At 35.3% G+C, this 53,582-nt stretch overlaps 5 protein-coding genes, 2 long non-coding RNA genes and 1 pseudogene across 9 annotated transcripts; 6 read left to right on the plus strand and 2 right to left on the minus strand.

Annotated features, from left to right (window-relative positions):
• Positions 1-6,867: 6,867 nt before the first annotated feature.
• Positions 6,868-15,394, plus strand: LOC145628406 (DNA topoisomerase 6 subunit B-like; annotated as a pseudogene). The gene is made up of 19 exons (XR_014111425.1): positions 6,868-7,006; positions 7,106-7,158; positions 7,609-7,706; positions 7,845-7,950; positions 8,236-8,370; positions 8,497-8,548; positions 8,631-8,695; positions 8,881-8,987; positions 9,094-9,196; positions 9,323-9,408; positions 9,584-9,780; positions 10,708-10,823; positions 10,919-11,004; positions 12,383-12,455; positions 13,611-13,702; positions 13,799-13,936; positions 14,021-14,115; positions 14,203-14,377; positions 14,939-15,394. The product of XR_014111425.1 is annotated as a DNA topoisomerase 6 subunit B-like (transcript).
• Positions 15,395-16,594: 1,200 nt separating this feature from the next.
• On the plus strand, positions 16,595-22,367 carry LOC145628407 (dehydrogenase FPY6-like). Its single transcript, XM_081680705.1, has 13 exons — positions 16,595-16,738; positions 16,864-17,000; positions 17,122-17,262; positions 17,904-17,952; positions 18,263-18,280; positions 18,611-18,726; positions 18,816-18,929; positions 20,399-20,449; positions 20,617-20,705; positions 20,821-20,881; positions 20,965-21,042; positions 21,139-21,237; positions 21,941-22,367. The coding sequence occupies exons 2-13, from the start codon at positions 16,878-16,880 to the stop codon at positions 22,067-22,069; spliced, it is 1,068 nt and encodes a 355-aa protein (XP_081536831.1). The 5' UTR covers positions 16,595-16,738; positions 16,864-16,877; the 3' UTR covers positions 22,070-22,367.
• A 952-nt stretch (positions 22,368-23,319) lies between these two features.
• LOC145628408 (FT-interacting protein 3-like) lies at positions 23,320-26,803 on the plus strand. The gene has a single exon (XM_081680706.1). It carries the CDS (start codon positions 24,205-24,207, stop codon positions 26,515-26,517), a length of 2,313 nt encoding a protein of 770 aa, XP_081536832.1. The 5' UTR covers positions 23,320-24,204; the 3' UTR covers positions 26,518-26,803.
• Positions 26,804-27,144: 341 nt separating this feature from the next.
• Positions 27,145-29,566, minus strand: LOC145628410 (uncharacterized). Its single transcript, XR_014111426.1, has 2 exons — positions 29,195-29,566; positions 27,145-27,588 (listed from the first exon to the last, which is right to left on the minus strand). It is a non-coding gene; the product is annotated as an uncharacterized LOC145628410 (long non-coding RNA).
• Positions 29,567-30,743: 1,177 nt separating this feature from the next.
• Positions 30,744-33,642, plus strand: LOC145628411 (ETHYLENE INSENSITIVE 3-like 3 protein). Its single transcript, XM_081680707.1, has 3 exons — positions 30,744-31,053; positions 31,456-33,324; positions 33,412-33,642. The coding sequence occupies exons 1-2, from the start codon at positions 31,019-31,021 to the stop codon at positions 33,290-33,292; spliced, it is 1,872 nt and encodes a 623-aa protein (XP_081536833.1). The 5' UTR covers positions 30,744-31,018; the 3' UTR covers positions 33,293-33,324; positions 33,412-33,642.
• Positions 33,643-35,077: 1,435 nt separating this feature from the next.
• On the plus strand, positions 35,078-36,675 carry LOC145628412 (uncharacterized). Its single transcript, XR_014111427.1, has 2 exons — positions 35,078-36,061; positions 36,150-36,675. It is a non-coding gene; the product is annotated as an uncharacterized LOC145628412 (long non-coding RNA).
• Positions 36,676-38,754: 2,079 nt separating this feature from the next.
• On the plus strand, positions 38,755-43,252 carry LOC145626242 (lysine-specific demethylase JMJ30-like). Its single transcript, XM_081678672.1, has 6 exons — positions 38,755-39,303; positions 40,131-40,340; positions 41,309-41,440; positions 41,526-41,669; positions 41,835-41,927; positions 42,135-43,252. Exons 1-6 carry the CDS (start codon positions 38,836-38,838, stop codon positions 42,315-42,317), a joined length of 1,230 nt encoding a protein of 409 aa, XP_081534798.1. The 5' UTR covers positions 38,755-38,835; the 3' UTR covers positions 42,318-43,252.
• A 4,341-nt stretch (positions 43,253-47,593) lies between these two features.
• Positions 47,594-51,884, minus strand: LOC145628413 (IRK-interacting protein-like). Of its 2 annotated transcripts, XM_081680710.1 has the most exons (3): positions 51,632-51,884; positions 48,993-49,284; positions 47,594-48,911 (listed from the first exon to the last, which is right to left on the minus strand). In XM_081680710.1, the coding sequence occupies exons 1-3, from the start codon at positions 51,863-51,865 to the stop codon at positions 47,815-47,817; spliced, it is 1,623 nt and encodes a 540-aa protein (XP_081536836.1). In that variant the 5' UTR covers positions 51,866-51,884; the 3' UTR covers positions 47,594-47,814. The 2 variants fall into 2 exon arrangements, with proteins under 2 accessions (XP_081536836.1, XP_081536835.1); XM_081680709.1 differs by having other exon boundaries at positions 47,594-49,284.
• Positions 51,885-53,582: the final 1,698 nt, after the last annotated feature.

A 53,582-nucleotide genomic window follows, 5' to 3' on the forward strand; every position in this document is an offset into this window, starting at 1 on the left:
TAACAATAAAAATTAAAATAAAATAAAATAAAGTGTATAATCTTTGCATGTTTTGTATTTTTTTTAAAAATTAAGATATAATTTATTAAAAAAAATATGTTAAATGAGTAGGTGGATGGTTCAAGATGGAGATCCAATCCGATTTATCACCCACTCATTGCCCACTTTTCATCCATTTTAATCAGAATTTTGTCCATTTATTTATTTATTTATTTATTAAGACGGGTAGATGGGATTAATATATATATATATATATATATATATATATATATATATATATATATATATATATATATATATATATAATTTTTACACTCTCTTTTACATCATATACATTTTTCTTACACCCAAGACCCAACACCTTTTACCCTATCTCTATTATATTACTCTTTTTTTTTTCCTTACACAGTTACACCCACTTAACTATTCACATGTATAACTCAAAACAAAAGTATATTGTAAATGAGTCATACTTTCATAAACGGAGAAAACAACATAATAGATGAATCCTTATATCTATTTAATTAATTAATCATATTTCGTATCTGTCTCTAAACCCTTTCTTTTCTCTTTCCTACCAAAAGAAAGAAAACTTTTTTTTTTGTTTATATATTAACATATCTTTGTCTATCAAGTCTAGCTATGTATACAGGCATGTAGCTCGTGTCTTTAATTCTTCACGATAATGACGGAGTAATAAATGAGAACTTGATTTTTAACAAACCATCATAATGATCATATCTAAATATCTAATATGAAGTTATGTAAATCGATTTCTAACAAACCATCATCTTCAAATCATCAAATGTACTAGTATAGTGAATCATAACAAGTACAGTATCAATAACTATATACTAAAAAACACACCAGCAATAACACTTGTCATCTTCTGGTATGTCCTTAATTAGATAATATTTTTATTTTTAAAAATCTATTAAGTTAGGAAACAAATCACTTACAAATATATTATTATTATTTTTTTATACATATTCCATATTAATGCATAGTAATTATTACATTTAAAATAAATAGATTCCACAAATCTTTCTTAAAAGAAATGGACAAACTATAAATCAAAAAAATCAAATTCTTAAAATAATTTGTCACCTAAAAAAAATATTACTCAGATTTTTTGCCTACTTTTGTTTTAAATGGGTACTATTAGAAGTTACAATTAAAAAATGTAAATACCAAATCAACGTACTCCGTATCATACACTTTTATTATTACTTGACTAATTTAATATTATAGTACTTATTAATCAATAATGTATAACTATATATAATTACTAGGTTAAGTCCCGTGCCATGCACGGTAATTTTTAATACTTAATATTTATCATTAGTTTAACACTATTATTTAATTATAAAAAATTATACCTAATTGCAAAATAGGATGAAAGTTCTGTAATTACAAAAAAAAAATTTAAAATTTATCACACTTAAAAAACAGAGAGAATAATATATGCATGACTAATAAAAATAACTATGAATTACATTACAAAGTTATAGATAGCAAACTATTATAGTATTATTACATATTATTGTATAAAAAAATAAATAGGAAATGAAATATTATTGCATAGTTTGTATTAAAAGCTTCTTTAAGAAGCTTTGGCCAAAAAAAAATAAAAATAAAAATAAAAACTTTTAGAGGGAAAACTTTTAATCAGGAGATAACATGTGTCATTTCTGGTTTCGCCTTTAGTATAAAGTTATAGATAGATTAACGTGCATTGCACGGGATCTAACCTAGTTTTAATATATGCTTAATGAATAAAATTACATAAAATATTATGTAAAGCGTACATCACTAAAAAAAACGTTGAGTTAGAGGTATCCGACTAGGAAATCGCCTTTTAAGTTCTTCGAACCCAAAACAATTAAAGTAACAAAATAACATTATACTACGGTAGTTAAAAACAAGCTCACTTGGTCAGTCTCACCACTCACCACCCGAAAAAAAAAATTAATAAAAAAAAAATAAAATAAAATATACTACGTATTTATGTCAGTATGTCTCATAATAATTGTATGGAGTATGGACCATATTTTATACTTGTACAACATATTCAATATGGCTTATATAGGTGTATATATTGTGGACCACTGGTCCATACCCAACTCAATTGCGGGCTTCTGAAGCTTTTGATTTTCCACGATAAGATATGTATCCTGGCCCCTTTGTGGTTGTAATTTAGATTATTATCAAAATCTACTCGTTCCGAAAATAAAAAGGATTTAGTTTTAAGTGAGCTAAAAGGACTTGAATTTAAATCTATATCACTGAACATGAACACATAACATTGACCTAATGCTAGAAGCCAACTTATATACGACGATTATCAATATTGATTCACATATCTAACTTGACAACTCTATTGCTCTCTCTGTTTTAAAATACATATTTTGACTTTTTCATTATTTATATAAGATTATATCTCTTTGACCGATATTTATTTTTTAAAAATAGTGATGTAGTTGTGTTAGTATTGTCTCATAGTTGATACTTTAGATATCTTAATTTTTCAGCTCTTTATCAATCATGGACATTACAGTGTCTTAAATTTTCAATTTTTTTTCATATAAAATGTATGCCATGTGTTCTCAAATATAGCCCTAACCTACTTATATTTTGAAAAAAATGTAAATAAATTGTATGTTTAAATAAATTGAATGGGACTATTCAAGAAAAAAGGGAAGGGGGGGGGGGGGATGTAGCCTTTTTTTATTTGTATTCTTGTAGGCTAATTATCCACGTGTAAAACAATTATGTCCTATTTTAAATTTTAGCACACCAATGAATAGCCGAGCCCACCATATCTATACACCAACAAATAGCCCATTACGTCGGCCAGTTGTCCAATGTCGCTAACTAATGGGCCTCATTAACTCCTGCTAAGATACTTTCATAGCAAGTAGCAACTTGAGAGAGAAATAGAGAGAGAGAAAAAAAAAAAAAAGAAAAAAGACCATAGTTTCACTAGTTTCCAACCAATTATTAGTAAAGGGCAACTTTAAAATAAATAAATAAATAAATAAAATTAGTAAAGGGCAACGTGATGGTATACAATCATATTATACCTATTAAAAAATATAACTATTAATATAAATAAAAAGTTATAAAAATTAGAGCAGTATTTTTTTGTATGAGATTAATCGCTTATAATAGAATAAAGCAACTCCTATAACACTGAATCACCGACCGAGTAACCTCTATAACACATATGAGGTAACCTCTGTAACAGTGATTGAGCAACCCCTATAACATTAATGAAGTAACCCAGGACAATTGAATGTTGTATCAACATATATAATGAATGGAGAAGATGTAAATGTGAAATATGGAGGTGAATGGGGGAGATGAGAGGATAAGGATAGAAAAAAATTAACTAAAAACAAATAAATAGATTAGGACTTAGAAGGTCAAAAATAATATGAACTTAAAATGAATAAAGATATTTTTTATGGAAATGATAGTCTGAAATTAAAGAGGGGGTAATTATCATTGCATATGAAGTATTTCCAAATAAACCAAATTTGATGTAAATAGTCCAAACTCACATACCTATCATCAAAGCGAGCACAACCCCACAAATCTTACATTTTCATTTTGTTAAACTTTGTACCTTTAGATTATTCCAAAATTTCAGATAAGGATGTTAGGGGCGTGCAGTGGCTCTACCATACTTAGTTCTATTTTAATTTTGGTTGTGTTTTAATAGTTTGTTTTTTCTTTCTTTATGCCTGGGAGATCTACTATGGAGGCAATCCATTTGATAAGACAAATGATGGAGTTTTATAGGGTAAAGAAGAAAGATCTTCATATGGTCTTTATTGATTTAGAGAAGGCATATGACAAGGTGCCAAGAGAGATACTTTGGTGGGCAATGTTGAAGAAAGGTATCCCACGAAGGTATGTAGACCTAGTTAAGGATATGTATCGGGATGTGTCAACAAATGTGAGGACATGCGGAGGGTTGACAAAAGATTTCCCTATTACAATCGGATTGCATCAAGGGTCTGCATTAAGCCCTTTTCTTTTTGCAACGGTTCTAGATGAATTAACTAGACCAATTCAAGATGAGGTTCCATGGTGTATGCTGTTCGCAGATGATATCGTTTTGGTGGATGAGACTAAGGATGGGGTTAATGTCAAGTTGGAGCAATGGAGGCAAAGGTTGGAATCTAGAGGGTTTAAGCTAAGTCGGAGTAAGACTGAATATTTGGTATGTCGTTTTGGCACTCAGAGGGGGACAAGCAATGAAGTGGTGAGTTTGGATGGAAAGGATTTGACCATGAGTGAATGTTTTAAGTACCTAGGGTCGATCATCCAGAAGAATGGTGACATTGATCAAGACGTGACCCACAGGATTAAGTCAGGGTGGCTTAAATGGAGAGCGGCCACGGGAGTGTTATGCGACCGCAGCATTCCCTTAAAGTTGAAGGGAAAATTCTACAGGACTGCCATAAGACCAGTGTTGCTATATGGTACAGAATGTTGGGCTTCTAAGAAAGAGCATATTAAAAAGATGGAGGTTACGGAAATGCGCATGTTAAGGTGGATGTGTGGAAACACTTTAAGAGATAGAATCAGAAATGAGGTTATTCGCAAGAAAGTAGGTGTGGCGGGCATTGTAGATAAATTAAGGGAAAATCGTCTGCGTTGGTTTGGACATGTAAGACGGAGACCCGAGGGTGCACCGGTGCGAAGAGTGGAAGAGTGGGACCATGGAGGGATTAAACGAGGAAGAGGGAGACCAAAGATGACTTGGTTGGAAGGAGTGAGGAAGGATATGAAGTGCATGGATTTACGTGAGGATGAAGTTTTGGATCGTAAGGGATGGAGGAGAAAGATTTATGTTGATGACTACACGGAATAATCAAATTTGGTTCATGTTAGCCGACCCCACTTTTGGGATTAAGGCTTTGATTGATTGATTGATTGATTGCTGTCGTTTAATTTCGTTTCTTATTTATTTTTAATTTATATATATTAAAATAAATTAAGAGAAACTTATGTTATTGACAACAGCTTTTAAATTAAGTTTGTTTTGACTATAAACCCTTATCAATAACTTAAATTTAGTTAAACACCCAAATCATAACTTATTTTTATTTCTTAAAACAAAATAAACTTAAGGATCTTTAGTAAATTGAATTGAGGATTTCACATCAATAGTCTTTTGTGTCTTAGGGTCTGTTCTCATTGACTGAACTGAGCTGAACTGGACTGAACTGAAATGAATATTTTATAAGAGAAGGAAATTAGGAGCTGAACTGAATTGAATTGAACTGAACTGAGTTGAGCTGAGCTGAACTTAACTGAATTGAATTGAATTGAACTGAACTGAATTTCAACGTAAGAGAACATGCCCTTAATGTTAGTTTTAATAGATAAATAGTGTTTGAAGGGAAAAATAATTTTTTCTTGTTACTCCATTATTCAATCTTTATATCCTATAGGGAGTTTAATATTTAAGGATTCTTACATATATACAAGGAATAGAGTCTCTCAATGTCGGTGATAATAATTCCATATTTAGGTTGTTATAATGTTTTTGTAGAAATTTAATAATTTTAGTCATACGACGTCTTAAATATAAGTCTTAACTAACAAATGCATATTAAATTATATCAAATAATTCTATCATTAAAAACATTGATAGTTGAAATTTGAATATGAGATCCAACATTTATGTGTACCCCTTTGATCTTTTAATATTGTAATCTTCTTAGTTATGTTAAGAAAAAAAACATATATGTGCTGATGTGCACCTCTTTTACATTGCTATTTGATTAATGTTTTGTTAGGGGTATATATATATATATATATATATATGTAGCTTTGATTACAATGGTACACATGTAGAATTATTTTATTACTCAAGGTTTTAATTTTGGCATTGATAACGTATTATTGATTCATTTTGTTCTCACCATATGTACTCTTTTTCGTATCTAAATAAGTTCAAATACATATTCATAACCCTTGATCGAATTATGAGAGGCTTATAATTAGACAATATGTAAATATAGGTTCTACTTGAACATACGGATATTGACTTGACTAATTAAACTTGACCCCAAAACCATGAATGCTTAAAAATTATCCAACTCAAAATGAAATCAAACCTGAACTGCCAACAATAAATCAACCCCAAACCTAACTCGATGCATGCAACCTAAACTTTACCTTGAACCGAACTTGATTGAATCCGAAATCTAAAACCAATATGGAGGCTAATTAAATTACTCGACATAACAAGATTTTTGAGTTTGATCTGATACTTAATTTAACTTATGGTACATTTCAACCTTAAATGGGGATATTATTGGCACTTCGGTGGGTGAAGATTGCTTACCTTTCCACTCACTTCCATACAACTGATACACGTATACAACTTAGCCCATTAACCAAGTTAACTCGTGCAAAAATCTAATTCAATAGAACAAATTTTCTCCTATAAAGTCATTTTAAAATAACTTCAAACACATTTGTAATTCGACAAATTTAGGGAAAATTATAAGTACTATAGTGTAATTTACAAAAAAAACACACACAATTTTCTTTTAACGTACTCATTCAATTATAAACAGTTAAACACAATTTTCACATGCATTTAAAGAATTAGTATTGGCGGGAGATATTTGAAGGATAAATAAAGAGAATAAGTTTCGCATGCTTAAAAGCGCAAAAATTCATAACATTGATCTGTCTTCCCAACCGTTCGATATATAACCTCCAATCTTAACCGTCCGAATGTGGCCAAGTACATCATTCTAACGTACACCTGTTCACATCAGATCTCTTTCTCTTCCCTCTTTTTTCTGTAAAACCCTAATTTCCGACAAATTTGAAGTTTTTTTTAGCAGATTCAATTCCTAAGAATCAGTGCGAGAATTAGCTTTGATGGATTCTGGAGATGATAGTGATATCCCAATTGAGCCCAAAAAGGGGAAATCTAAGACTCCCAGAAAAACTAAAGAAAGCGTTCTCAAGCAAAGTAAGTTCAATTGTTTGATTTTTTTTTTTTTTAATTAAACTTGGATTAAATTAGGGTTTTGATTGATGAATTTTTTATTATGTAATTGTGGGTTGGCAGAATCACCAGCAGAATTTTTTGCGGAGAACAAAAATATTGCAGGATTTGACAATGTAAGTTCCTAGCTCAATTTTTTAAGCATTTTATCCCCAATTTTTGTGATTTTTAAAGAATTTTTCGACCTAAGACCCTTTTTAGATTTGATTATGATCTTGCTTGAACTTGATGGTTTTATAATTAACCTGATGATTTTTATCACTTGGGTTACTGTACATAGGAGCTTGTTATAATAGATAGCTAATAGTGCTATTGTGAATTAAGGATAACACTGATTGTTTCTAAGGGCCACTTGTTAGAGTATTCTTATTGGTCCGGTATCGCTCGGATGGTGTTGAAGTTACATCTTTGCTCCACCGTGCTTTTGTTGTGATCTCTAACTGATAGCGAGTGCTGAGTCCCGAGTGAATGTTTATGGTATTGCTGGAATGATATATGAATGGAATTATGGAAGGTTATGAACTTGTAATAGAAAATAATGTATGTGATAATTTTGTCTGTTGCAGCCTGGGAAGTCCCTTTATACTACTGTGAGAGAGTTGGTTGAAAATGCTCTTGATTCTTCAGAGTCTATATCAGAGCTTCCTGTTGTGGAAGTTACAATGTAAGTGATTTTAACTAATGAACTATGACAAGATTGTATGGATAGTATCTTCTAATAATGTTGACAAGTTTGATATTTGATCATCTGGTTTTTATTCAGCATCTAATTTTGTGTTTTTACTGTTTTTTGTTATTGAAGAGAAGAGATAGGGAAGAGTAAGTTTAATTCTATGATTGGTCTCATTGACCGGGAGCGAGTTGATCAGGAATTATATGATGATTATGAGACAGCTAAAGCTCGTGAGGTATGTGAGTTTCTAGTGTTCCATCAAATGCAATTAGTTATCCTAGCATGGTTATCCCTGTAGTGGTTTTGGTCATGGTTTATTCTTGAGTTTTAAATTTACAAATGGCTTTGGTCATGTGGTTATTATTCTTGAATTTTTATTTTACAAATTGTAGGTCTCTATGCCAGTAGCGCATTATGGTTAGTGACTGATATCACATGTTTAGCTAGGTTTTGAATGAGGAATATGTGGATCAGGATATTTATTTTTGATCTGACCTCTTAGTATTTGTTGCTCACATAGAAACGGCTGGCAAAGGAAGCCCGTGATCTGGAAATCCATGCAAAAAATGCAGCTTTGGGGAAGAAAGTTAAAGAGACTGCTGCAAAAGCTAGCAAAGGCCGTGGTGAAGCCTCTTTTTTCAGGGTGATATGTAAGGTGCTTTATATCTCAACCTTTTGTCTTTTTGGTCTTATTTTACTAAAAGCACTTGCTGATTTTCTGCTATTTTTTTAAAATTCTCCTCCGCTTCTATGTTGATATAGTGTTTTCTACCTAATGCAGGACAATGGAAAAGGAATGCCGCATGATGACATACCTAATATGTTTGGGAGAGGTGTGATTATTAATATGCTTGGGAGTTAACTTATCTCCCTGCTGTTTCTTTGTTGTTGATTTTATTTTTCCCTTTTATGCAGTTTTATCTGGAACGAAATATGGACTGAAACAAACACGTGGGAAATTCGGATTAGGGGCTAAGATGGTAAGTATTGTCTTCCGCTGAAATTAGGCAGCTCTTTTGGTTGTATGATTTTTGTTGCACTAGATAGCAGCATTTGTGCCTTTTCTTTGACGTCAAGCTTACATTCCAAGATGTGTGATTTTTTATGCTATAGATTGAGTATTATCACTTATCAGGCTTATGTAACTCATGTCAAACTTATGTAGGCTTTGATTTGGTCCAAGATGAGCACTGGACTACCTATAGAAATATCATCTGCAATGAAAGGCCATAATTATGTATCATTCTGCAGGCTGGATATTGACATTCATCGGTATGATATAAATTGCTGAATTTCTGGGGTTTATGTTTCTATCTCCAATGCTATATTGGTTTATACTTTACATAATGGTACCAGTATGCTAATGGTTTGCTTCTAGGAATATTCCACACATTCATATACATGAAAAACGTGAAAATAAGGACCGCTGGCACGGAGCTGAAATTCAAGTTGTCATTGAGGGAAATTGGACTACCTACCGGGTATTTATTAGTGTCATTTGGTTTTTATTTAGGCACAGTTGCTTTGCCTTGTCAGCTTATTCTTAAATTACTATAACTTGAAACTTAGTATCTTTTCTAATTATTGGTGACGTGTTGCTCATGCAGTCTAAGATATTGCATTATATGCGTCAGATGGCTGTCATCACCCCTTATGCTCAATTTGTCTTCAAATATATCTCAGAAACACCTGAGTATGTTGTTCCCTATTGTCTTTGTTTTCTGCATCTTTCACTTGCCGCATTTTGGCTGTCTTTATTCAACAACAAAACTTATACTTTTCCCCAGAGTTGACCTGATTCAACTCTCATTGAGTATGTTGTTGCTTTCTAGGTATTGGCTAATTATTTATCTATTTTATTTATGCAGTAAAAATGTGACCATAGGATTTGCACGAAGAACTGATGTAATGCCTCCTGTACCCATGGAAACTAAGTATCATCCATCTGCTGTCGATCTGTTACTCATTAAGCGGCTTATTGGTGAAACTTCAAAGCAGAATTTGCTACAGTTTCTTCAACATGATTTCGTGAATATAGGAAAACCTCATGCTCAGCGTCTGATTGGTAAGAAATTATTTCTGAAACACACACTATGATGTACTAACTACACCTGGTAACAAGTAAAAAAGAAAATAACTTTTTAAAAAATTAGTTTTTAGATGCCCCAAAGTGAATTTTGAGGTTGTGTTGCACTTGTGATTCTCTTATAACGGGTTGGCCTATGAAAATCCTGTCATTATTTACTTCCTATCTATTTCTAGCACAGGGCAGAACAGCTGTCACGGAGGCTTACTTCTGTCTGACTTACCGAAACATAGTGCTTATTTGGTTGCTATGGGAAATAATTTCTCTTGGTAATTTGAAATTTCAAGGGATTTAACTTTCCTTGTGTAGTTCCAAGGAAATTGGTTAATCTTGTTTTGGTTGCAATGGGAAATTATTTCTTGCAGTAACTTATATTTAACTTTCTGTTATAGACTAGCTTCGACAGATTATAATAACAGTAAAGTAAGCAACATTGTAAGTGGAAAGCTTGATTGATTGATGATGAAAAACTGATTACAAGGTTTGATTTGCTTTAGGCTATCAATCTCACAAGTAGGTTTAGCCTACAAATCTCACATTAGTGATTTGAGGTCACAACTCGCCAATTGGTGACTGAGGTCGCAACTCTCTCAAGGATTCACTCCCAAATTTCTGCCTACCTTCTCCTTTCTCCTCTCCCTCTCTCTATTTATTTACAATTTTAAAGATGATTCTAGATGGTTTGTCTTCTTTTGTGCCCATGTGGCATCTCTTGATTCCTTGCATAATTTCCCTTATGTACTACATCTGACAACAACTAACATACTAAATTTCCTTATGTACTACATCTGTTCAATTGCTTAGAAATTGATAATATCTTTGTTTCAAATATATGCTAGCTAATACAAGTTTTTAGTTATAGACACTCTGATGGATCTTTAATGATGATGCCTTGTCAACTTTCAGGTGAAATGGGCCCAGAATTTAGCCCTAAAATGGCTGTAAAATCACTTACCTCGCAGCAGCTCGTTCGCATACATCAATTGTTTCGTCAGGCTAAATTTGGTGATCCTAGTGGAGATGTAAGCCACTTGCTGCTTATAATCATTAGTGAATTTGCTTTGAGATTTTTGCCTCGTCTCTTACAGTATATTAATGGCTTGTGAACTTTTTGCAGTGCCTCAGCCCTGCAGGAGAGTACAATCTTCGTTTAGGAATAATAAAAGAGTTGCATCCCGACATGGTTGCTACTTACTCTGGCAGGTGTATATCTACTTTTGAGATCTATTTAATTTTTCTCTTTTCTTGACATTATGCTGAAATACTGTATATATGGACAAACTATTCTCAGTTACTATATTGCTACAATATTCAAATCAATTTTTGCTGTGAAATTTATTAGGAAAAATGGAAACTAAAAATCCAACCTTTGCACTTTTTCCTCTTAAAAATCCAACCTTTATTTTATTCCTCAAAAATCCAACCTTTATACCCTACCTTCTCCAACAGATCCATTTGACCTTTAACCTGTTAAATAGGTTAATTTTTTTTTTTTTTATTTAAATTCTCTCACTTTCCCTTCCACTCTTCCTCTTTCTCTCTCATCTCTCCTCAAATATGGAAACACCATAGCAGCTACGCCGGCGCCACCAATTCCGCCACTACACAACGACCCACCTTAGCAGCCCCTGCTCGCCTCCCCACCTAGCCACCTCCCAACCGTCACCACCTCAATTGACACCCTACCAATTAAAACCAAACCACCATCACCTCACCTTTACCCCAAGCTGAAACCACCAAACCAACCCAAAATCACCTCCAACCACTTCCTCTGACTGCAGCCCCCACTCCCACCACGATTTCTGTTCTCTTGGTGCGAGAATCAACACCCAAAAACTTTACCTCGCCATTTTGAAACCAAGCCACCTTTGTTGTTCTTCTGACAAGAATCCACCCAAAAAAAACCCACGATTTTTGCCCCAAAAAATTTGGTAGTGATTTTTGTGGGGTTTTGTGGGATTTATAATTAGTGCTCAATTTGGTAGTGATTTTTGTGGGATTTATAATTTTGTGGTGTAGTGCTGTGGTTGTCGGAATTTGAGTTTGGAAGAGGCTAGGTGTGGTGCTGATGGTGGTTGTGTGGTGATTGTGGGTGGCGAAGTGGTGATGGTGGTTATTTGCTGGTGTGGGTTGTGCGGGTGTTGTGGGTTGTGATTATGGGCGGTGATGGGAATGGGGTTGCTTGGTTTCGGTGGCCGATGGGCGGTGGGGAATGGGGTTGCTGATTTTCTGGTGGGCGGTGGGGAAGGGGTTGCTGGGTTTGATGGCCGTTGGGTGGTGGGGATACGGTGGTCAGTGAAGGAGGGTGGGGCTGGGTTTTCTGATTTTTTTTTTTTTTTTTTTTTTTGTTTTTGTTTTTTTAATAATTAAAAAAATTAATTGACCAATTAATGGCTGACACGTGGCACCTAACTTATAAAAACCGGTCATCAATAGGTAATGGATCTGTTGGAGAAGATGGGGTATAAAGGTTGGATTTTTGAGGAATAAAATAAAGGTTGGATTTTTAGGAGGAAAAAGTGCAAAAGTTGGATTTTTCTTTTCCATTTTTCCAATTTATTAATGCTGTATTTCTATGCAGTGCTCAAGTATTTGAAGGCCACCCTTTTCTTGTGGAAGCTGGAGTCAGTGTTGGTGGCAAAGATGTTAAACAAGTAAGCAGTTGCATCCGCTTTGTTAATTTAGCCATTGAGGTAGAATAGTGATGCCAGTATTTGAGGTATGTAAAGTTAGGATTTTTGTTCCTCGAGGACAGAAAAGGCAGGAATTTAGTGGAAGGCATTGCTTTGAGGTTGTTTTTCTTCTAATAGATTTACAAGGTGGAGAATGATGCGTTTTGTTGTCATAATTTTTTTTGGTTATTATAACCTATGTTACTCGGACTCTTTCATTTACCTCACGTGTCCGTGTCGACACGACTCGTGTTGGACACCGTGTTAGAATCCAACCTCTTTATTATGTATTCTTCTTTATTTTCCTTGTAATTTCCCCTTTGTAATGTCTCTTTAGTCCTTCTTTTTATTTTCTAGGCTCTAGGGAGAATTATTGTGTTACTGTCATTTCAATGTTCACTTGTAATTCTCTACTAATGCAATATAAAGCTCTTTAGGGAGCGCATGGTTATTCAATCTACGCTCTCTACCCCTTTGCTATTGCTTTAAGACTTGTGTGTTGTTTAAGCCTTTATAGATATTGTGCTTACCTTGTTTTAAAGCATCCCCTCCAAACCAAGAGACCCTCAAAAGACGCCCTCATCTAGTCGGTTCCGCTTGTGCCCGCTTCGAAGTATCGGCCGTCACAAGCCCCGACCTAGCACCCGTTGTTGACGAGTGCTTTCTTAAGATACCTTGGTCCGTGTTGCTGTGTGCTTACGAACCTCCCTCACTTTAGGCTTGCGTCCCTGTCGCTAATAGACAAGCGCGCGCCGCACGATCCGGTGTCAAAACCCTCGGACCGTGACACACCGCCACCGACACTTGGACGCTTCATTTTTAACTAAAAACACAATTTTTTTCAAGAAAATGGGCGAGTCCGATACTTGGACACCCGTGTCTAATTGGACACTTCATCCGAGTCCAAGTAACATAGATTATAACTACTCAGCATGGGCTTGTTCTAAAAAAATCCTAGGCCTTGTAGCATCAGTCACTTGATGCTATATATGCAATTGCATAAGAAGTATAATTTAGAGCTGTCATGTTGCTTGGCACTTGTTTGAGGATATTCAAAGTTCTCAATGCGTGAATGATGGTTCCTTTTCACCTACAGTCCTATATAAGGCTATATGTCTAATTTCTGCTTTACTATAGGGTTTAAACATCTTCCGGTTTGCCAACAGAATTCCACTTCTCTTCGAGCAAGGTGCTGATGTTGTTACAAGGACGGCTATAAAGAGGATCAAGTAAATGCTTTTCATTTATTCTCTTGTCCTTGCTTTTCTGAGGTGGTGCCTTAAATTATATTGATGAAGACATCTCATTGGGAGCTTATTTGTCAGTTGGGGCAGTTACAAAATTAACCAGAATCAGGACAAGATCGGAGTCTTTGTCAGCATTGTTAGCACAAAAATCCCATTTAAAGGGACTGGTAAGGATACATTGGTGATGACATAAGTGAGATAGCTTCGGCGGTCAAGGTGAGTCTTTTCTCAGTTTTAAATTTTACTCGTGAAGTTTGGTTTTGGTCAAACACTGGTTCTCATCCTATATTATCTTTACAGTATGCTATTCAGCAATGTTGTATCCAGTTGAAGTCCAAGATAGTGAAGAGAATTCAGGCCAGGGAGCAGCAGGAAAGAAAGAGAAATATGAGCAAGTTAATATAATCCCTGGTTCTCTTTCCTTGAGTATTTTATTTATTTGTTTGTTTATGCTCACCCTTTCTGGTTCTTGCAAATGTTAGATACATTCCAGATGCTGCAAATGCCATCTATGATGTGCTTAAAGAGGCGGCACAATTGCATGCATCAAAAAAGAGAAAATATGAAGGCGAGGATGCAGAAATACTGAGAAAGGTGTCAACTCGTGCTTTAACAACAGAGACACTTAAAGAGAAACTCGCTAGACATGTTGAGCAGGTAAGATCAGCAGGGCCTTTACTGTGGCAAACTATAAGTCTATAACTGCTTTTTTCCAGGATCTTCTTTTATTTCATAGCCATATTTCTGAATGTACATCAGATATGGTATATTCTTGAGTCTTGGTACCAATATCTGTGTTGTTGAGTCATTAGTTCATGTGATGCTCTGCCATCTTTGCATCTCATATTCTCATCTTACCTTTATCTTTAAGCACTGAACATATTCTTGTACACATCCAACAATTGAAACATACTCCCTCCACCTGTAATAAGTTCACACTGGCTGAATCCTTCATGATACAGCATGATTTTACCGAGAGATCCTTTAGAATAGTTGTTTCTTTCCTCTTTCCCACCTAATCCAAGTAGTAGTATGTTGGAATTCTAATTTTTAAGGATGTAAGGTAAAATGACACTTAATAGTGCTATATGTGACTATTAATTACAGATGAAGTGAGTATATCTTGCTCTAGGAACAGCAGCTGTCATGTTATCATTTTTCTGTCAACCTTCGCTTTTCGATTTAATGCAACTTTTCTTGTAAATGATGTTCTTGCAGGTCGATTATGAAATGGCTCTTGAATACGCTACACAGGCTGGAGTTAGCGATGAACCTAGAGAAGCTTTTCATGTACAGTCACTAGAATCAGAAAACAACTTCATTGACCTGCATAGTCCTGTTTTTGTTTTCAGACTTTTCCAGTAGGATCAGGTATAAGCTCATACTGTATTTCTGTTATAAAATATATTCACATTTAGGGAGTTGTAATTTTTTTTTTCTTTATTTATTTGTAATTTTCGGTTGAAAATATGCTAATAAAAATTTGAGTTGAGTGAAAGTGGTTACTCCCGAACTAACTGTATTCTTTTATAGTCTCTAAGATTGTATAGGCGTTTTGTTATTTTTTCACCTTCCAATATGTAATGGAAGCTTTGAGACTGGATGTAAAAGTTACACAAAATGCTAGGTGTAAAAGTACACAGAATGATATAGATAGAACAATTTCATTGTTTTTCTTTGTGCATAAATTTCTTCAAGGACTTGACGATCAAGCGAGTTGGTGTCTCAATACCTTTTCCCCTGGTACTGAAGAGTGATTGTTAATTTGTTATGATATCATTCTATTCCTGTGGTACACTGGTTCATCACATAAAAAGAATGCTTGCTTCACACTTGTGGGCTGTTGTCAACGCTGAATAAACGCACAGGAGATGTTAAGAAACAAGCAGTGGTATAGATGCATTTGGTGGACATGCATTGTGTTCCTCCATTATCTGTAGTGTGATACTGCTGCAGTGCTGTGCCTTCAACCTTAGCTGGGGTTCGTCTTTTTACCTTTGTCTCAACCTTCTAGGCTGCTTTAAATGTATTCATCATCAACCAACTTGTTCTTTGTTTTATGGCTCAATCATGTCACCCCATTCCTATAACAAAGTTCGTGTTTGGAGAATTGATCACCCTCCCTTAGAGGACCCTTCCAGGAGTTGCACCTCAATTGTACAGTAGGTATGTTTTGGATTAAAAATTTCTATGCATGCAAGTTTGTCACAGTTTTCCAAACGTAGTACTTTGTATATGTATTTTCGGCTTCTTCGCTAGTACTGTATAAAGTGACAATTTCTAATCTCAAATCCCTTGCAAAGTTTGGAGTGATGAAAGAATTATGATACAAGACAAGAAATACATGTTACAAGTGAATCTGTAAAGTTTATACAAGTATTTTAGTTTCTACTTTTTTTTTTTTTAATTTTTTTTTTTTTATTTTTAAAGAATATCTATTCGAAAATTTTAGTGCAGAGTAATAAATTTTATCAGTTGAAAGCATAGAAAGACAAGTTTCAAGTTCTTTGCCGAATCTTTGAGAGTGGACTTAAGAGTTCATTTTGAAAAAGAGAAGGAAAAAAAACCGACTAGACTTGCATCATTAGTAATCAGAATTTCTTTAAAATACCAATAATAACTCTATGAAAATTTAAACTTTAATTAACCTTGTTAATTAGTACAACAAATATCAGCTCACTCAACTACTCACTTAAGTAACTTTACGCAAGTACTAATCATTTAACGAGCCAGTTAATTTTGTAGTCTTGTTACTTTTGCTGTGTTAATTTTGTTACCACGACTCCGTATAAATTATTTAAGGAGCACAATCATGGGATTTCTAAATTTCTTACCTAAAAATTATACGTTGATAAAGATAAAGATTAACCAGAAAAATTAACTGTTTTATGTACAAACAATTAATTTCGTGAAAATTCAATTAAAAAAAAAAATTTAAAGAAAAAGATTTTACTACAGTATTTGAACTTGTCGGGAGCCTCGTGATTTCGTGATAGCATTGGAGTGCTCACTGTTCAGGTGAGTTTTTAACTTCCCACTTCAAAACCCAGATAAAAATCCAAAAAAAATCAAGATTTATTTCACTGTTTTTCCCAATAAAAATTTAATCTTTTATAACGAATGGGGTATTATTTTGATTTCAGAACATTCAAAATCAATGGCAAAACAAACCCAGATCGCCATAATTGGAGCAGGAACATTTGTGAAGAATCAATACATCCCCAGATTATCTGAAATTTCTAATCTAGTTTCTGTCAAATACATTTGGAGTCGTTCTCAGGTAATCATTACTCTTTTACTTATAAATCATTGATAAACACTTAATTCTCTCTAATTTACAGTTATAAAAGATTTTTAATTTTGTGGGTTTTTATTAAAAATAAAATTGGTAATGTGTATAGGAATCAGCTAGATCTGCAGTGGAAATAGCTAGTAAGAATTTTCCAGAAGTAGAATGTAAGTGGGGTGATGATGGTCTTGATGATATTATCAAGGATTCCTCAGTTGTTGGAGTTGCTGTTGTTCTTGCTGGCCAAATTCAGGTCTTATTTCTCTCTCTCCTTTTTTTTTTTTTTTTTTTTTGTTTTTGTTTTTTTGGTGAATTCTTATTTTATGTTGTTATCTTGCCTTGGATGATAAAATTAATTCAGTAATGTATGAAAGTAAAGTAGATCATTTACTAATTACTATCTAAGTTTAGTCATAAATTTTATGTTAAGAAGAATTAAGCTTTGTGTATTCTGGTTATGTTTAAGCAATGATATAAATGGATTAAACAATATGAATGTGACAAATTGCTGGTTTTCTAACTTTCATTGCATAATGTAATGTATAAATCAACTTCATAGCTTATATGTATTTTCTTGTGTGAGGACAAATTTGATTCTTTGGAAGTTTGGAGAAAGAAAAAGAGGTTGTTTAGGACTAAGAAGTGTAACAGATACAAACTTATGAAAGTGATAACTTAAGTGATAACTTTTCGCCGAATTTGTTTGAATTCTTTGGGGGTAAGGAGGACTAAGGACTCAGGAAAGACATTGATTGGTCTTTTGCTGCTGGTGGGTTGGTTTTCCTGCCCGACTTCTGGCATATTAGTTGAAAGTATAATATGAGCTTCATAATCCAATTCTCAAGAGGCTATTGACTTAATAAACTTATTTGCTTGTTGACCGGCATTGCTTAGGTAGATATGGCGCTGAGACTGCTCAAGGCAGGGAAGCATGTGATCCAAGGTATTCCCCCCGCTCCAACAATGGCCATCAGTGCTTGTAATTGGAATTTTCGGTGATAAAGAAGGTTTCAGTTTGATAAAATAGAAATGGACCAGATCATCTAGAGGTTACCAAAGAAAGAAATGATGTTTTCAAATAGCTGCTGAACTTTGTTATTATGATGGAAAATCACATTATTGTTATAGCATAGAGTTGGTTTGCTTGATTTTCTTTTGGCTGTTTAACTGTTTTATCATTTCTAATGGGTGATATGTTTTGTGTTATTTTCATGTCAAAATCTTGGGTGTTGGATGATTCCTTGGGACAACAGAAAAGCCAGCTGCTGCAAGTGGGTGAAATTCTTTTCATCAGTGACTCATCACATCCATTTTGCTCATTAACCGATTATCTTAATCTGCATTATTCTTTATAATTATGTGTTGCTAAAGCGTACGAAGTACATAGATTACTGTAGTGATAACAGCAATTTATAACATCCTGTGAAAATTTTAACGGCTTATAAGATGGGCACATCTTGTTAGTTACTCTTTTATTGACATTTATATAATAAACCTGGAATCCATGAGGTTGATAATGTTGCCATTAGGTTCATTCTTGGATAAAATGTCTGTTAGATTTTGGGCTATACTTATTTTTTCAAATACATCTGTTTGTGCAGATAATGAGGAGGCAGAAATGGCACTGTCAAGTTACAATCTTATATCTCCTGGAATTCCTAGTAAACCAATCTGGGCTGTAGCAGAAAATTACAGATTTGAACCTGGTTTCATCGAGGTACATGGTATTCTGCTGTGCCCTGTGCCTGTGCTAGGTTTGCCTTTTTGGAAGTTTCTCCTCAATTAAAATGCCTTTTGGATGAACAGGGCAGGAAGCTAGTCGAAGAAATAGGAAATATGATGAGTGTCCAAGTTATTGTGGAAGGATCAATGAACAGTTCTAACCCATATTTTTCAAGTTCTTGGAGGAGGAACTTCACTGTAAGTGTTTCAATTTCCATGGCTACTATATATACATTATTGTATGTAAATTCCTTGCAAATGAAGCTTTGGTGGTTAAATGAAATTATGCAATTACTTGTAAGGCTTGTATTTGTAGGCATATATGTCTCTTTAGCAAGCTTTGATTTACCAATTCATTGATGAATGCATGACTTGAATAACTATAATTGATGTGATGTCAGAGTCCCAAAAGTTGTTTCTTAGAGGCCCGGTTAAAGAGATGTATAGTATTCTTGTTTTGAAGGGTTCAACACTTCAACTTGTTTAGATTCGTCAATACGACTGTAACAACTCTTCCTCTATGGATCATATTATAATCACATACTATGTATTTGTTTCTCATGGATGATTGGTGAGTCATGCCTCTTTTTTTTCTTTATTGCTTGGCTATGCAATGGCTCCTATCATTCAAAAAGGAAAATGGGTAACTCCTGGACAACCTGTGTACCAAAATAGTCATATAATGGAACCCTCAACTTATTATCGGGACTTTATAGACCTATTGGTAGGCCTATTATGGTTCCAAATCAACATTTATGACCCCTGGGGACACACCCCACATTCACTTCAATTGGTCAAAAAGCATGAATTATAGACTTCAATTTTTAACAATTTTCGACTTTTTCGGACCCAAAAAGAAAAGAGGATGAGGTGCTTTCTATGGACTCTACGAGACCTTAGGAGACCATTTGGGTGGTTGAAACTATCACTTTGCCTTTAAATTATCATTTTAGTAGGTTACATGCACTTCTCCCTTCATTTACTCAAGGCTATTACCCTTTATGTGATCAACTAGTGTTCGTATCTAATACGAGCAACATTGTAGACTCTGAGAAACTTCCCCTACTATCACTTGAGTTTATGACATTGAGTCCTAAAGGCCTATTATGGTTCCAAACCAACATTTTTGAGCCCAGTGGACACACCCCACATTCACTTCAACTGGTCAAAAAGCATGGATTATAGACTTCAATTTTGAACAATTTTTAACTTTTTCGAACCTGAAAAGAAAAGAGGATGAGGTGCTTTCTATGGACTCCACGAGACCTTAGGAGACCATTTGGGTGTTTGGTACTATCCACTCTGCCTTTAAATTATCATTTTAGTAGGTTCCATACATGTCTTTATTCATTAACTCAAGGCTATTACCCTTTATGTGATCAACTAGTGTTCGTATCTAATATGAACAACATTTTATGACTCTGAGAAACTTCCCCTTCTATCACTTGAGTTTATGACATTGAGTCCCAAAATCTCCGAAAATGGTCCTATTATGCCTATAAACTCTCCAGAGAACAATTTTGTTTCCAGAATTCCAGCAAGTTTAGTAACCTAACGAACTTAAACTGCCTAATTTTATGTCAAATTTCTAAATTTAAACCGCATAAGCATTGACTGAATACCAATATATGTCGCACGTTATAGAGTATGATGTTTTGTTGTTGCAGGGAGGTTTTATTCTGGATATGGGAGTTCATATGATTGCAGGACTAAGGATGGTAAGTTTCTACTGTGTTGACTCTTGTACTTCTTCGTTATTGTACCAAGTACTTTTGATCTACATTGCTTTCTTGACACTTTGCCTTTAAAATGTCAAGACATAAACATTGAAGTATCTCTTCCTGTATCCATTTTTTGACTATATGTTTTTTCTTTGTCTGAGCAGCTTGTTGGCTGTGAGATGAAGTCAGTTTCGGCTTTGACTGCTCATGTTGATACTACTCTACCCCCACCAGATAATATTTCTAGTTCATAGTATGTTGCAAGACCATGCTATTACCTTCTCTCTCTTTTTTCTTCTTTTTTTTCTTTATTTTGGCATATTATGGAAGCCTTAATGTAATCTTTTTCTCATAATTTGCGTATGCAGTCAACTGGAGAATGGTTGCCCTGGCATTTTTGTGATGGCAGTATCTACTAGATCACCAAAGGCATGTAGTTATATAATATAAGGCTCAAGTTATTTCTGAACACATTATTCCTCCATTCTTAAGGGACTGATATTTCACTGCAGATATACTGGCGAGTAGTTGGCGTAAATGGAACTGTACAAGTTGAGCGTGGCAACGTTGATGGGCGTCATGGTTACTTGGTATACTTAAATTAAAATACATAAACTCTGTTTCTAATATTAATATGACCTTACTAGGAATTTTCAGAGTAGCTTATACTTCCATTGCCATTTCAGGTGTCTAAATTTGATGTCAATGGGAAATGCACAAGCTCATTTCACCCATTCAGTGGAGTAACTGAAGAGCTTAAAACATTCTTACACGATATATCAGAGGTGAGTCCAAATTTATGTTTCTAAAAATTGGTTGCATTGAATGATTTATTTTTGCGCCACGTACATATTATCAAACATGAAGCACAATATTTAAAATTTAGTGTTGATGTTAACATGACTCCACTTTTTAGAAGTTAAAACTCGGGAATTAGATATTGTAGTGGTAGCTGGGGGAGAAAAATGGGTATCAAACGATGTAATTACTGCACACCTTCTGTTTGCTTATGAGGCAATGACGTAGTAAAGGAATACGGGCTATGCAGGCATGCAGCTTCCTAGTTGCAAGTTGTTCATGAGTTGGGGATTTTTTTTTTATTTTTTTTTTTTTCCGAGGGAGAAGAGTAGAATATCCTTGGAATTTGTTGCACATCCTCTCCATGGTATTCCTCACACCTGCCTTGGGTGGTACATACTTTAGAATTTGATGACGTTGCCATGCTTTTCATGCTGAAACAAGGTGATTGTACTATATGCAATCACTGCATGCCTGCATACCAGTTCAGAGCTGACTAACTATGGCCTGACCTAGCTCGATTCAGGCCTGACTTGAGCACCCTTTTATCGTCTGGAACTGTGGCCCTGCCCATGAACAATTGAACATCTCTTCTTACCATAGCTTATCGTTATCCAAGTAACAGAAGCCTGGAACCACCTTGCTGATGAGCTAACATATTTTTTCCATTGGTTTGAACTTTGTTTGCAGGCATCCAGCAACCACAAACCAGACCCTCGCCTATCTTTTGTTGAAGGTGCTCGAGACGTGGCTGTTTTGGAGGCAATGCTCGAGTCTGGAACAAAGCAAGGAGCCGTTGTGCCTGTCAAAACATTTTGACCAGATCAAAGATTCTTGCTGTAGCATGCTAATGTGCTTGCTCTAAACATATACTGAGGTGCTTAAGTTATACGGAGTATGGGAGGCTTCTGTGGTTTCTAGTCATTTGAAATTATTTTAAGTAAAAATTATATGCTCAATTGATCCAATTGATCACCAACACCGGCACCTCCTTGAACGAAAGAAATTGTTAGAGATAGAAATAAAATCGATTTAATGGTCGAAACTCCAAAAAATATTTTTGGATCAATCTATTGAATTTAATTTTCCAGTGAAATTAGTTTTGGTTAACTTCTAAGAGTATGATTGTAGTCAGACAAGTGAACCTGAAAAACCTCAAGAAAACTGAAAGAAATGGTGTTGGAGCATGTGAATAAGATATGTGTTCAACCAACCACACCTAACACCAACTGCCTTGGCCTTTGATTTAATCTCCTATAACAGAATCAAAATTATTACCTCTGGTGGTAAATTTGAAATTTTTTGATTCATTCTCAACTGTATGGACTGTATCCGCACTGTTGCTATTTTGGTAAATCAAGTCGATATGATTTAAAAACAAGTCGATTTGGGATATTATCAACATGCCCAATTCTACCTTAAAAACCCGAAACTTAAAGCAACAGACATTGCTACATTTACCCGTTGAATAAATAATTGTATTCCAAAACTAATAAACCATCAAAAACTTAATAGATTACAATTGGATTCCACTATAACCAATCTTGATTAGGGTCGGATAATTACCCGATTGAGTAAACCAAGCTTTCTTCTTTTGCATTGCATTACTATTTTCTGGACCATCTAATAATAAAGTACAAAAAAGCCTTCATAAATTGTTAAGCCAATCACATAATATTACCTCAAAAAAAAAAAAAAAAAAACCACATAATATAATCAGAAGATTAATAAAGGTAATAATTGTAGTTATTACTCTTTATTAATCCGACCAAATTACTATCCACACATATTCGCACGTGCCAAAGCCGACCAACAACCTCCACGTGTGTACCTCGGGTACCCAGGTAAAAAAAATTTACTTTTAATTTTTTTTTTTTACTGCTTTTTATGGACATTGTAACTGCATTTTTCCAAATTTACAGTTTTACATATCTTAATATAAAGCGTTCTTTTCTATATAGTCTTACACTTTTGCCAGTCCAACAAAATTTAGTTTCCCAAATTCCATTAATATATTTTCTATAATCTTTTATTTTATTTATTTGTTTTTATTTTTTGGGGGAAAGAATTGTTATCATAGAAAACAATAAACAAATATTTTTCTCAAATAAATGCAAAACCATATTTACAGTTACCTGACTTCAGTCTTCAACAAATTTCCTGTTTGTTTTGAGTTGGTAAGCAACTTTGCTTCTTCCCATCAACCCCACTTTTTTACTTCAACAAAATCATATTTATTTCCCTTTTTTTTTTGTTGAGAATTTTTTGTTATTTTTGTTAAACCAAACACTACTTTAGCTTTTAATTTTACAAGTAAAATGAAATGCAGATCTGCCTCTTCTTTTTGCTTCTGTAAGTTTATCTTATTTCATGCAAAGTTTGTGTTTTTAACAATTACCATTTGCTGAAACTAAATAAATATGAGATGAGAGTATGCACGTATTCGTTCGTGCATACCCTGTATGAAAATCCTGGATCCGCCACTGGATAGACATACATAGACTTGTTATCATGGTTATTTTTCTCTTGTATGCTTCTTTCTGCAATAACACATGTTTCAGACTTTCAGTCTTTTTAGCTTAGTAATACTGTAATGTAACTTTGTTTCTTTTTTTCTGTATAATAATGCAGGTGTTCTTGCTGTCTGAATCAGACTGTAAGTACTATTTTTAAGAGTTTGCTTCACTGAAACACTTCACTTTTGCTAAATTTTATTCAGTTACTTTCTTCTTTAATCCCTTTGAATTGTCTGCCATTTTTTTTTGCTTTTGACTGTTGCCAATTTTTTTCAGTTTACTTGCTGATTACTCTAATGACTTCCCTTAAGATACCATGTTCTTGCCTTCTTGGTTCTTAATAGACTAAACCCCATTATTTCAACTCAATACTTCCATAAACAAGAGATCATACATTAAATTTTGTGAATTGTGAACGCGTTTTTGTAAGTTTTTAAAATGAAGCCGGCTCCTCCCCTGGAGGAGTTTGCTCTGAAGGAGACTTCTCCGGCGATAGGTATGGCAGGGTTAGCAGGGGATAAGCTAACCTCTACCTATGACCTGGTGGAGCAAATGCAGTATCTTTATGTTCGCGTAGTTAAAGCTAAGGAGCTACCTGGGAAGGATGTAACTGGCAGCTGTGACCCTTATGTAGAGGTTAAGCTAGGGAACTATAAAGGGGCTACTAGGCATTTTGAGAAAAACACAAAGCCTGAGTGGAACCAAGTGTTTGCTTTCTCAAAGGAACGAATTCAATCCTCTATTGTGGAGATTGTGGTGAAGGATAAAGATTTTGTTAAGGATGATTACATTGGGAGGGTTATATTTGACCTTAATGAGGTGCCGAAGAGGGTTCCACCTGATAGTCCTCTTGCACCTCAGTGGTATAGGCTTGAGGGTCGAAAAGGGGATAAGGCGAAAGGGGAGCTCATGTTGGCTGTTTGGATGGGGACTCAAGGTGATGAGGCATTTCCTGAGGCTTGGCATTCTGATGCTGCTTCTGTTGGTGGTGATGCTGTAGGGAAAATCCGGTCCAAAGTTTACCTTTCGCCTAAGCTTTGGTATGTGAGGGTTAATGTCATTGAAGCTCAGGATTTGGTGCCTAATGACAAAACCCGGTTCCCAGATGTCTATGTTAAGGCAATGGTTGGAAATCAGGGTTTTAAGACTAAACCGAGTCTAGCTAAGACCCTGAACCCTGTGTGGAACGAGGACCTGTTGTTTGTAGCTGCTGAGCCATTTGAAGAACCCTTGTTCTTGAGTGTGGAAGATAGGGTTGGACCAGGGAAGGACGAAACATTAGGAAGATGTGTTATTCCGTTGCATACTTTGCAAAGGAGATTGGATCATAAGCCGGTGAACACTCAGTGGTACAACCTTGAAAAGCACATTATTGTCAATGGGGAAAAGAAGGAAAGTAAGTTTGCTAGCAGGATTCATCTGCGGATCTGTTTGGATGGCGGTTATCATGTGTTGGATGAATCTACTCATTATAGTAGTGATCTAAGGCCAACTGCCAAGCAATTGTGGAGGCCGAGCATTGGAATTCTGGAGCTCGGGATTCTAAGTGCTCATGGACTTATGCCAATGAAAAACAAGGATGGAAGAGGGGCAACTGATGCCTACTGCGTGGCTAAGTATGGCCAGAAATGGGTTCGAACAAGAACCATCATTGACAGCTTTCATCCCAGATGGAATGAGCAATACACTTGGGAGGTTTTTGATCCTTGTACTGTTATTACAATTGGGGTGTTCGATAATTGCCATCTGCATGGAAATAATGGAACGAGAGATTCAAGAATTGGGAAGGTGAGGGTGAGGCTTTCAACCCTTGAAACAGATCGAGTTTATACACATTCATACCCTCTTATAGTCTTACATCCTTCAGGAGTTAAAAAGATGGGTGAAGTTCAATTGGCAGTGAGGTTTTCTTGCTCATCATGGATCAACATGTTGCATATGTATTCTCATCCACTGCTACCCAAAATGCATTATGTTCATCCATTATCTGTCATACAGCTCGACAGCTTGAGACACCAGGCTACACAAATTGTCTCAATGAGACTCAGTAGAGCAGAACCTCCTTTGAGAAAAGAGGTTGTGGAGTATATGTTGGATGTCGATTCTCATCTGTGGAGTATGCGAAGGAGCAAAGCAAACTTCTTCAGAATCATGAATGTTCTAAGTGGGATGATTGCAGTTGGCAGATGGTTTGATCAAATCTGCAACTGGAAAAACCCAATCACCACTGTTCTTATTCACATTCTCTTCATAATCCTTATTGTTTATCCTGAACTGATTTTGCCCACTATGTTTCTCTATCTTTTCTTGATTGGCATTTGGAACTACCGATGGAGGCCTAGGCACCCACCTCATATGGATACTCGGCTCTCACATGCTGATGTGGCACACCCTGATGAGCTCGATGAGGAGTTTGACACTTTCCCTACTTCTCGGGGGAATGAACTCATTAGGATGAGGTATGATCGGCTAAGAAGTATAGCAGGGAGAATTCAGACCGTTGTGGGAGACTTGGCAACTCAAGGTGAGAGATTTCAGTCACTGCTCAGCTGGAGAGATCCAAGAGCTACTACATTGTTTGTTACATTCTGTTTGGTAGCTGCAATTGTGTTGTATATAACTCCTTTCAAAGTCGTCATCCTTATCTATGGCATCTACGTGCTGAGGCACCCTAGATTCCGGAAGAAGCTTCCGTCAGTTCCAATCAACTTCTTCAGAAGGCTACCTGCAAGAACTGACAGCATGCTGTGAGAAAAGCTATTTACTGCACTTTGTTCATTCATATGTAATCTGATATAATGTGGTTAATTAATGTTCAATTCAACAGATTTATTAGTTTTCTTTTAAAATTGTCCTAAGGTTTGCTGTTTGAATGTGGTAATTTTTAGTAGAAGATCATGATTTTGAATTATTTTGACAGTCTTCTGCTGTATTCACTTAACTAATCTGAAAATGTAATATTTGACATGTCTACATGTATTATATAACTTTCTGATCAACATCATTAAGCATGAAATATATAACTATGATGAGGATTGATGCGACGATGATGTTGTTAAGAATTTTCGAAGGATATATGGTCCCTATTCAACTTTCTACCCAACAGGCAGCTTTGAAGGGCCATTTTTCCATTGAAATGTCATGATTGTTTACTTGCTTTTGCTTTTTGTCGAACTTTATGCAATTAATCTTGCACTACTACAGTACTACTTATTTCAACATCTGAAAAAAGCTCCATTTATCTGTAAAAGCCAAAGCATCTTCACTGCTTTGTTGTTATTGTGCTACCTGGTCTTTGATGCCCTTTTGCGAATGCATATACTAGGTAGGAGTACGTAGCTCCTAGTTTTACAAGCAACGATAACAGTAAGCTATTAATTACAAAAATGAACATCTTATGGATTAAATTTAAAACAAGCTTCTCAAACACCATGTACTGAGAATTGGTATCCACTTATTTACGAAATTTAACTTCCCTTAAGCAAGGGTAAAAGCATACAACGGGTAATCAAATTCGAAAACTAGCATGCTCAATTTTTGACCTTGTATTTCTTACAGTTTCTTCATTTCAATCACTAGCATGGAAAAACAGGGAAGACTTGAACATGGGGGACTTGATTGTGCTCTTCACCAACCGCTTCTGATATACTCCGTATCATTTATGCCTAATTCTTATCCTACACCCAAGTTGATGTAAGCCATTTCTTTCGCAGTCCAGCTTAGCCTAATTGCTTGCAGAGGCACCAAATCTTGTTAGCTGAACATTTGACACTATATACCCTTGGGAATTTGGGATGTTTTTCTACTTCCAATTTTCCATGGCTGCAGTTAAAAGAACAGAAATATGTTAAACAAGAAAGCTTGAATGTTTCATAACTACCTCATCAAAATCTTTACTTAAAAGTTGAATTTCATCAATTAACTTTTTACACACTATCCATTTAGTCCTAAATGCTACTAAATGCATCACAAATTAAATAGCTTAAAATAGTTTGATAAACCTTAAGACTTCACTCAAGCTCAGATGACAGATGTAAATGTTACGGGCCAAGTGGAGCAACCCTTAGCTTGAATCACCCCTAAACAAATTGTTTAAAAAGTAATCAGCATGACTTTTCTCCCTTATCTATCTTCACCTCTAAACATCAACATCAAATGAAACAGGAAATAGCAGACTTGTATTGGGTCACGTCTGTCTTTGTTTGATAAGTTAAGTGTGTACTAATTGGACCAATGCTTGGCATCAAGCCACTCTATCTTTATTGAGTTTGATCCAGTAATAATATGAATCAACAGTCAGAAATAGGTTTTTTTCCATCAGATTCTTCATGCTAAATTCAATTATGAATATATAAGGCTATCTTTTAACTAGATTTACATGTTTAAGACCCCAAATATATTAATGTACCTAGAAAATTGATACGATTAAGGCTAGGTGGCTCTAGAAACAACTAAAGATATTCCTTTACTCTCGGCGAGCTACTTAGAAAAATCAATTATTCATTCACAACTTATGGCACAGCCAATAAATCAAATTATCTACAAAAACTTAAGCATGAGGTTGGCACTTCTGACTGAGCTATATATGTAGTCTACAAGCTAAAATACTAGAAGTAGCTAAGTAAGGATGATTTTAAGCACTCCAGGATCGTCATAGGCTCGAGCCACATGCACTTTTGATCTTCCCAAAAGGAGGAAACTAGAACTCACACCCATCGGGCTCTATCAATGATTTCCTTAAAGAATAACACTATACCGCACGATTAGTATCCATCTAACACCTTGAATAGTGTAACATCAGATGCTTTCATAGCTTCCTAATGTTCTCTAATGATAAGTGTTGTTAACTTCCAATAAGATAACCTTCAAATATTCTAAAATTCACACAACTTCAATTTCAAAGTTCAAATTACAGCAGGGCAATCACTCTGAAAATCAAAGATAATCTCCTCACACATCCATTCACCCTCAATATGATCATGCTCTTATACAAGAGAACATCAACAAAGCAACTTTGACTTGCTCTTATACAGTAAGAAAAGGCAAAATTTTGACATTGACAAGATTATAATTTGTCTAATGAACCAAATTCAAGCTCACCATTGTTAATATGTATCGAGTGGTATCAACTCTGAGCATATACATGGTCGAATCAGTAATGCATTAAAGAAAATTGCAAAATTAATCAAACTTCTAGGCCAACATCCATCTCAATCACACCAAACCCTAATGTATACTACTAATCAACATTTGATCAAACCAAAAATAAATAAACTTTGATTGAATTTTGGTGTTATTACCCAACAAAAATCGTTGCATATGCCAATTACCCAAAAACCCAAATCATCCAAAAAGATTAATACCACAACAACTACAAAAAAAAAATCCAAACTTTATCAACAAATTAAAACAAAATCAAGAAACTTACCATGAAAAATATCATAACTTTCTTCGAGATTATGCTAAAAAAGATTAAGGGTAATCTTAATCTTGATCTTGGTGTAGAGATAGGCAAACAGAGAGATTAAGACGAGCTTCTTGACATTGCGAGCGTTTCAAGGCGGTGCCACCGCTAGAACAGAGCGATTTAACGGCTTCCAATTGAGATGGGCAAATAACGGCGACAAGACAGTCGGAAAAAGCGCGGTTAAGGTGGCGGCAAGCTGATTTTCTCGCCGGACCCGCCGGAATACGGCGATGGCAGTCGAAAAGAGCGTTTTGTAGTCTCTCACATCCTCCTTTTCTCACACCTTCCTTCCAATCTTCTTCCATTTCTCTAATTTTCCCCCCTATGACCCTCCAAAAGGTTACGAAGACTAGAGTGTATTTGTGTTAACGTACAATATATACGTAACATGTATATTTAGAAAGAAAAACGTAGTTAAAAAGAAATCAAAAAGTGTAAGTTATTTAATTGAGTATACAATAGGTTTTTTTAGTCTTTCTTTACACACATAATATTAATTTGGTTGTTACTAACCCTTTTTTCTCAACTTTCAAAGTGTCTACCTTGTAAAGTTAAGTACGTATTATTCTATATAATTGTAGAAAAAAATTATTACTTCGTTACTATTTTAGACTTTATACTTCTATGGCTTTACTTCAAGATTTAAGAGTAGGATAAAACCTAATAACCAAGCGTAAATTGCCGTAGTATATAGAGTTTGACGGGAATTTGAGGATAATATCTATATATCATCACTTTCATCATTAATTAAGTGCTTATGTATGATGGATAGGCTTAGCCGCTTAGGCTATCTCAAGAGATTGAACATTTGCTCTCAATCCATACTCTAATTTAAATACAAAGTACCTTATCAAAATGTCACTTACTATTTGAATATTTATATTTTTAAACACAAGTGTTAACTTTAGTATCAATTCTAATATTGATCATTATGTGCTTATATATGTGGATAGGCTTAGACTATCTCATGAGATAGAACATTGATCTCAATTCATACTCTAAGTTCAATACAAAGTACCTTATTAAAATGTCAATTACTAATTATTATTTTAGGTATTTATTTTTTTAAACACAAATGTTAACTTTAGTATCAACTCAAATATTGATTATTTCCACATGAATGTCTATCTCTTTCCTTTTAAGAAATATTATGAAAGTACAATTTAGGAAAACAAATAATGCATTGCTTTGAACTTTGAAGTAGTATTTTGATATAATTGGTTTGTACATGCACCACCATTAAAAAAAACCCTTAAAAAAACCCAAAAAATAAAATAAGGGAAATATATCAAAATTATTATATCCTTCCATTTTTATAAGATTATAATTTTCATAATTGTAATCAAAGATTTCACCAAAAAAACATGTCTAGGTTCAAAGGAGGGTGTAGGCAAAGTATGATGCATTGCAATACAGATGATTTGAATCCACCAAAGCTGACTCTATTCCTTTTCTTGTCTTTTTGTGTCTTCCCAAAAACCACTCAATTTTCTCTTTACATTTCTACATTTTTTTTTTCTTTTAATTTTTATATGGTTTTTTTGTTTTTACAATTAAAAAAAAAAAAAACTTTTAAAACTTTAATCCCTGATTCCCTTTTACAATCCCTACCTAAAAATTGCGTAACTTTATACTCCGGCCGTCGTCCCTTCGTCGGCGCAACAACCCCACCTCAAATAATCAGAGATTGATGCCAATTTTCAGTGGAATGTTTTTTAGGCATATTTTGTGGTAGTAATTTATCAATTTTTATATTGAGTATCAAGAATTTCAATCTGGGTTATTATGGGAGAGCTCGAGGAGATTGGTCATGATTATGGGTAAGTGCTCTAATTTTATTATTATCTTGTTATTTTTTTATTTATTTTTTTTCAATTGGGGGTTTTTGTTGGATATATAATTAGGGCTTGAGTATTATAAAGATTGATTTTTATTGGAATTGGTGTGATTTATTTGCTGAATTATCGTTGGTTGAAGCTTAGATTTTGATCAATGATTGAATTTGTGTATAAACAAAACAATTTAATTGAATTATATGTAAGTGCTAAGTGTACTGAATTTCTGATTTTGTTTAGGGTTAGCACTTAAAAGTATGCATTATTTAGGGTAAATGTGGAATGTTTAAAAACAAGAAGAATTATTGAATTTGTTGGGATTTTCTTAAAAGGTGAAAATTTGATTTGGGTTTATTTGATTTGCTTGGTTATTTGGAATGATTGTAGGTCGGATATAGAGGTTGATGACTTAAGGTGCGGGAACATTGCGGAAAAGGATGTTAGTGATGAAGAAATTGATCCGGAAGAACTCGAAAGGCGAATGTGGAAGGATCGAATCAAGCTCAAGCGAATGAAGGAGAGGGAGAAAGTAGAGGCCCAGCAGGCTGCTGAGAAGCAAAAGCCTAAGCAGACGAGTGATCAAGCTAGGAGGAAGAAAATGTCAAGAGCACAAGATGGGATTTTGAAGTATATGTTGAAGTTGATGGAGGTCTGCAAAGCGCGAGGATTTGTGTATGGAATAATTCCGGAGAAGGGAAAGCCGGTTAGTGGCGCGTCTGATAATTTAAGGGCTTGGTGGAAGGAGAAGGTCAAATTTGATAAGAATGGTCCTGCTGCAATAAACAAGTATGAAGCTGACTGTTTGGCAATGAGTGAAGGAGCTAGTAATGGAAATGGTCAAAACACTTTGCAGGAATTGCAAGACGCTACTTTAGGATCGCTGTTGTCGTCGTTGATGCAGCATTGTAATCCTCCTCAGAGGAAATTTCCTCTAGAGAAAGGTGTGCCTCCACCATGGTGGCCTTCAGGAGATGAAGAATGGTGGTCTAAGCTGAGTTTGCCGAAGGGCCAGAGCCCTCCGTATAAGAAACCGCATGATCTGAAGAAGATGTGGAAAGTTGGGGTTTTAACTGCTGTGATCAAGCACATGTCTCCTGATATTGCAAAGATAAGAAGGCTTGTGCGGCAATCTAAATGCTTACAAGACAAGATGACTGCTAAGGAGAGTTCAATTTGGCTAGGGGTTTTAGGTCGGGAGGAATCCCTTATCAGGCAGCCTAGCAGTGATAATGGAACGTCAGGTATTACTGGAAGTCCACCAGGCCCGCGTGGTGAAAAGAGAAAACCTGCTGCTAGTAGTGATAGTGATTATGACGTTGATGGCATTGATGAAGGTGCAGGTTCTGTTTCTTCTAAAGATGAAAGGAAAAATCAACAAAGTGATGCAGAAACAATGGGTGAACCTGTGATCAATAATCGTTCTTCTTCCCGGAGTAAGAACCCTATTGAGAAACAAAATAAGAGAAAAAGATCACGTGGAAAAGCGAGCTCAATTGATCAGCAAACCACCCCTTCTATGGATGATCAGCAGTTGGCAGCTAGTGTTCCGCAATTGGCACCTAGTGATCAGCAAGCTGCACCATCTACAAAAGAGAATTTGGTGGGTGAACCTGCAAGACCTGGTCTTGTGTCTGACTTGGACCATAATGATTTCCAGATGCATGATAACCAGCCGGAGAATGGCTCGATATTTATCGAACCCTTGGTTTCTATGGACAGTGATATAATGGGGCAATTTCATCCTCCAGCCTCTGATTATAGTCCGTTTAGTCACTTTTCTAATGTCCGTCCTCCCCATTTGATGTCTGGACATAACATGTTTGTTGGAGGCCAATCGTTCCACCATCCAACGGTACTAGGTGCTGAGTTGCAACACGGTGATCCTTATTATCCATCAATTCAATATGGGCAAAGACTTGATGAGCAGCGTTTGCAGCATACCATTAGTGAACCCCAAACTAGGCAAGAAGCTGTTGGAATGCATCTTCCATCCCTTAACACAACCGAGAATGATATCACTGGAGGCCACTTGCACCATTATGGTGTTGATGCATTCCAGGAAAAGAATCGACCCTTTGATAGTCATCTTGGATCTCCCTTTAATGGTCTTTCTATAGATTTTGATCAATTTGATACTACTTTCCCTGAAATTGAGGGCTTTGGTTTAGACGAGGATTACTTAGCTGGTGATGACCTTGACATCTTGCAATACTGTGGAGCTTAGAATGGCGGAGTGGTTTTTTTGCAGCTAAAACTGTGAGTCGTGATTGTGATTTTCTTGCTGATATCTTCAGACTTTCATACTGTGACAACAATTTAATTTAGCTTAATTTTCTTTTTCAGGCAACGCTCCAGGCAAGCTGAATTAATGATGAAGTTTGAGCTTGTGGCCTGTATAGTTGTCAGCTTGAATAGTCCTTAAAGTTTCAAGTTACAAGATTAGTTTAATTCATTTATCCAAACAACAGTACAATGATCTGTTCTTTAGTTGACATAGAAAGTTCGGGATTTGACATTATGATATTGATATGTTTGGATTGAATAAATTTTGTATATTTGGTTGGTTGATCTTAATCTTCTCATTGCTAGTTATTGAAATTCTTCAGGTTTGATAATGATTGTAACAGTTCTGTTTAAGGTGGAAAATAAAACGTTATGTTCAACATTGTGATTAGTAAAGGATAGGCTAGACTAGAACATCACCAAGAATCTGCTTCATGATTTATTTCGCTGTTTTTTTCCAATAGAAATTTAATCTTTATACAATGAATGAGGCATTATTTTGTTTCAGAACCTTTAATACCTATGGCAAAACATATTGCCATAATTGGAGCAGGAACGTTTGTAAAGAATCAATATCCCCAGATGATCTGAAATTTCTGATCTTGTTTCTGTCAATTATATTTGGAGTCGTTCTCAGGTAAGCATTACTCTTTTACTTATGAAATATTGATAAACACAAAGAGCTAGTATTTCCAAATGTAAGTGGGGGAGATGCTGGTCTTTGTAGTAAGGAATCCTCAGTTGTTGGAGTTGCTGTTGTTCTTGCTGGCCAATTCAGGTCTCTTTCTCTCTCCTTTTTTTGTTTATTTATTTATTTTTATTTGTGAACTTTTATGTTGTTATAATGCCTTGATGATGAAATTAATTCAGCATTGTAAAGAGATCATATACTTTCTAACTTCAGTCATACTATATATGCTAAGAAATAAGTTTTGTGTATTCTGGTTGTGTTTAGGCTATGCCATTAATGTAGTAAACAACATGACAACACTGAAATTTTTTGTTTTAATTAGGTTTGATTGCATAGTACTACGTATTTTGTATCAGTTAGTTTATTAGCTTCACACAGCTTTCACTGTTTCTTGCGCGAGGGGAATTTTTTTCTGTTGGGGGGAGTTGGGTGGCGGAGTTTGTTTATATGCTTAAGAGTGTAATAGATACAAACAATATAATTTTTTGCCAACTTGTTTTAAATTCTTTAGATTAAGGACTAAGGAAAGACATTGGTTAGTCTTCTGCTGCTGTTGGGATGGTTATCCTTATGATTGTGTACCCAAGTTCTGGTGTATTAATTGAATCTATAATATGAGATCCATAATTTCTACTCATCTCAAGAGGCTATGGACAATTTATTTGCATCTTGACGTGCATTGCTTAGGTAGATATGACTCTGAGACTGCTCAAGGAAGGCAAGCATGTGATCCAAGATAACACCCCCCCCCCCCCCTCTTTTCTTCAACAATGGCCATCAATGCTTGTAATCGTGGAATTGTTGGTGATGAGAAGGTTTCAGTCCAATAAGCACAGAAATGGACCTTGGTTCAACAAAAAAGCCAGCTGCTGGAAGTGAGTGATATTCAACATTTCAATTCAACCATTGAGCATGTAGTAGATTATTGAACAGAAAGCTTAAGGAACACTATTGATTCTTACGGCTCATCTTACTCAATCAGTCCGTAGATATTTGCTTCAGAAGCATGGAAGGTCTGCTTTTGAACTACTCTGCTTTAGTTTCACATATGAATAGTTAGTTTTGTGGTAGACTAGTGAATGTGTGTCTTGCTGAATATGGTGATTGGTGTAATACTTTATATTTCTCTTTTGGGTGTGGATGTACTTGCTCTATCTTTTTTTTCCCAATCTTGTTTACTCCCTCTATCTTCCACTGGACCGGGGTGCTCAAAAATTCAAAAGTAGTTTCTGTTGATAATGATTGTAGCTTTCAAACTTGTTAAGGCCACAATAATGGTTTGATCTTCTTATTAAGTTAGTTGTTTACTTGATTAGGACTTAGTTTGCTCTTGATTATTACATCCTAATCCTAATTCTTAAAGTTGAGTGGATTGTGTATGATTTGCTGATTACTAGTCTCTATGGACCGATGGGGCTGGGTGGCCTCTGCCAGTGGGAACCCACTGACAGTCCAAAGCCTGGATAAAGGAGGAGGGTTACGGTAGGCCAGTGATATCCAGTGTAAAACTTTCACATTGCTTGACATAAGCCACAATGATTGAGACTAATACTAGGATGGGCGACCTCCTGGGAAGTCCTCATGTTGGTTCATATAGCCGACCCTACTTATGGGATCAAGGAAGCAGAAGAAGACATCCATTTTTCGTCATTTATCATCTCTACCTCTTAACCGATTATCTTAATCTGCATTGTTCTTTCGGATTATGTATGCTAAAGACTATGTAGTATATAGATTACTGTAGTGATAACAGCAGTTTAAAACATCCTGTCAAAATTTCAATGGCTTACTAGATGGGTTCATCATGCTAGTTACTCTTTTATTGACATTTATCTAATAAATCTGGAATCAATGAGGCTGATGAGGTGGCCGTTAGGTTGCATTCTTGGATTAATGTCTGTTAGATTTTGGCTCTTACATATTTTTATACATCTGTTTGTGCAGGTATCCCCTGAAATTTCTAGTAAACCAATCTGGGCTGTTGCAGAATATTACAGATTTGAGCCTGGTTTCATTGAGGTATATGGTATTCTACTGTGCTTTTGCCTGTAATCTATCTGCCTTTTTTGGAGTTTCTCCTCGGTTAAAATACCTATTGGATGAACAGGGCAGGCGGCTAGTCGAAGAAATAGGAGATATGATTAGTGTCCAAGCTATTGTGGAAGGATCAATGAACAGTTCTTGGAGGAGGAACTTCACTCTAAGTGTTCCAATATTCCATGGCTAGTTGGCTACTATATTTACATTTCCTTTTGTGAATCCCTTTCAAATGAGGCTTTTAGAAATAAACGTCTATGCTTTTGGTGGACGCTTTTAGAAATAAACGTTTATGCTTTTACTTGTAAGGTCTGTATTTCTAGACATATATGCTAATATGCCTCTTTAGCAAGTTTTAAGTTACCAAATCATTCATGAATGCCTCCCAGCTTAGAAAGTTGCTTTTTAGAGGTTCGGTTCAAGGGTTCAACTTGTTTAGGTCCATAAGTACGAATCTTCCTCTATGGATCACTCACGAATGCCTCCCAGCATGACTTGATTTACTAGATAACTGAAGTGATGTATTTGATCAGGCAACACGAGATGTGTAAATGATTTTACTAGTCATTCATATATTGGAATGATGTTTTCTTGAATGTGTATTAAGATATGTGTGTTTAGTCATATATTTGAACAGGAAACACGAGATGTTATCTTCTCCAAGCAAATGCAGGATCTAGTTGAGCTATAGATGATGCAGAAAGCCGGAATTTGACATTGTGTTATTGATATATTTGGATCCTATGGATTGTAGATATTTGGTTTGGTTGATCTTAATCTTCTTATTATGAGTAGGTATTGTAACAGGCTAACAACGCGGTTTAAGGAGGAAAAGAAAACAGTGTGTTCAACATTGTGGTTAAGAAGTCCATACTTTATCAATAAACCTATCTTAAGAGTAAAGATATCCTATATAACAATGCGAGTATCATTGAAAGCCAGTATGTGACCAATATGGTGAAGTCTTCAACAAAAAGTCTTATTTGATCGTATTGTTTTAGTTATGGATTAGTAGCTGTTAAGTTTTAAAATGTTAATTTGAGATTGAATTTCATTTACATCACATTGAGTATAAGCATGTAAGATCAATGTCAATCAAATGACGCTTCTCTCTTTAAACACCGACACCTGCACAACTCAGGTCGTGCCACCTGTCCTGTGGAACTGTCCTTTTGCATACTATCATTACACACTACAGAAAGGCCCATTTATTTTACATTGTTTTTGGGTCGTCATAAATGGGTAGTATTATTATTTGAGATGGTAATAAGCCCAATTTAAGATACACCACTGGGCTGGATACTGGATCATGGGATATACCAGAGATTTAATGAAGCTTCAACTCATGTTTGCAACAATTTACTGCTGCTTATGTTCATATTGCATGCAGTTATTTGTTCTAGACTATTTTTTGTTGGAGTGGAATTTGGAATTGTAACGAACACTTTGATCTATACACTGTAACTTAAATAGATATTTGTTGGGAAATTATTTCGAAGTGTGGTATGATTTTGTAGTAATCGAACAGATAAAAACAAAAATCGATGTCAAACAAGCATTTTTTTAAATACTATTTGGAGAGCCATAAAAACATGTAAGGAAAGTCAATTTTAAAATTTCTTATAATCAAAAGGAAAGATTTAACCAACCGAGTTACCCCTCATTCTCTCATATATTCAACATTAAAATGCTACTGTAGTGATTACTTTTATTTTTGGCGAAAATGTCGACATATAAAAAACCAATAAGAAAGTCATTTATCAAACATAGAAAACCATAAGTGAGCACAAAAATTTGGTGGTAATGGGCTAATAGTATACAGAAAATATCTAAGCAATGCAATGCCACGTGTTATGCTACTACTCTTTAGCATGGAAGTGTGCACTGGTCGTTTTCAAAAAAATAATTAATTAGTCACCATCCAATAGAAAAAGGTCTTTGGTTCTTATGATGCTAATATCTTAACTAACACCCCCACCTCCCTTCTCTCCTGAAGCATCTAGAAAAAGTGAATCAAACATGCTAACGTTTACTCTTCACTCACCACTAATACTTGTTTATAGAGATATTTCCCACTTATTACTTAATACTTAAGTAGAGTCAAACCTATGTACACTTTTTAATTTTTCTATTAATAATAAGGTGTACTAGTGTATACGAGTACTATTTTCATTTCACTATACACCATAAATCCATAATAATGTGTTACGGAATCCTTGTTATGGATCTTAGTTTGATTAACCAGATTTTAAATTTTATTTTACAAAAAAAATCAACTAATTCATGATTCTACAAGATAGTAGGAAACCTCTGTCACTAAATCCAATGTCAAATTTGTACTCAACTCATGTTAGGTGAGATTAACATCCAATTATCTGGTTTCGAGTGTAGTTGAGATCCAAATTTGTTCATCAGTTTAAGACTGAACTCACATCGTCGGTTCATTCTTCCGCTCATACAGGATTAATATCCAATCATCTAGCTTCGAAATGCAAGCGGGGGTAATTAGTAAAGAGATTAGCTAAAATTAATAGTATATGAATGAGACGTATGACCCACATAGAAGATATTTCCCAAAATATCAAGAGCCCTAGATATTTTCACCATCACTTTTTCAAACTTCTATTAATAGAACTATAAATACTTCATTTTAGCTTACTCTTTTAGACCATCAAATACAAAAATTCTTGCACTTTTCTGTCTTTCTCATCCAACTCATCTTCTTCTTCGTCATATACTTACTTTTCCGGCGAATAATGGGTCCCACAAATGGCGGAATCGTCGAAACACCGACACTCGATATCGAAACCCCCGGAATCCTCCAGCGCGTGTCCGAGGAAGGCGGCGGTTACACCTTCGCACGCATGGCGGCGGCGGCACGTGACGGAGACGCACGTGCAGCGGAGGTGGCGCGTGAGATGGCGTGGGAGCAGCTTCACTGTGGACCATGGCACTCTGTGTTGCCCATTTGGAGGGATGCTTATTCAATGGCGTGCTTACACGTGGCGAAACACCATTTCGCCGGAGGTGACTTCTCGGAGACGATTAGGGTTTTGGATTTGGGGTTGATTATGGGTGGGACCCTTTTGAGGGTTGACTTGGAAAATGCTGTTGATAAAGTTATGGCGGTTTTGGAGGAGAGAGAGAATGGGAGTAACAATGGTGAAGGGAGTGATAATGGTGGTGGGTTGTTGTTTTCTTCTGCTGATTTTAATGAAGCTGAGGTAAGGTTCGTTTTCTTTTTTTAATTTAGTATTTTTTGGATGATGATCTAATTTTGATTCAGTTTTGATGGTTGATTTCATGTTGTTTGGGAAATTTGAGTTGGGATTTTGTAAAATTGAATTGCTATTAGCAATGTGTTTTAGTGAGCTGTATTGATATGTTTTTCAGCTTTTTTAAAGGGTTTTGGGATTAATTTGGGAAATTTTGTTTATAATATATTGGGCTGATTTGTGTAGTTAAATCAATTTATGTGTGATTTGATGTTGTTGTGTGTATGATCACTGGAGATGAAATCATCATTGGGATTTTGGATTTGATGATGTTGTTGTATTGATTTGTCATGAAAATTGTCAAATTCAACAAGTCTGTGTAAGTTATGATGCATTTTCTGGGATATTATATTTGGTGGGTTATTATGATCAGATGATAACTAGAGATGAATTATCATTGGGATTTTGTCTTTGATGATATTTTTGTATTGATTGGTCATGAAAATTGTCAAACTCAACTAGTCTGTGAGAGTTATGATGCCATTTGTTGGATTTTTTATTTGGTGGGTTATTTATGATCAGATGATCACTAAAGATGAAATCTTGGTCAGTGTAGCCGACCCCATAAGTGTGTTTAAGGTTTCCATGATGATGTTGTATTGTTTGGTTATGAAAATTATCAAACTCAACAAGATTGTGGGAGTTATGATGCATTTTCTTTGTATTGCTAAGTTATTAAATGTTTGCAACTTTAGATCTTGTTATAATTTGTTAATTAGTGGAGTGTTGCTTAAAAAATGACTGAACTTGATTGTTGTTTATAATTGGACTGGTAGGTTCTCAGGTCATTGCCTGCAAATTCACTGTCTTCGAAGCTTGTTGCAAGACGCTCTGGGTTGTCATTGGAAGGGTTCCTTCGTGACTATTTTCTAATGGGTTTGCCTGTTATAATCAGTGACTCGATGTCCCATTGGCCCGCTAGAGCTAGGTGGAACAACATAGAATATTTGAAAAGAGTGGCTGGTGGCCGAACAGTACCTGTTGAGGTGATTAGCTGATGACTATTTCCTCTCAACTCTACTTATGGGCAAGTATACCTCTTGATAATATTATTTCTTTTGACTGTTTCTTATTTTAAATATACTTTTTTGCTTTAAGATGGTGTGTTAAACAAAAGCAGGCATTTAATCGTTGTTTGCTGTGACTTTGGCTAAATGATGCTCTAAATTTGCAGACATAATCACCATTCCCCCTAGCCCCGTCCTGTTTTAGGCAATACCTCTGGCTTCATCGTCAATTTTGTTGGACTATTCTTATAATTAGGACTTTGACCTTTGAATCTATTCAGCTATGCTAGCAAAGGATTTGATGAACCATGTTCACTTTGTTGTGCTCTGATACTTGTTATGTGTAAGTGAAACAAGAAAAGATGTAAAGGAGGTTACATGCAGTTAGTATAACTTGTATGAAATTGTGAACCTTGAAAAGGGTATGTGATTCTGATTCTTGGGGAATGTTAGGGGGGTAGTGGAGAAGCTTGTTTGAAATTTGTGAACCTTGAAAAAGGCTCTTTTTTTTCTACGTTTTTATTTTTGCTGAACTGAACTCATTTTTGGCAAAAATAATGTTGATTATTGTTTTTCTTGTTTTAAATGGTAATTACATTACACCTTCATAATATAGTAACTTGGACAATGGATACGTTGCTTTTAATTTTGTTTCCATACTCTAGACTTTCCCATTTTTCATTCCACTATCAGCAATCAGTTACCAACTTACCAGTCATGGAAGTATGTGATTGTAGTATACATATTGTAGGCATCTGCACTTTCCATAGTGGGTTTCTACACCTAAAGGTTTGTTGCACTGAACATGATATCATTGCAACAAATTTGTCACCATGTCCTGTTTTTCAACCACTGCTGATTTGTAGTTTACCTGAATCTCCTATCCTCCACTCTAGGGTTCTTTGGAAAAGCTATCTACATAAATGCTTTTAGTTAACTTTTTTCAGGTTGGAAAGAACTACTTATGTTCCGAGTGGAAGCAAGAGCTTATCACGTTTTCCCAATTTCTGGAACGAATTCAATCTGGCAGCACCTGTGCAGCTCCTACATACCTAGCGCAGCATCCTTTGTTTGAGCAGGCATGTAAGCTAACATGCAAGATTTTTGTATGTTTAGCTATTGATACATTATGTTCATGCAATTACTTGTTGGTTCTAGTGACAGATAAAAGAGCTTAGGAAGGACATTCTTGTTCCGGACTATTGTTATGCTGGTGGTGGCGAGCTGAGGTCAATTAATGCTTGGTTTGGTCCTGCTGGAACTGTAACTCCGTTGCACCATGATCCACACCATAATTTACTTGCTCAGGTATGATAAAACCATGACAAAATTATGATTCTGATTGTTTTTTATTTTTTTTATTTTGCATCCTATGTCAACTTTAGATTCCATTTGGTTCAATGGTCAGTTGTTATCTCAATCAATTCTATCTTGATCTTATCTTCTGAAGGCTAGTGACTTCTCCTCTACCAGGTTGTTGGCAAGAAGTATGTAAGACTCTATGCAGCATCTCTGTCCGAGGAACTTTATCCGCATTCTGAAACCATGCTACGCAATTCCAGCCAGGTAGGCCTTTGTTCCTTTTTCAATAGGTTCTATTTTGTTTCCTGTATGATAAATGGAAATGTATATTGCATATTGAACATTTACAACTTCACAGTAATTTCTGGTGTTTGAATGCTGTTAATACCTGCTCAGACTTACTTGTATCTTATCATCTACATTCTTTCATCTGAGATCACTCTGATGAGGTGGTAAAAATTTTGTTTGTAGGTTGATTTAGATGACATAGATAACAATGCATTTCCGAAAGTGAGGGACTTGGAGTTCATGGACTGCATTTTAGATGAAGGTGATATGCTATACATTCCTCCTAAGTGGTGGCACTACGTGCGATCTCTCACACCAAGCTTATCAGTTAGTTTATGGTGGAGCAACCCTGAAGGTTCACCCTGAGTTGGCAGTATCCTATTTGCTTAGATCGCGGAAATTTTATTTCAAAAAATTGATAGAATTAGGGTGGTAACATAGACACTCGCATTTGCTACGATGTCATTTTGATGTATATAGACATTCAAATGATGAATGATTGAAGCGTTTGGTCTGTCCGAACCTCTGAACTCGTGCATTGTGAAATGTAATTGAATGCTTTCAAGCTTTCAAGCATCTCCTAGATATTTTGTCAAATAAACTTCATTAGTCAGTCCTGCTCTTATGTTCTGTGTTTAGTAAAATTATATCTTATTTTCATAAGAAGATATTAGAGATTTACAGTAAAATTTTGAGTCTAGTCTCAGAAACTGTACCTATTTCATGACAGAAACCTTCCATTTGACGTCAATGTCTTAACCAATACATTCAAACGGAGGCGGTTTGTAATGGTTAGGGGTGCATGAGAGAATGGCATATGATGAGTCATTTTCAGCCTCTGGCCATCCTCACAGATTAAGCATCTGAATCCGTTTTTTGTTCGAGTGGTCGTTATTTCGAGTCAATCATTGATAATTTGCTTGCATTATAGTGATCATATCACCATTCCCACAAATATGCTCATGTAACATCTACATGGGACCCTAGAAGCGATGAAAGCTGAGACTGCCACAAGAATGATCTGAGGGACGAAGACGTGGAAGAGCCTTGGGCGGATATAGGTTCAATAATATCAACAAATATCTTCTGCATACACTGGGAAGATGAAATTCAGCCTCATTTCATCCTAGACAATAATTTTTTCTTGGACGTATCGTTTCGAAACTTTGTGTAATCAGGACAGTGTGCCCTGGTTTTGTAGTATATGATGTATGTACCTTCAAATGTACTTGTTAGTCGTTACATAATAATAATAATGCATCAAGAAAATGATTACTAAACTACCAGTAGAAATTTTGAACCATCAATTTATATGGCCCCTTAAAATATTTGTCTAAGAAAGACGTGGAAGAAGAATGGTCAATTGAATGAAGGTTTGATAATATCAGGAAATATCTGTGTTACTGTTTATGGTTTAGGATAGTGAAAATTCAGCCTCATTTTTTATGCGACACAATAATTATCCTGGTCGTTTTGTCACAATTTGTTCAATTATTAGATGACCCTAATTTTGTATGAGAGATTTGTACCTTTAATGTACTCGTTAGGGTCATTACATAATGCATCAGGCTATTAAACGAGTATGGCCCATTGTCTTCAACTACATATCAACGGAAGTTGAACCATAAAATTAAGAGTGGTTAGGAAATATTCGTCTTATTATTTTGATATTTGACTTTTTCTAAGATAATAAGAAATAATTTTACACTCGTAAACGTAAATAACAGATGACTATGCATGACAATACTCAATCATGTCATGCCTAGGGTTGGCCCTGGCTTATCAACATGGCGGGCATCACGCCAAGCTTGTACACACAACTTGTCTTAAGAATTCCTTTCAAAAAAGGATTTTCTAAATCTAATTGTTGGACATTTTGGTTTGTCTATTCAATAAAATGACGGAAATTGATTGTTGAAGAGTAGTACAATATCATACAACATTAAAATAACACTACCATTCCCTCAAATAAATACGTAGTATATAAATAACACTACCATCAAAAGTAGGACTGTATGAGTACTATTTTATTATGGACGGGTAGATGAAAATGAAGGAGATAGTGAGAATGCTAACGAAGTATATAGACTTGGCCAATTTTCACCTTCACTAGTTGTTTTAGTGACATGTATTTGTGAGTTTTGAATTGCAATATGAACTTATTAACTCAGAAGAATTAGTCATGCATAAATATTATTCATTTAAACAAGTAGTAAATAAAATTAATCTACACTAGAAGACTTGATTGGTTGCAACTCGAATAAAATTAACCTACACTAGAGACTTGATTGGTTGCAACTCGCTAAGTAGACACATCAACCAATCTTTGCTTGAAATGTTCTACTTGATGATGTATGTTAAATGGGATTGAAAACGAGAATGATCAAGGTAGATTGTACTAGTATGCACAAACATCACGAATTCACTAGCACATGTTATACAATTCAAGTAATTAGATCAAGTAAAATCGGTAAATATGACCCAATATGTCCATACAACAAGCAACCGTACGTATTAAGGTACATACAAAGTAGAATAAAATAGTTTTGAAAAAATATTAACCCAAGCTATAGTTTACCAACTAGCTACACTCATTAACACCGTCCCCTAAGGTACATACATATTTTTTGAATGTTTGTAGTAACTTGAATTGTGTGGATACCCCTTTCTAAAGATCTAACTCATAGCCCCTATACAACATATACTAATATCAAACCTTTATTCAAATATGTACTCGCATTGATGAGGTTCCATCTCATAACCAATACCACGGATGGTAATTAAGAAACGTGAACTACTTAACCTATTAGATATTCAAACATCTTGCGTTCTTGACTTAAACTACTTGTTCGGCATCTTAGAGCCTTTTCTTAACTTTATCTTTCAAACCTTACGATCTTACCCATTTGCATATAATACGTAGATTGAAATTGTTTTCAGCAAAAAAAAATGTCAAATATATGTACGTAGTTATGTATTAGTTGAGATCTAGCATCATTGTTTTCCTTGAGAAAAATTCAAAACCAACAAAAGTCCGAGATCATGACAACATAGCATTACTCATCAAAAAGAGAAAATATTAACTTTGTTTATCTCTTTAATTAATTGTTGAATGTTTCTGTAATTTGACTTCTTCTATTGTAACTCTTTGTAATTAGATTATTGATCTTTTTTTTATCAAGAAAAAATGGTAAATATGATCCTATAAATACCCATCTCAATTACAACGAAAAATCACAACTCACAAAATCGAAAAAACACAAATCAAAATAAAGTGTATTTTTCGCAATATCTAGCTTAATTAACTAGCAAAGGCTGAAGAAATGGCTAAGTCTACTTACTTCGTTAGCCTCCTTGCACTTTCTCTCATTTTCATGCTTGTAGTGAACACTGGTGAGCTAATCCACCCCATTAATCACTGTTAGTATTGTAGCATTAGCTATATTATCTTAATTAATTTAGTTTAATTTGTTATTAATGCATGTCATAATGTTTATAACCTTGCTTTTGAATGATCAAGAAATGAAGTGTATCCTAATATGATATGATATATATACACACGCGAAATAACATAATATGCCATGGTCTGGTACAACCGCTATACAAGTTACACATATGGCATAACCTATAACACGACAATCAAACCAAATTATAAGCCTGTTAGTGTTTGTTGTTCAAGATATCTAGTGCAACCGTTATTCAACTTATAAATATTATTTGTTGTCGTATTTTTTAGAAATTCAAATGGCGGAAGCAAAAACCTGTGGATGGTTGTACAAAGCTTGGTGGACAGATAACTGCTCCTACAAGTGCAAGAACGTCTGGGATGCCTACTACGGAAAGAAAGAGTGGTACAATGGCAAATGGGCTTGCTTCTGTTACTATGGACCTTGTTAAGATGCTGCTCATGCCCTATAATCGAAAAAAAGGAGACAAATCGCGACTTAATTACCCTCTAATTATAATCAGTGTGAAATAAATTGTATTATTATGAGAATAATACGTATGTCAAAGTGTGGGCTGCTACGTACTTAGTAGAATAAGCCTATAAGTTACTGTTTGTAATATATATAACTTGCATGAATAAAGAGGGTTTGAACTATAATAATACTTGTATGATATTTCTTAGATTTGTTATTAACTTATCAATCAGTAATTTTTTTTATCTCGATTTAGAGAAAATCTAGATAAAATAAACATTAATTTATAATTTATAAAGTGGAAAACTATTTTTCTAGACTCAAGTAAATGAATAATTGGCTAGCAAAAATAAAGTTATACAAGTATATTTCCTCCGTTTTTTTTTAGTTGACACATTTCTTTAGTTACGTTTGTCAATGCACAAATTCAATCATTATCTTTAATTACCGATAAGCAAAAATTATAAAAAGTTTACATTGTGACGAATCTAACAAGACTCGACTTGACTATATTTTTCTTCATATGTAAATCACAAAACATGGTCAAAGGGAGGTGTGTGAAACTATGAATAATGCTAAATTCAAAACGTGTCAACTAATAAAAAACAGAAATAGTACATTAGAAAAGTGAAGCATGAAAATCATTTTCTTTTTTTCCCCTGAAATTCAAATATTGAGTCTGTACCTCATCATATTGTCATTGCCATTTCAATTAATTTTAGCTGGTAAAGTCTTGGGATTCAAAACTATCAACTAATAAAAAACAAAAATAGTACATTAGAAAAGTGAAGCATGAACATCATTTTCTTTTCTTTTTTTCCCTAGAATTCAAATATTGAGTCTGTACCTCATCATATTGTCATTGCCATTTCCATTAATTTTAGCTGGTAAAGTCTTGAGATTTGTGAGAGATAAAACACAATATCGAATATTCAAATGTGTTTTGGGTCATCAGATGCTTTGAGATATCGAAATGGTGGCCCAACTATCAAGAGACCATACCACTTAATTTCATTGGACCAAGATTGTCCTGTTGGGCCCAGAATATTGAATCACTTAACTACTTAAGGACATCATTAGCCCAGTCCATATAACTGTGGACTGGGCTGAAAACAGTAATTCTTTAAATTAAAATCAATTTGAACTGTTAACATCAAAATCTCTATTATTGAGGAAAAAGAGTAATTATAAAAGTAGCACTATAATGTCTAAAATATGAACAATTCAAATTATACAGTGCTACACCCACGAATGAAAAAGTAAAGAGGTTAATAATAATGCAAATTAAAAGCCATGATATAAGGATAGGTTGTCAACATGATTACATACATACCTTTGAGTGCTATATTGAATAGACTAAAGTTTGTACAACTTCCTTGTTATCATATTTGGTGTTTATACCATAGTAGTTATATATACTTAACATAATCACCCAAATCTAATGTAAAGGCAGAAAAGAGAGAATCGATGATTCATGTTATTACATACGCTAATGAAGTAACAAGCTAGAGAAGTTTCAGCAAATATATTGTGACACATTGAAAAGACTAGGAACGGGATCTTTATATGTCGATTTTTGTGGGGTGGAGAGAGTATTGATTTAGTGATTCGTTTTCAATTTGGATAATAGATTGAGTTCGTTTTCAAAATAACAGTGAAAATGAAAAAGAAAGATGTTTTATCATTTTTATGATGTGTAACCAAAGTACGGACAACTTAGAATGCAAGAAAGAATCAATCTTCATTTACTTTACAACTACTAAAAGCCTTTTAAAATCACAAGTCAGATAATCTGACAAAATTACAGAAGAATATTTAACCAAATTAAACACTGTATGCTACTTGTTACTTGCATTACAATCAAACCCTCTAGTCTACTCAATCAAATTACTCAACCAAAATATTTAGAACAACCAAATTAACAAAAAAAAAAAATGCTAACATTATACTACAGATTTATACCTGCAAAGAACCTTACATCTAAGAATCTTATCTTGGACATAAAACCCTGGCATCACCATTATCTTAACTCGACTTGGACCGTGTCCCTTCTGTTTATCAGTTACGATATCTTCCATATAGTGAGGATCGAACGATCTATTTTCTTCCACCCTTAAGATAGTTAAAGGTGGGGAGAAAGAGAACGCGAGCAAATGAAGCAACCATATACATTTTGCTGCTACGAAAAATGACTGCAGCAATGTTTCAGACCAAGGTCTAGTCCAATTCAGGGTCATAATTATGCAGCTCATTTTCTGGTCACAGAATTTACTAAATTCTTCACTGTAATACTTGGTTCCTTTCTTTAAGACCTCGTTCCAACTCAAGTTTCTTAAAGAAGCAAACGATTGAAACTGTGCTTGCCGTTGCTGCTGAGGATCCAGCAGTTTCGGCATGCCATTTTTCTGAAACACACAGTTCTCAAAATCCTGATAGAATGCTTGATTTATAATCGCCTCTAGATGATAGAAAACCGCCTTTGAGTACCTTGAATTTACTGATAGTTTATATGGTTTTAGGATCGCGTTCAAATTCTCAGTAAGTTGTTCATCAGTCTCGTCTATTTGCTCAATCAGAGTCTTGGAGAACTGTTTTACTGATAATCTTGCTTCTGAAACAATCTGTAAAAATCCTTCCACCATAACCTCCTCGCTCACAGGCATCTCACTGTCCTCATTACTCTTCCCATCACTCGTTTTCTCTCTTTTCGACACTGCCTGTCTAAGAGCCTTCTTCAGCTCCTCGCAGTAAGACTCCAAGTTCTCGAGCTTCTTTCTCAAGTCTCCAAACGAAGATCTCATCTCTGACACTTCCATTAAGGCCGCTTCCTTCTTCTGGTTTGCATCAATCAGCTCTTTTTTCAAAGTTTCAATTGATGCACCACTTCCGAAATCCTTAAGAACTTGGGAGACTTCTTCAGACTGATCATCAGTCCGTACTGGTGAACTGTTTTCGTTCTTTTGCTTCCTCTTGAACAGCCAAGACAGGATCATACCTCGCGACTTCTTATGTGGAGCAGCAGTCATAGTAGCATGAGAATCTGTTAGTGGCACCACCATGTTAGAGTACTTGCTACTCTTGTTATCATTATAATCAATGCTGCTAATAGTTGCAGGCTTACAGTTGTTGCAGGATGATACTGATTTCAGGTCTCCTAAACTGTTTCTTCTCCTCGACTTCAGGACTTCAGTCCCTGGTGAGTTCTGCAGGAAGTTAAGGTTATTCGTGCACGAGCTAGCCACCGATTTACAGTCATCTGCAGGGCAAATGTGGTTGTGGTTGTTGTTGTCCAAGTTTACTAATCCAGGAGGGAGCGCGTTTTGATTATCTCTAACTTCTTCCCAATTTTCGCTAATCGTTTGGCTTGCTATTTGCACATGACCATACCCTGGTAAATTTTCATCTTCATAACTCTGTCAAGATATCATAAATATTATAAGCATCTTAATCTTTATTCTAATCAACATGGTATAATGTATATAATTCAGCATCAAATAATCTTTTCCTTGAATTAAAAGGAAGTGAAGCATAACTTGGATTTTACTCTAAGCATCACTAATTTCTATGACTATAATACTAATAGAAAGGTTTATAAATTTAACTCTCTTAACTCTAAATTAATATGCCACATTAACCTTGTCTAACTGTCCACCAGAATTTTCACTCTTCTAGTCCTATAGCCAAGTAAAACTATCTAAGACAAATGTAAAAATGTAAGGAGTAATATATTTTAGGAAAAATGTAAACTAATAATCCCACCTTTAGTCGGTCTTCCATAAACAATCCCACCTTTTGAAATTCCAGAAACAATCCCACCTTAGACCCCCATCTTCCCTTAACAATCCTTTACCGATTGGATTGTTTTGATAACCGGTTTTCATAGGTTATAAGACACGTGTCAGGTTTTAATAGGTTTAACCTTTTTTTTAAAAAATAAAAAAACAAACTAATAAAAAAATAATATATAAAAAAAAAACAAAACCAAAACCCCCAGCCCAACCACCGTATCCCTTCCCCATCCCGCCACCGCATCCCCGCCCTTGCTTTCCCCGGCAACCCAACCTACCCCTTCAAGGCGCCGGAACCCTACCCTTGTAGCCCGAAATCAGCTCCTGCAGCCACCTAGCTTCCCCTAAAACCCAACCCAATTCGCAGCCCAGAACCCCTCTTTCTCCTTCTCCTTCTCCTTCTCCTGCTCTTTCTCTCTTCTCTTTGGTATGTTTCCCTCTCCTCTGAATTCATCAATTCATTCCCTTTCAATTCGATTTTTCAGATGATTGAAATAATAATTTGCGTTTAATTTCAAACCAAAAACCGAATTGGAGACGACGGGTGACGTTTTTCGGGGCCGGAGTAGAGTATTTCGTGGCTGGGGTGGAGTATTTCGTGGCTAAGGATTGAGTTTCAGCCTTTCAGGGGGGTGGGGTGGGGTTTTTCGTGGCAGTGGGTGGAGTTTTCGTGGTGGGGGTTGGGTTTTGGGGATGGTTATTGGATTTTCCGGCGTGGTTGGTGAGTTTCGTGGTGGCTTGGTGGTGGGGGTGGCGGTAAGGAGTGAGTGTTGGGTGGTGGTTGGACTGGTGGCTTGAGAAGGAGTATAGTTAAAAAAAAATAGATAAATAAATAAATAAAATAACCTGCTTAACAAGTTGTAGGTCAGTGGGATCGTTAGTGGAAGATGAGGATCAAAAGTGGGATTATTTCTGGAATTTCAAAACGTGGGATTGTTTATGGAAGACCGACTAAAGGTGGGATTATTAGATTACAATTTTCCTATATTTTACGATAAATTTATGGCCGTAAAAGTTAAATTTAACGTGTTACATGATGTACATCATACTCCATAAGAAGAATAGTTTGTACCACGGGCACCTATTCACGTGTAATATATTATTACGTAAATCAATATATGAAGTCTTTTTATGGTTAGGGGAGTGAAAAATCTTTTTACCGACCGTAGTAATTACTATTGGGATTATTGATTTGCTTTGATCAATAATCTATGTCTACTTACTTTTAGTCAAACAAATTTGGTTGAAGTGCATTCACGAGTACTTTAATTATGAAAAAGTCAAATTTTGGTTAAAATCGAAGTTGAAAAATAAAATGAAAATTCATGTTAAGTAATTCAAATGTACAAGTTTGATTTTATTTCATTTAGGATTTGGTACTTGTGGAAAGAATGTTGACATTAATAATGAAAATCACCAACCCCTTAAATTATTATTATTATTTTTTTTTTTAAAAAAAAAGGGTAATGCTAGAAAAAGAAAGGGAATGTAAGCAATCAATTGCCAACAAATAATCAATAGAATTGTCATAGTCATATTAGTAGGCAACCCCATTATTGGAAAAAGTCAAATTGATTATACTAGATCACTTGTAGTAGTAGCACATAGATTTTTTATTTTTTTAAAAATTCATTTATATAAATATAATGTAATAAAAATAAAATAATTAAATAAATAACAAAATTGCCAAGACATGGTAAACAATTATTGCTAGAAACAAATTCAAGGAAGTCCCTCTCAAAACAAGAACCACAAATAATTTTCATCCAAACAAGAAAAGTAAAGAGTATATTCTAAAATTTAATAAGATAATGATGCTATACCAAACAATCAATTCACCCCTAAAAAAAAATTACTTCACCATCACTCTCGAGTAATAGTTGTCGCATAACTAGTTCAAATTACACTATCAACACGACTATTAATAAGATAACAAAACGCGTAAATTTCCGAGGAGTAAAAGAAGACTTACAGGAGTAAAAACAGGGTAATCATGACCAGAAAACTGAGAAGAAGGACGAGAATGAGAAGGATGATGAAGATGATGAGGAGAAGTAGAAGAACGATATCTGAGATGAGAAGGACTATTCCCCTGCATTAAAGCAGCATGTAATGCTCTCAGTTCTACAGCTTTAGCAATGGCGGCTTGTATTTCTTCCCTACTAATATCACCATTATTATTTACTCCTGTTTTTACTTCTGCCATTGTTAGGATATATTTATGTTAAGTTGGATATATTTTGTGAATATATTTGTATATATCTTGTTAGGAGTTTTTTGGTAAGTTAGGTTAATGTTGTAAGCCTATATATTCGTGTTTAATGGTAAAGGCTCATCAAGCCGTTTTCTCCTAATTTGTTTATTAAAGTTTAACATGGTATCAAGAGCCCTCTAAATTAGAGATTTTTTTTTTTTTTTTTTTTCCGTTCCTTTTCCAAACACAAAACCTAGCTTTGTTCTTCTTTTCCAAATTGTTTCCGTGTGTTCCTGGTTTGTGCTTCCGCTTTGTGTGCTCTTTGTTGCTCTTTTTGAGTTGTGATGCCTGGTGGTGAAGATGTTCCGCCTCCTAAGGGCCCTCGATACGAACCATTTTCAGCCTACTATCTCCATCCGAGTGAAGGTACAGGGGCTGTGATAAGCCCTATTATGTTGAAAGGAGACAACTATGAGGAGTGGTCTCGTTCTTTACGCAATAACCTCCGTGCGAAGAACAAACTCGGTTTTATTGATGGTACTATTACGGTGCCGGATGCTAAGTCTCTTGATTTTGATCAATGGGGCATTGTTAATTCAATGCTTGTTGCTTGGATTGTTAATACATTGGATGTTTCTGTGCGATCAACTGTTCGATTTCCAGACCATGTCAAGTCTTTGTGGGATGATCTACGGGATAGATATTCCCTTGGCAATGGCCCTCGTATTCTAGAGTTAAAGGCTCAAATTGTAGATTGCAAGCAACGTGGTAGGCCGGTGGCGGTGTATTTTGGTGAGTTACGAAAATTACAAGATGAATTGGCTAGTTATGTCAAAATTCCCAAGTGTACGTGTACAGCTGCTCCTGAATTTGCTAAAATTGTTGAGAGTGAATTACTCCATCAATTTTGTATTGGTTTGGAGCCAAAGAAATTTGGCAGTGTGGTGTCTACTCTCCTCATGATGGACCCTATTCCTTCTCTCAATGTGGCGTATGCAAAGGTTGTGTCGGATGAACGCAAGCAAACCGTCTCGGATGCTCATGATAATCGTCCAGATGGTGCTGTTGGGTTTGCTGCGTCTGGTACGGCTCAAGGTCGGACTACTTGGTCGAGTAGTGGTGAATCTCGTGTATGTGATCATTGTGGCAAAAAGGGTCATGTGAAGGACAAGTGTTTCGATCTACATGGCTGGCCCGAATCTTTTAACTTTGGTGGGCGTGGTGGTCAGCGTGGTGGTCGTGGGTCGAGTAGAGGTGGTCGTGGTGGTCGTGCGCAAGGTTCTAGTGGTCGTGGGTTTGCTGGCTGTATGAGTAGTAGCTCAAAGCAAAATAATGGTGATGATATAAATGATGCTGACCGTACAAGTGCTCCAACTTTGAGTAATGAACAGTGGGCTCAATTTATGAGTGCTATTAAGGGTGCTAAAACCCCACCTTCAACTGACAATAATTCTCACGGTATGTATAATTCAAATGAGTGGATAATTGATACCGGAGCATCAAATCACATGTCGGGTGACTTAAATTTGTTTTATAATTTGCGTGATATTTTATCTCCCGTTGGTTTGCCTAATGGGAAAAGTACTACGGCCACTAAAGAAGGGAAAATAAAATTGAGTGATGGTTTAATATTAGACGATGTTTTATTTGTTCCCGAATTAAATTGTAATTTATTGTCAGTGTCTCAATTATTAGAAAAGCAAAAATATATTGTTCTTTTCACTAACAA

This window comes from Chenopodium album, chromosome 4 (assembly GCF_948465745.1).
Source record: "Chenopodium album chromosome 4, dcCheAlbu1.1, whole genome shotgun sequence".
Classification (NCBI taxonomy): Eukaryota; Viridiplantae; Streptophyta; class Magnoliopsida; order Caryophyllales; family Amaranthaceae; genus Chenopodium; species Chenopodium album.

Excerpts from the sequence above, each read along its gene's own strand:
- LOC145628407 (XM_081680705.1), top strand. The coding sequence starts at position 16,878 with ATGGCAAAACAAACCCAGATCGCCATAATTGGAGCAGGAACATTTGTG. Across the intron at positions 18,930-20,398 it reads CTTGGAGGAGGAACTTCACT|GGAGGTTTTATTCTGGATAT; the intron begins GTAAGTGTTTCA and ends TTGTTGTTGCAG. Across the intron at positions 20,706-20,820 it reads GATAATATTTCTAGTTCATA|TCAACTGGAGAATGGTTGCC; the intron begins GTATGTTGCAAG and ends TTGCGTATGCAG.
- LOC145628408 (XM_081680706.1), top strand. The coding sequence starts at position 24,205 with ATGAAGCCGGCTCCTCCCCTGGAGGAGTTTGCTCTGAAGGAGACTTCT.
- LOC145628411 (XM_081680707.1), top strand. The coding sequence starts at position 31,019 with ATGGGAGAGCTCGAGGAGATTGGTCATGATTATGG. Across the intron at positions 31,054-31,455 it reads GAGATTGGTCATGATTATGG|GTCGGATATAGAGGTTGATG; the intron begins GTAAGTGCTCTA and ends GAATGATTGTAG.
- LOC145626242 (XM_081678672.1), top strand. The coding sequence starts at position 38,836 with ATGGGTCCCACAAATGGCGGAATCGTCGAAACACCGACACTCGATATC. Across the intron at positions 41,441-41,525 it reads AGCATCCTTTGTTTGAGCAG|ATAAAAGAGCTTAGGAAGGA; the intron begins GCATGTAAGCTA and ends TTCTAGTGACAG. Across the intron at positions 41,670-41,834 it reads ACCATAATTTACTTGCTCAG|GTTGTTGGCAAGAAGTATGT; the intron begins GTATGATAAAAC and ends CTCCTCTACCAG.
- LOC145628413 (XM_081680709.1), bottom strand. The coding sequence starts at position 51,865 with ATGGCAGAAGTAAAAACAGGAGTAAATAATAATGGTGATATTAGTAGG. Across the intron at positions 49,285-51,631 it reads ATTACCCTGTTTTTACTCCT|AGTTATGAAGATGAAAATTT; the intron begins GTAAGTCTTCTT and ends ATATCTTGACAG.